Consider the following 70,403-nt stretch of genomic DNA (forward strand, 5'->3'; position numbering starts at 1 on the left):
AACCATAAAGAAATGATCATTCACAAAACTAATCGAGTTCAGATAAAAATCTATGCATGTAACAATATGAAATCCAGAATAAAATCAATTTACAGTATATATTGCTTAGGAACAATCAAAGTTATATACACCATTCATTAATGATAAAAAAAAAAGAAAAGAAACATCTAAACTACATGAGGTATGTTTTGCCATTTTCTGACATTCAAATAAAAAAAAATTACAACCAAGAAACAAATAGTCACACGAGTGCACAGTGCAAGCAGCTTCCAAGTATTCTAACCATCACCCACAGTGCACTGGGTTACTAAATAACAATAAGGACAAGTCTAAAATAACATAAAAACAAGTCCTCTGATGAAAATGACAAACTGACACACATTAACTTCTTTTGCACAACATGACGAGCTACAGATATATCCAAACACATTTATAACATCATCCAAATATACAGACTATCTGAATAAAAAACATATTAACATTGTACATGAACAATAAAAGAGTATTCCAACTTGAGACAAAAAAAACGAACATTAAAATTGAAACTGAAACTGTTGGACAAATACTTGCTCTTAAAGTGCAGTTAAAAGCCTAAATAATTCAAGAGGTATGGTTTGAGATTGGCTTCAGGATGGCTGTGATTTCCGCCTCAGATTTAGACCCTGTCGCAGATGACAGTTTCAACCACAAAAGTGTTCTCGAAATGACGAATGCTATGGCACTTCTTTATCTCACGCCTTTCAATACCTGGAAGAGAAGAGACATTTCAATGATCCGTTCAGTGCTGAAAGCCAAGGTTTGCAGTTTTCATATTACCGCTACAGCTACTAACTACTGTGCCTACATTGTCCATTTTGAATAAGCAGAAGTTATTCCCTCAAATCACATCCATATATGTACTCAGGGGAAGTTTGTTGCATCATTTCTAAAGCTCGCACACCAATCAAAGGCAGCAACGAAAGAGATATCACTAATGCGCATCACTACCACCTCCACAGTGTGTGGATGTGTCCACGGCACTACAAGTGACTCACATAGCAGGAAGTTCCCAAGCTGTGCCCACACACACGCACACACTAACATGATAATCAGGCTGCCAGGCTGTTAAAGGACGACTTTACACTGTAGACACACTGTCTGAAATATTCACTAGGAAGCCCCTATTTGGTTCTGGTAGTATTTGTTTTCTGCATGGTCACTCAATCTCAGTTTGTTCCTACACAAAACTGAACCCCGGATTCTCTGTCATTCATTGGAGGATTACTTTCCCTCTTGACTACAGAGAGATCGCAGTGACCCAGCACACGTCACATGACTCAACATCTCACAAGGCTTGGTGGGAAAGTGGGTGATAAATTAGCGGAAGTCACCCAGCACTCATCACTCATTCAGCATCTCATATTGCCTGAGCAGATTGGACAAGGAAATTAATGTGTGTACTCACGTCGGCGCTGGTTACGGCGTCTGAGGCGGTAGGTTTCTTTGCCATAGCAGAGCCTGTGGATGAACGGGCCCAGCTGCCTCATGTTCCTCACCCTCCCTGTCACCACCATTTCCTCCTGGATGATGTAAGTCTGAGGAAGGTACGTCCCTCTCTGTGGCAAAGAGACACAAATGAATCACTCAGTTGATCTGTCTGTGGGAGGAACACTGCAGGCAGGAAGACGGGAACACACTGTCCTTCCTTCTCTCAGACAGCCATTTATCTCTAACAATGATCTTCAACAGTGACATTAACAGTAAATGTAGTGAGCGAGTGCCTCACCTTGACATTGACAAGCAGCTCCCACAGGTTACGTGGAGGCATCACCAAAGTCGTGTTCAGCTCGGTGATGTAGCATTTGTCCAAAGCAATGTCATGATAAGCTGTGAGGCCCTGGAACAAATTTTAAAAAAGGTTTAAGCCTGAGCCATGTTTAAACACTTTAACAAGAAATTGTAAATAGAGTGAACATGCAGGTGCCTTAACCTACCCTCTGAAAGTCATGGATGATATCAGCGGGGTCACTGCCTCCAAAGTGTGGCACAGGCACGCTTATCTGTTCATAGTTATCGTCAAGGTAGATGCCAACATTCTCCTCGAGTTCTTGCCGCCCCCTCAGAGGAGCATAGACAGAGTCCTCATAGACAACCCGGCAATGGAACAAGCTGTCTTCTGGGATCTGCTAATGGGATGCAACAGAGCCGAGTTAGCATGTGTAAATAGCTTTTTGTATTCTGTACTGTTGATAAAGTAAGAAGAGGGAGGTAGAGTGAACTGACCTGAGGTATAAAGTAGTAGCGATAGACATAGACGGAGGCCAGCACCAGTCCTGACATGAAAACCACCAGGCCAAGGGTGAGGCAGCACAGGCCAGTTGGAAAAGGCTTTTTGGCCCTGACAGGAAGAACTGGCTGCCCCTGTAAAGAGAGTAAACAGTTTGGTTAGAAGACAGATCAGGGACAACAAGGTAAAGTTAGTTAACCAGGAGACTGTGGTATGAACTTAACCTGGATCTTTTAGCATAGTATTACGTAGTATTGTGTTAAAATATACAAAGTTTTATTTTCAATTCTAGTGAAGACCGCAAGTTTTCCAATAATACAAAATATGTGTAACATGATGCAAAGGACAGTTCTAGGATGGAGCATCAGTGGACGTAATGTCCTCTCACACTGCAAGTCTTTCCTGTACAAAATTGTAACAGAGTTAATTTTGACAAGAGGCAGTTGCCAAGTCGTTAGTCAAGTGAGGGGATCTGGTAGACGTAGGATGGTCTGGAATGAGACATGCCAGATGCCCACCCACAGTCTCTCAGTCAATCTGCTGCCTCTCCCTACTACTGTTGCTATGCAGAACGGAAGCAGGGAGAGCTGATTGTGCCAGGCTCTGACGAAGATGCTGGCACGTGGCAGTCTGGGTCTATTCTTAGAGGCCTACTTCCACGCTCCATATTTGCAGTTAGGTCTCTAGCGCCCTAAGTGGGAGTCAAAATGAGAACAACTACGTGGAGCAGGAGTCCCTCAGCAGAGGCGGACATATTAATAGATCTACACACATTAGCTCTGACGCCTATCTTACTGTTGCAGCCAATCGGAATCCACACAGCCTTTGAGATCATGTGTTATACTTATGTTGACGTAACAAACAGCTGAAAAAATGTGTTTGCTGAAGTGATGGATGCGTCATCAGCTGGTATTCACTGTGCACAGTATACGAAAAAAAGGATGCTGCTTAGACATGCATACATCCATTATGTGCCAGATATCTAATTATTTATAACTCCTGGGAGGTAGTCCAGAAAAGAGTCTTCCTGAACAGTTCATTCCGGCTAAATCAAGCCATTCTACAAATCCAGCTCAGAAATAACATGATCAGGCTAATTTAAGACTTGTTTTAATAGTCAAGATCATGGCATATGCACAATAAAGTACTCTATCTATCTATCTATCTATCTATCTATCTATCTATCTACTTAAAAGCACAGCCTCATTCTGTTCAAATTGTTCTAACACTGGTTGAAGACCTGGGATCTGCCATTTTGCAGATTAGGTTCAGGGCATCAGTTGCCAATGTAACTCATAAGTATTAAATTTAAGTATTTGTCAATATTTTTGTCAATTTTGACTTCTGATTTTCCTTAATTTCCTTTCATAGATGCCAATTTTGAGAGAGAATAAAAAGCTTTAGACCATATCCACTGTTTGTATACTGCACATAACAGTAATCCTGGATTACCACTCACTCTCAGATAGGCTCTTGCCTCTCAGGCCCTACCTACAGGATTCACGTGGTGTAACACCTCGTGACATCACTGACTGCTGCAGTGACCGCATCTGACATCTCTGTTTTTTTCTCATTTCAACAAAATCGTTGGTGGGACCGAGACTGTTTTCACACGTGCCGCTTATCAGAGAAAATTTACGTTTTTTTCTTGTCTAGATGAATACTTAATGAACTACTTGGAGGGATGGTGTCATATTCTGCTGAGGGCACACACTGGACACTGGATCTGCAGTGTGTCCTAACAGTGGCCAAACATGGTGACGTAATGTCAACATCCCCAGGCTTGGCCGGGATGGTCTGCAATGTTGGATCTGTTCCCTTGTTATTACAACCTTATTGCAAACTCTGATTTTATTCCGTGAGAAATATTGCCCTGTCATAGCTGCATCAGCTACAACCATAATAATTAAACTGCAGTGTGATCGTGATCTTAATCTATTCAGTTGCATAAAGATTTTAGCTTTGCTTTATAAATCAAGGTTTTCGCATAATTAAGAAGACTTGATGTTACCAGTATTAAATTAAATTCCATCAAGTGACATGATGATAGATGTACAGACAAACCAAATATCACAGGAAAGAATAAACAGTTAGCTATACATATGCAAAAGTAATAAATACTACTACACTGTACAAAGACACAAGACAAATGCCACAATAAGAAATAAAGAAAGACAAAGTGCAAACTCACGTGAGCCTGGGGTATAATGATCTTGTCTCCATCGCTCTCTTTTTCAGGCTTCTGCGCCGTGACTGGCTGGAAAGTTATCTTCACCATGTTTGATTGTTCAATGTATATTTGCTTAGTCTCGTTTCTGATTCAGTGCGCTGGTTTCATCCACTGTGCCGGGAAGATTATATAGCGGCGAACCAGTGTCGCCCCCGGTACTCGGTGACCTCAGAAGAGCGTCTTCTCTGACGAACAAGCACTGTGTGGGTCTGAAGGAAAAGCCGCCTCGCCGCTGTCAAAATAAATTCAAGTCCGGCTAAAATTATTTAATCCAGCACAACATGCACAGTTTGTGGGTTCTTTGGCATACAGATAAATATAGTTAAATGTTTCAGCCCATCTATGATGGGAAATTCCCATTTGATCTCCCGTTTTGTTGATATTAGAATATGTTATGCCTTTATTGTGAAGGCAAGTGCCAGATATGGTAGTGCTTTCCGTATTTTATTTAAAGCTGCATCTCCCTTTCTCAACCATGTTCTCAACACTATCATCCGGAAATGTAGGAACGTTTCAAACTCTCAGTCAGCTACTAGACTGCAATAAAGTTAATACTAGGTCACTACTACTGATACTAATAATAGTAATAATAATGATCGATTATTCATGGGCTCATTAAGGCGTGTAATGCATACACATTGTATAGTTTTATTAAGTATTAATTTGAGTGCTGAATGTCTAGTATAATGTGGGCCTAATGCAATGAAATGTTAGCATTTTGTATTAGCCTATATAAATCTGTAAATGGACGTTAAATCCAATTGTACATTTCATAAATATGTCACTAGCTGTGGTTACAAAGGGCTGTCTTGGGGCTGTAGATAATTTAAAGATTTATGAATCGTATTCGAGGTAAAGTGATCAGCCATAATTGTTAATTTTTTTCTGTAATGAAACTAACTAATTAAAACCTTACAGTCACCTTCATCGCTAACACCCATCAGCAGTGTACTGAAACAGTACAAATGTTACAGTGGAAATCACTACAAACCAAACTACATGTACTAGTGCATATTCCCCCTCCAAATGCAAATTACACAACACATGCAAATTTGCACAGACATACACACAACCCTTGTCACCATATGTGAGTAGTCATGACAGTGTTTCCAAATGACTAACTACAGACTATAAGCCATAAAGTGTGTTGAATTTGGACAACATAGGACATCTGAGTTGATGATACCAATAGCGAACAATAAAAAAAAAATCTATGAAGTGCTACTTACAAATTTACAAGAATAGGCAGTACAAGTGTCTGATGAAACACTCTAAATACAAGAATGATCTCTTTTTTGGTTGCCACTGCAATAGACCCAGCACTGTTTCAGGCTGCTTGTTCATTTCCACAGCACTCAGACTCTTTAAACTCTTTACACCGGAGAGTGGTGCACTTGACGACTGGCTCATATTTTCCAATTCAGTTTTTTTTAACAAGTAGTGCATTAGTCTAGACCTCATAGGTAGACTGATGGATCACAATCAAGCATGAAATTGGCCTATCTGACTAATGATGTAATGTGAGAATTGGCAGATATATGGCCTATAGTGGTGAACACTCTTTAAAGGGCAGTGCTTAGGGATGCAAACATTAAAGGGACAAATGCCTCAGAGTTAATATTATTGTTAATATTATTTATTCTGTAAGTAGATTTTTGAAATAAGCTACATTTGGACCTTAGACTATAGTTTTATTTTTAAGATTTTCATCATCCAAAGTAAATGTTTGATTGTATCCACTGTTTCAATTGTACTTTATTTATGTCAGCTGTAACTACAGAGGTTGTCGACAATATTTGGTCCTCCTTTTACTTCATGTTTTTCATCTCTAGATCTGCATGGTTCAGACCGGCGCAGCGACAATAGCTAACATGACCATTGGTGATTGGCGGGTACGAGCGTTGCGCGCCCTCGTTGTGTCTCTAGTAGCTAGTTCACCTATTCACATGTAAATGAACCGTCGTATATACCAAGTACGGGCCCCCTCGGAGCAGTACTAACGAGCCCAGTCTCTCTACAAGCTTGGTTGGCCGCTGGGATCGCTCGGCCATCTGTTCCCATTGACGAGCTGTAACGGCTTTTTGGATTACAAACCGACCTCCAGTTCAGTGGGCTTCTGGCAGCGCCTGGGTTAAACTTCAACAACATGGCCCCCATCCGTAACAAGACAAACGGAATAGACAGAGGTGATAACTGCAGTGAGGTCAAGTCTGACAGAAAGGTAAGGGCCTACGTGAACACTTAATTATGAAATTTATGTTTTAACTTGGCAGCTAACTGAAAAAACATCTTCCTCGCTGTTTTGGCAGATGAGGAAACCTCTGGTCGAGAAGAAAAGAAGAGCTCGCATCAATGAAAGTTTACAAGAACTCAGAGTTCTCATCGCGGACACAGACGTAAGACAATATGGATCAATTTCTAGGCTTTATGTGGCATTATCCCTAAAATGAAGTAGACAGGTATGTGGTAATTTAGCTAGTTTGTGTTGTTAGCGTTTGTTGCTTACTCTTTTTTGTCTCCTGGCGCAGTTGCAATCAAAGATGGAGAATGCCGAGGTGCTGGAGATGACAGTGAAACGAGTGGAGAACATCCTGAAAAACCGTGCCCAAGGTAAACATTTAACATTATTATTAACTCGGAAGTATGCCATTAAGGTTCAGCAAATGTTTTACCTTTCACCAAAAATTCAGAACCGTAACAGTTAAACGTTAAAGTTACGTAACGAGCAATATGGTTATTTAAAACTAAGTAGTTTTTAACGGTCAGCGTGTCAATATTCCAATCAATTGTACTGCGGCCACAGGTGCGCGTGTACAGCCTCGACTGTGGGTCAGCCAATCAGAACAGAGAACCGGACGTTTCCGACGCATTGGCAGTTCACGTTTAAGTTTCATTAGTGTAGTTGCTAAGCTAACACTTTATTTTTCCCTAGAAGTGGACGCTGTGAACCGGGAGGCCTGTGAGCGGTTTGCTGCAGGTTACATCCAGTGTATGCATGACGTGCATACTTTTGTGTCCAGCTGCCCGGGAATTGACCCAACAGATGCCGCGGAGCTGTTAAACCACCTCCTGGAGAGCATGCCCTTGAACGACGAGGACCGCCTCCGGCTGATTCTGCCGGACACCGTTGCGGACAGTAACAGCACTTGGTCCCTGTCTGAAAGCATGTACACGGCCCTGGTGTCCCCGGCCCCTTCCAGCACCTCCACCGATGACCTCTGCTCTGACTTGGATGAGACAGACTCAGAGCAAAGCCATGTATCGTCTTCAGAGGAGCCTGACGGCCAGGATGTGTTGAGCTTGCCTTCTTTTACTTACTCCAAGTCAGTGTGGAGACCCTGGTAGACCGGCTAAAACGGAGTAGCATGTTTTAAACTATAGTAGATGATTTACTGCTTTGTGGTAGGATGTTGTGTGGGATAGGCATCAGTACATGACAAAGACACTGCTGAGATGACAACTTTAAAACTTGTTGAAAAGGCATCTGAGAAGCTCTTTGTAAAATTATTCTGGAACTACAATTAAACTAAAATGTATTTAATAAATAAAGTATGTAATTAAATCTGTTTTGCAGAGGTCAGTGACCTTTAGGGTCTTCATTTGGAAGTGTATTGGCTTTGTATAGGCCTGCCTTCAGTGAAGGGAGTAAATGCATATGTAAATATTTACTTGTTGGATATGACTGGGCTGTATAAAGGATAGCTGTCCCGTTAGAAATGCATTTTTAGCTGTGTGTAAATTATTTCTTATTTAGGATGTCTTTAACTTTGTATTTATACATGTCAAATGGCTGTTGGTAGACTACCTCATCTGGTTTCCCTACGTTTCAACATTTTAATAAATATCTTTTGGACAAGTTACTTGTTTTAAATTAGATTTTTTTCAGCAGCTTCATAAAAGACACATTTCACACACAACGATCCCACTAACCACCCACCCACAGCTGTTTTCAACATGTTAGTTATTACTCTGCAATTGTGGGCCATTTGTGTGCACTCTCTCTCCAAGATCCCTCAGCACATCGTAGACATTTGTGAGGTGTGAAATGAGTAATCCACTCTCTCCTTATATAGGCCTAGCTGAGGATTTGGCAAATGGGTTTTATAACTTCAGCTTTTCATGGTAGAGATTTAAAAATAACTTGGGCACAAATAACTTGCGCAGTAATGACTCTGGGCTCTTCAGTAACAAAGCCACCACAGTTTTTTTTTTTTATCAGTTTTACATTATATGGTACTTTATTATACTGTATATGGGGCTTTCATGCAGGAGAATAAAACTATGTAGTAATTTGCCAAATAGTGAAATGTAAAATGTATTAATTTACCAATATTCAAAAGTCTGTTCATACCATTTTATACCGGCAGGAGAATGGCATCAACAGACCCATGCTGATTCAAAGAGACACTTTGAAAGCCTGTGTCTGCGTCTCAGACGTGACCTGTGTGGTCCTGGTGAGAGCCACAGACAGGGCTCTGCCTCTCCACCATCAGCTCCTACAGCTACAAATGAATACGAAAAGACAGCAATCCTGAACAATCCGTCTATAGTCAAATGTCTCGTCTGGTGTTCCTGTGATGTCCACTCCAAGTGTCATTTTTTACACTTAAAACACATCCACTGAGAGGGATCTTTGGTGAAATGACAAGAAAATGATTAATACAGTGAGCGTGCGGTTATTTGTAGAATATTTCTCTTGACTGATGTGACACATTTCCAGCACTGGGAAGTAACTAAGTACATAAGTGCTGCAATAAAGTACAATTTTAAGGTACTTGTACTATGTGTGTATGTTATGCTTCTTTAAACTTACACCCCACTACATTTCAGGTATAAATATACTGGAGTTCTTTCACCCACTGCATTTATCTGACAGTTAAAGTTCCTAGTTACTTTGCAGATTAAGACTGTGCTAACAAAACATACATGATCCATTTATAAAATGATACATCAGAGATTAAACTGTAACTTTAAAACAAAAACAACTCTGCCTCGACTAGCTATTGCATTTTGCTATTTGTATTTCACATGATTATTTCCATTTTATACTGCTTGATAGTTCTACTTAACTACATTTCAGAGGGAAACATTTTTTTGAGATTTTTCAGATTGAGACTTTTGTGGATACAAACTGCTGCTTACAAGTCAACATATCAATAATATCAATCAAATATAAAATATAACTATAATATAATGTAAACTTTGTGACATGATGCTCAATGGAAGGGTATTATTTTTACATTGTGGTAGTGATACTTTTAAATAAATAAATGCTTTACTCCAGCTGGCAAGCTCCTAACTGTTAAACTCCTACGAGGATTTTTAGAAATCACCATGTTAACCCAGGATGATGAACTTGATTCAGATGCGTGTCTGTGAGGTGACTAGACCGGATTTGCAGGGTTCCTAGAGGTGTAAATGGCCGCTGCAGGAGGGCAGATTGTAAAGCTTCGCACCTCGGACTCAATTTGGAACAAGTATGAAGGTGTGAACGGGGGGTCGCTTTGATCAGGCCTGCTCAGCCGTGGAGCTGATCGTCTGTCGGTGTACAGCCCAGCTATTGTTTCAGTGGTCGGACAGACATTTCCATCAAGAAGGTGAATGTCATGACTTTAGGATAGAGAACAAATAACCTGAGTATCTCTTTAAACATTACACCTACCTTCCTCATTTAAAAATGCATTGTGGTGGCTGTTATTATATTCTTATGTTTCCCCAGAGGCTTTTCTTTTTAGACTTAAGCAAAACAATATAACGAGTACTTCCATTTTTTTGAGCTGATGCAACATTGTGATGTTGGTGTTCATGCCTCCACACTGTTTGTCAAGCATCGATCTGCTGCAAATAGGCAATAGTTTATTAAGTCGTTCACACTCATTAGCAGGTCATCGGCCTTAAACAGCTGCGATCTCAAATCACTAGTATTTGTCCAGTGTAACGTGTCGCTGACCTGTCAAACGTCAAAGTGAGAGAAAGAAACTTTTTTTTATCCAAACATTACACAACGCACTTCACTTCGCTGTAAATTAGACAATATTTTATTTTGAGAAAATTTAACAGAAAAATCTCCATTGAAAATAAACGGGAATAAAATACAAATGAAAAAAAAAAGTAAAAGGTGCATTCTTGTCAGTGTCTGTTCAAATAACAGAAAGACAAATGACAAAATCAAGAAATATTCAAGTCGCTGAGAAAGAGCAGTTTCCTCTCAAATGAGAACATACGCTTCAAAGTGAAAGAGAGCTCTCCACACAGTAACCTGACATCTGTCTGAGCTGCTTTATACCCGTGCAATAACCCTAAACTGACTTCTGAAGCTACCACACGTTTGTTCTGAACGGTAATGAGCTCCAGTCGCTTCCACAGGATGCTCTTCTCCATATTTATGAGGGGCAACATCAGACCAGTTCAAGTGTCATGTGGCACACTTTTAAAACTGGGGAAAACATCCATATTTTCTCCATTTTATATTCAACACCCACCATTAACAGCATACTACGCTCGTATTTTCTAGTCCATGGTGGGAATTGTCCTACTATTGACACAACTCACATTTTTAAAATAGTATTTACAGTAAATATTCAGAATCTTGGTCCTACTTGCTTTTTAAGATGGATTTTCCATTACAACTTAAAAACACATAAATCTGTTTGTACAGAGACAAGTATTGTATGTAAAAATACATCTGCTCAGAGTCAAAGACTGCTACAAACATTCACACAAGCACTGAAATCAGCTGCTTCTTTAAATGAGAGGCATCTGCAAAATAAGTCACCGTTTCATAGCTGATACAGAAACAAATGCCACGTCTAGTGAGAAACCGATGAATGAAATTATGCAAAAAGAGTGAACACTTAAAGCTGCATTACAGGATGCTCCAAATGTCAGAGAGAGGGCATATTTAAATATTAAATGTTATGTCACTTAATGTTTAAATTTTCTATCAGAAATTATAACATGATGGGATGGTGAATGCATGGAGCTTATAGTATGTGTTGCACCTGATTGTCTTTTTCTGTGTTTTCACCAGTCTAAAATGTTTTCACCACCTCCATCGTGATCACGGATCAGTAACTTTACATAAGTCAAATGTGATAACAAATATAATACATTGCATAAATAATACTTGTGATACTTCAAGTATGTGCTAATAATACATTTGCCTAAGCAAATAGAGTTTCTTTGAATTGTAATTTTAGCACTTTTGCTCAAGTTAGGATCAGAGTACGCCTTCCAACCCTGGTGAGGATGGAGGAGGTGAAAAGCTTCAGACACTGTCGGTGAGTTCGTGCCTGCTCACTGACGATACTGTACGCAACGCCAGAAACGAATTGGACCAAATGAAGCAGACACAGAGATGTCTCATTCCTGTTTTCGTCTTCTTCCAGTGCAGCCCATAAAGTGCACTTGTGCGTTCATTTGTTGCTCAATGGGTATGTATGACAGGTGTGACTGAAACTAACTTAAAAACTCTCCAACTGTTTTCGCCGCAAGCTGACGTAGCACAGTGTTTTTGTAACTGAGGAAATGACATCACAAAATGCTGAAATCAATCAAGTGAAGAACAGTTGGTACACCACTGAGCCACATCCCGATGGCCGGTGTTTCTTTGACCTCTACTGTGCTGTGTACTGTAGGACATATTGTATTTCCCGTATTCGGCTCTACGTGTCCTAATCAGTGCATAAAACTCAACAAATGACGAATGAAAGAACATAGAGCCCAACAAGCCCTGCTAGCACCAAAAATCCTGCCTGGTGCAGCTTATAAGTACTTTAAAATAAAATAAAATATATTCACATTATACAAAGGTCTTGACTGTTTGAGCCAGTTTCCCCGGCATCTTACCAGGTACAACTCATCAAACCGCAAGACAAAAACAGTAATGAAGATTTTTTTGTGAAGAGCAAAGGCCTTGCTGGTTGCTTTTTGCAAAGTAGGTCCCTCTACAAAAGTTGCTCTTCACAGTCATGCAGAACAAGAGGCTGACAGGTAATGAAAGTCACTCTGAAAATCTTGAGCCGTTTATTGTCTGGCTGGTTGTGTCTGAGAGCTGGAGCCAGGAGAAGGGTTGTGGCAGGAAATGATGACTGTGTTCGAAGGTTCTTCTCTGGGCCTCCGCTGGCAGCTGACCTCCCGCGTCTCTGTATCACCGATGTCCAGATCTGGCTGATACTCTGCCACAGCCGCCTCCACCGCCGCTACTGCCCCTGAGGCGCTCTCACAGCAGGAGCATGCCTGTTAACCACAGACAGGTTTAAATGAGGCATCAAAGTGAGAAGAAAAACATAGAAAAACAGGGTGGGTGCACAACTTGAACGTTTGATGTTCTTTTAAGAAACATCTCTAGACCAAGACAAACAACCAGACACAGCATACCAAGTTATACTCAAAACATGTAATTGGTGAACTAATATTTTTAGGGTGACTTTTTTGCATAACAGATAAAATACATAAGTGTCACAATCTTACAATATATTTTTCACAAATATATCCATAAAAATGTGGAAGGCCTCTTTTTAAAAAGCAAGTCGAGCCCATGAAATCATTTTTCCCAAAATCCAATTTCCCAGCAACACAAATACAAAAAAACAAAAATACCGATTTTGACATTCTTAAACAGTAGTTTCTTTTCCTACTCCATATATCTGACTCCAAATCTACATCAAGAAATAGATAGGTACTGATGTATTCAATATTTAATAGAAATATCAAACAATGCTATCTTATCATCAAGCATATGAACTGTCATTCCTAAAAAGGATGGTGTTTTTAACAGACTGGAACTGAACTGAACTCTCGTTCTACCTTGATGTCTATGGCCTTGGGTAGACCTCCCTTCTTGATCCAGGGGTGGACCTCGATCAGCTCCTTCGTCTGCTCCTCTGAAAAGTGCGGCTGACTCTTCTGCAGCAGCCTCAGCTTCTCTCTGTCCTCTCTGAGCACTCTCTGGATGTCACTGCAGGTACAAGCAAACACACAAACAACCACACTCAATACACCACCCAACAATCATATCTGACAAACCTTTATGAGGGCTGGGTTTGCAAATAAGTGGCTTGTATGATAAAGTTTCAACACTGGGAGATCACACTCCAGTGAGAACAAAAAAAGGCTGAGTGTCTTGAGCTCTTTGTTCCTGCCTCTTCTTACAATGCTTTCTAAAAAAGAAATCATACACTGCTGATAACTGTCAGTCTCTTTCACCGTTTGGCTCGGCTTAACTACTGACTCTATGTTAACATAAGGGTGCCATCTAGTGGTTAAAAATTGTCACCTCAGCCATAGGGTTACAGTGTAAGACGTGCAAACTGATTTCTCTTTCTATTTAGAGAAGTTGACCACAACAGAAAATCATGCGTGCTGTCTCTCACGCACAAACAAAACATTGCAACTGGAAGGAAATACAAACAGTTGAACAAAACAAGCTGTTAACCCTCAGAATAACATGTATTCAGCCTATATATATAAAAACACACAAGTTGCTCATGAGAGACTGTGGGTATATATTGCGCACTTGTAATATATTGTGTCCATTTGCAAGTATGAAAAACTGAACTTTGGCCAATGTCCATGGGCCTCCAGCTGTAACTTGGACATCTTCTGAGAGAAACTCATGTCCTCAAAGATGGACCTCAAAGGCCTTGTAGTTAATACTTACTAACTTATTTAGTATCATATCTCAGGAGACACTAAGGTCTCTAAGCTCTTGAGTCTTAGAAAAATTAAATCAGAGCCCTGGATTTCAATAACTTGATGGATAATTTTCCCAGAAACATGAGAAAATTTTTTTTCAGCTTTGTAACAGTTTCTCAGTTATCAGTGTCTTGTTGTGTACAGTGTTCAGTAAGTTATTAGGGCAGGGAAGTTTCAGAGTGCTATTTAGTGACAAATGTTATGTAACTTTTTGGTGTAGTCTGGTTTATGTTATTACTGATTAAGCTGGATTTCTCATCAAACCTCTCCTCTATATGCCAGTTACCTGTTAAGTGCGGTTTGTGGAAAATCAAGGAACAATGTGCGGTACAATTTCATCTCTTAAAAAAGTTTTCATTCTGCTATAGCAAGTTACTCTGTACAGATATGATGAGATCATGACACCTATGTGTACCTATGAGCTTTCTGCTTCCTGGCTGCACACAGTTCCTCCATAGCCTATAAAGAATAAACCAGTCTATTACTGAGGAACACAGGACAGTTTGCCTGGATGCATGCTTACCCTTCCCCTTCCATAACAAACAGAAGGTTGATAAACTATCAAACAGTAGTGTCTACAGGGCCACTATCCTCCTCCTCATTGGCTACGCTGCTATCCTCCGACTCACCGCGAGGGCAGCTGATAGGTCATCATGACCTTGTCATCAGTGTTGGCCGTGAGCAGCCACAGCGGGTCCCTCAGTACATACTTGATGAATTGGTCGCTCTGATCCATCTCCATGGGCCCTCCGTCGCTGCTGCTCAAGTGATCTTTGGCCTTCTGGCTGTTCTGAGACGAGTCCACGCTGCCAAAATATTTACTACTGTTGTTGCTTCCTGAGAACACCAAGACAGCAGAGTATTACAAGTTTGCTACAATGTTTTTCTTTACTACAAAAAGGTATCAGTAGTATCTTCAAAGGACAAAAACATGTCCTTAAAACTAGCACTGGCACATGATTTTGCTGAGCTTAGTCACAGCCTTGTCAAACTGTGCCACGGCTTATGTACGTAATTCTGTAAATATGGTATCTGTGGGTAGATCTAGTAAATTTCTGAATGCATTTCTGTACTTCTATCTGTTAGCATTGTGATATTAATAGCTAACAATGGACCTTTCATCAATCAAAAGAAAAATAAAACTTATTACACACACTTATTCTGGGCTTCATATTAGTAAATCAGGGACTATAAACATGTTATTCAGCTAAAAATCAACAGAGAGACGACACAAAACTAGTAACTGAATATCAAAATGACAACGAAACTGATTCTACTTGTATTCAATTTGTACTGTTGATTAATCCCTGAGGATGTGTGAGGTTGACCTCATCTCATGTTATCCAAGAGATGTTAAAAGTTAAGTTCAGACCTGTTCCACTACCGGAGGTCCCGCTAGCTGATGTACCACTGGCTGACGTCCTGCTCTTAGATGTCCTGCTGTTGGACGTCCCGCTGGCTGAGGTTCCACAGCCGTTGGACCCTGAGCCCATGGACCCCGAGGTCGCCGAGCCTGTACCTGAGCAGGAGTCCTCGTGGAGAATAATGTCCAACATGTCACTGGACAAAGAGTTGGCGTCGCTGTTGTTCCCATCGACACGTGAGCTTGCCTGCGAAAACAAAAACAATAAAGTGATAGCATTAAAGAGGAGCTTGACTTCATATCTCTGGCCAACACACTGTAGAGCTTGTACTTCTTCTGGTGCATCTTTATAATACAGGCAGATGCAGCTGTGTTACATCTTGACTCTACGTTTTAAGACTCTACTAGGAGTATATTTCTCTCGAGAGTGTAGTGAATTTCACCAGGCACCTGGTACACAGTACCATACCACTAAGGTTGAGCTTAGTTAGAAACATGACAGTGATCCTGCTCCTTCTCCAGCTGATTTAAAGGAGGCGAAATTCATTACATTAATAAGTAGGAGCATATACATTATATTTAGAAGTTGGGGAAATGATTAATGTTATTAACGTGTAACAGAAGATAATGGCAAACAACTTACTGTGTGCGTTCCTGGTCACATTTCGGTACAATACAATACAGAGAAACCAACATGACCCCACTGATGCTAAAATAGATTTCCACTGCTAATGTTATTGGTATGGTTCAAGCCTTGGAGGCCAAACATGCAAAATCATAGAGAGGATGTTCTGTATGTGTGCATGAAGTCATGCATACAGTACAGTACTGCTGTGTACTATAATACGGGTTTGGTTTTAACCTTTTTTTAAGCATCACTTGTTTTCCAGTTCATGTTACGTCTTTTTAAAGTTTCTCAGTCTCATGCTTTAAAAGCAATGCCACGCGGTGGAATATGCTCTACTTGATAGACAAGAACAGTGCAGACTATAAATGTAAATCATAAGTCATGAAAAGGAAAAAAGAGAAATTGTTACAGATATAACTGACATATGGAATCGGGGAGGAATGGGATTGGAGAAGTGTGGAGGTTTTCTGATGAGTTGCCTACCTCTTTGCTGTAAGCCCTCAGCCTAGAGCACACTTTATCCCAAGACAAACGCTCACAGACACAGGGCGTGCCCTCGCAATACAAGGGTCCAGGTGGACCAAGGAGACTGAGAGATGGCTAAAGGGTGTAAGGGATAATAACATCATGTGTTAACACCCTGGGCCACATTTCATCTGAGGACTCTAGACTGACTTGACTTTACATATGGCATAGCAATACAACAGCAAAAAACTGCACTTTAATACGCTGAATAATGTGGAGGAATCACTGTGACAATGGCATTAAATCCCAAAAGGCTCAGAGACATGTGATTGAGTGTCTTAGAGGCCTAACTATCGGGGGTCTAAACAACCCACAATGATACATTTCGGCGAGGCAGTGACATTTTATCCTGACAGTTTAAGAAGGTAACAGGTGAAGAAAAGGGAAAGAGAAAGAAGAAAGCAAACAAAAAGAGCTTTATTTCCTTGTTTACCTGCTTCAGCTCCCTCTCCTTGGCCTGGTTGCCAGTGGCTCCTTTCTCCCTTTCAGCCGTACTGGTCCCTTGTCCACCAGAGGGCAGCAGTATGCTGTCCTGCCTGTCCACAGACAACTCCAGCTCCAGCAGGTTGAGGGGTGAGCTGCAGCGAGACTGGAACAAAGGTGGGGATGCCTGACCTCCACCTCCTGCAGACTGTGGCGTTGAGGAGCGAGACTGGCCCTCCACGGGGGCCTTTGGGGTTTCCGAGGATGGAGGGAAGTAGTTTGATGGGGTCATGTAACCTGCTGGAGGAGCAAAGTGGTTTTGGGAGTTGAACTGATTCTGAACATCGAAGGAAAGTTGAGCTGTGAAGGTGCCCTGGCCTGGAAAGGCAGCCTGACCAAAAGGCTGTGTCTGGGTGGGGAAGCCCCCAGTCTGTGCGTGGTACACTGGCTGTGTTGGTGGAGGCCCGGGGGCCATTGGAGAGTACATGTAATTGGGCAGGACTAGAGCCACAATGGGGGTGACCATGGGGGCAGCGTATTGAGCAGGATGGATGGTTGGGGGGCAGGGAGGGGCTTGGGCGCCCTGGTTGTCCCCAAAGCCTGTTAGAGTGGCGTCTGTGCGGGTAGGTATGGAACTGGCTCTGGGGTAAACCGGGAGGGGGTAGCCTGGCATCACGGCGGGGTAGGCCATGGGAAAGGTGGACTGTGAGGTGTCTGAAGGAGACCAAGAGGTCGGGTTGAGGCCATGGTGTAAGAGAGGAGGCCTCGGTTGTTGTTGTCTGTGATGAGACACTGTGCTGTCCGAGGACTCGATCTGCCTCGCTCGCTTCGACTTGGTCTTCTTATTCCGCGTGCTTCGCCGCGTGGTGGGCTGTGCGCCCTGCTTGCAGAATCGAGCAGCGGGTGCAGCTAGAGGGCCGAGAAGAGCAAATTTTGTTTAGTGATTTGTGAATTTGACATTTGTCAGTAACAAGCAAATATAAATTGACAATGAGAGAATATGAGGAAAACTCCAATTTATTAAAACTTTGGTCTTACTTTTTTAGAATTGCCCATCATTTCTAAAAGTTTTGAAAACACTGTAGTCATTAAAGTAATTTGTTACACCACAGCAACAAAGTCTGACGGGGAAAAAATACAAGTGGTAAACCAACAGTTGCCAGATTATGTACACTGATGGTTCCCAACCTGAGCCATTCATTGGGTCACGTGATATAGGAGATAATAGAGAGCATTGTTCTACTACACCAATTTGAATAAATTTTTTCATGAAACTTTCTCTAATCTTTGCTTTTATTGTAAAATATGAATAGTTTACCTCGTTGGGCCCTTGGAAGGGTCAAACAATCTGGAAAGTTTAGTTTAGTTTGTTTTTCTCTTTTTTTGTTGGTAGACCTGCTCACAGCTACATTACACATGCAGACTGTGTGGAAAAGGGGTCATAAGCCAAAAAAGGTGGAAAGCGATAATCAAAACCAGTCATCTGGAGATAAGACTGAAAGGTCGATAGTAATCCCTCATTGTACAAGAAAACAGTGACCACACAACTATGGCAAGCATGAGAGGTCAAACCTGGACCAGGGAGTCTGTCCGTAAACTGTGATGGATACTTCAGTGATAATTTAACTGTTGACCATTTTCTCTTCTAAATAAGTTTGGTTACCTGGGGGTTTGTTTAAAAACTAATTCTGTCTCTTGGCCTGTCAGATTTCTTTTTAGTGATGCAGCCATGCTCCCAGATCTCACAAAATAACTTGGTGAGCCCAAAGTTATCAATACAGATTGAAGTGATGCCCATAAGTTGTAATAAACTGGAATTATCGCTCTCATATGAATTGTTGGTGTGGTGTTCAGTGGCACCATCGCTGGCGATCTGTTCTCTCTGGCGTTCCAGGTACCGAGGGCAGTTTGCTTTGAGTTGTGTGATTCCACGAAGCTCTCTGAAGCGATACAGAAAGGCCTGCTCTTCCTTCTGCGTATGAGCCGCCAAAACCTGCTTAGTCAACCCCAGCTTCTTGTACGATTCCCTCTCCTGGCTGGGAGGCGAAACAGCACAAGGAGGAACACCGATGTTTTGGCTGGATTCTACCGTCTCCCCTGTTCCTGGTACATCCTCTATGATCTCTGCTTGGATGACAGCGGGCAAACAACTTTAACATACTGTTAAGTAATGAAAGGTGGAGTTTTTATGCAATACAACATATGCAGTAAAAACAACAGAAGCAATGTTGACCAATCACTGTAGTTGCTTGCATTGGAACATATAATGGACACCACTGAAAAAAGCATTAACAATAAAAATGGAAGAAACTTTCAAAGAATCACTCAAGTCGGAACCACTTTCAAGATTATCAGAGGCCACTGGTCAAATGACAAGACTGTGAAAGAATTGTACAGTCATTGTGTGTAACCAATATTATTCAGGTATGTTGTGTTTACATCAATGCCGATCAGAGCTGGAGCCGATAAATACCGGTGTCTACTGAGTCATTTGACCCGGGTGTGAATGCCAGTTGTCCCCTTCTTCATTGCTGACAAAAGCCCAATGATAGCAGATCTTAGCAGGTTTTTTGACCAGTGGAAAAGCGGCCTGATATACTTTGTTTGCCCCAAATACATGTTCACTCCTTCATTGGGTTGTTCGCTTGACCTAGTGTCAGTGAGGCTCACTCATTGGCTATAGTAATTACTACAGTAAGTACTTCTTCAAATGAGTACACAGATGTGGACCTGCACTACTGCGATAAAGCTCGATCCAATAAACATGAGTCTTGGATTATTATTGTCTACCCATGTCTGTCTAAATTTATCACTAGCATGCATAATACTGTACACTGCATGCTTACAATGAGAAAAATGCAACACTAGATGACCATCAGTAGCTTTGTTTTTGTTAGGGACTACAACAATCAATTTTTCCAACTAGAAACTGTTGGATGAAAAATGAGAAGGAGAGCTGCCACTGATGTGTCACACATTCTTAAGTTTTTACATTAGGCTGTTATTTTGGATGGGACCAAATAACCCTGAAAAAATTTGTGTGCACCGATCAGATCTATAAATTTTACATAGTGGGGGGGACTTTACTTTTTCTGCGTTTTGAGAAATAGATTGCCAGCATCCCCTGATAAAGTGGATACGCACACACACCCACACACACACACGCAAAGACACAGAGAAAGCGTGTACACATATGGCTACAAGTTAAGTAAAGTTGCATTTACAGTGCTGTGAAAAACCATTTACCCCTTCCCCAATTTCTTCTATTAGTGAATATTTGTCACACGGAGTAGCTTCAGATCTTCAAAATGTAACATTAGACAAAGGGATAAAAATGACCAAAACAAGCAGCTGATGCTTGAAGATCTACCACTGTGTCTGAGCTGAAGTATTTCTGTAAGGAGTGGACTAAAATTCTTTGAAGTGATATCAAACTTTCAAATTTACTTAACAATTAATGCAGATATTGCTGCTAATTTTGTGCAACCTGCTATAAAGTGGCCAATACCTTTTCAAATGGGTGATATGGTCTTTGTTCCACAAGTTAATAACATAATACAGTAAACAGTATATTAACTCAGCTTTTTTTGTCTTAAGACTACATTTTGCCTTGGATTTGATACCTTAGTACAACAAATATCCAATAATAGATGAGATCAGGTTGGAGGTAAATACTTTTTCACGGCACTGTACCTGACTCTGGTTGAGGTTTCTTGTCCCCAACATGCACTATGGTGCTACTGTAGCTACACTGGCTGGTTATGGACACCACACTTTCTGGTTTGTTAGGCACAGGTAGGGGCAGCGAAGTGCCCACTACCGCTGTGGCTGCGTCACTGGACTTTTTGTCTTGATTGTCCAAAGCGGAGAGACCAGACTGATCCTTCAACAAGGCTGGTTCTGCCAAAGAGAACAGAGAACAAGATATACTGACAAGGTGCTGGCATTGTAGAGTCTGAGAGAGAAGTTTAAAGGGCAGAGTGTGAAGGCCTTAGAAGGCTGTAGCTTTGTATAATGAGGTGACAATAAGTGTCTGGTAACCTTTCAAGGTATGAACTGAAGCATTGCCACATACCTTCAGACACCTGCATGTTGTTGGATCCTTTCTGTTTGTCCTCATCTGAGTTCGAGGACGTACTGTTAGAGGAAGACTGACACTTTCTCTTCATGGTGATCGGAATATTACAGCTCTCCAAGTACCTACAGAAATCACAACAAAATGAGGACTTTCTGCATTTTTACCATCTATTACAACTAGCTATCTGCAAGAGCAAACACGTCGCAAAACTACAGTTACCGCCTCATGGTTGCATGCCTTTGCCAACCAGCTAAGTTGGCAAGATGGCCATATGGATATAAAATGTCACCACTTCATCATTTTATCCTTTTAGACATTTGCGTTAACTTGTGTCATAATTAGTTATAGCCAGAAATGTATTTTGTGGCACTACCATGACCTTGACCTTTGACCAAGAAATTCTAATCAGTAGAAATCTCACCTCAAGTCATATGTTTTCTATTGGTGCTTTGATGGAAAACTTAGTTTCTAAAGCTTGCATTTACCATACCAATTATACAAATCTGGATATACATTGTCCCCTATACTGGACAATCCAGGATCATGGTTGCCATTCCTTAAAATCATGTCAGCTTTTGTACCTGATGACACTGTCCAAACAGCTCATCTGCTGGTAGGAGTAGGAACTCTGATCATTGAGGGACAGCTCCTCCTGCAAAGATGCCCTACTCTCCTCCATAGTCAACCCGGTCTCCCTCCAGTTGAGAGAAGTGGCTGAGTCTTTGGGCCGCACCACTGCTGGGCTCTTCTGTACAGACTCTACTGGAGAGAGGCCAGGAGTTAGGGGACGAGTGCAGGCTGGGGTCACTTATACAACAAATATTACAATTTCCCAACAACTGAGGCACAAAAAGACACATCAGCTTTCTTATTCCCTCTATGGGTTCGATACACTCTCTCAACTGTTTACACACAATTACACAGGCAATTATCAGCTGGACTTACTGCCATTTCTTTTCTTGTGGTCAGGTTTGGTTGTTTGCTGCTCCTGGCTCTTCTGGAGGTGAATACCTTTACAGATTTCCTGAAAGGTTCGCTGTGAAACAGAGACACAAGACAGTCTGTATAACTTCTGTTAAAAGAAGCTCCACTGAAATTTAAAATATGATGAATTATTGTGAAAAGTCAGACAGCCCAGTAGTATTGTTGGATAATCCTGTACACTTATGGTACTGGGCTGAAACACGCGCTTCTAAACTGCAAGTATTGGGGTTACTCACGGGTCTGGCTTTGCTGCTCACTTCCTCCTCCTGCTCCTCCTGTCGCATCTTGCTCTTGGTCAGGTTGTCACTAGAGGAGGACAGGCCCAGAAGCTGATCATTGCTGTTTAGACTTGCGTAGCCACTGGACCCACAGTTATGGACCGGCTGGTGACAGATAAAGAGAGGGAAGAAGGAGGTTAAAAATGGAAGAGATGGAGAAATTGAGTCTCAAGGCAAAGCGAACTACCTAAAATAATCCAAGTGTTGCTCTACTTTTTTGGTTAGTTCCTTAGTCTCTTTTGGGTTTGAAGGTCTTAAGGTTGCTCTTCCACCCTGTTGTGTTCTGTGATTACAATTTTTTTAAATATAATTTGATATTTTTTTTGGAAGTAAGATGTTGCTTTAATCCCTCAGCTGTATACTAACATTTACATCTCTTCTCTGATTAACGTTATCTCTGCTAGCTTCTATGATTTCACACAGCCTAAATAATATACCGTCCTCTATAATCTATACCTTACATCCTGAATTTTCTTTCATTTCTTATTGCCTCTCACCTGTAGTAGGAGGCGGTGGATTTGCTCAGTAATCTCTTGGATGTCAGAGTCCATGGTCTTCATCTCGCTGACAGAGGAGCCCGGCGCCACGAAAACATCTTCATTCACAGGCCCCCTGTAAGACAACAACAAACATCAGTGGATGAAGCTCCATCAAACAACTTTGAAAACTTGTTTTTTCCTTCGGGATTTACATGTATGACGGACTCCACTTAGAGATTACAAGTCTAGTACTCACATTCGGACTTTGTGTCTCCCGATGACAAATGAAACTTTGCGGCTCCAGGGATTGACAAAACTGGACCAGCTGGTGTCTAGGATGATGTATTCTCCGTTTCGTGCACAGAACCGGATGGAGGAATGGTCAAATGGCTGCCCTGCGAACTGAAGGACTGCAGGCAAAGCCAAAAAAAAACAAAACATGGTTAGTACACTGAGGGAGTACAAGCAGGAAATTCTTTCCCCATCTTTTTAATTCTGTGGGCTCACTCTTTCTGTGAATGGCCAGCATGATCGGTCGGTCATTGGGATGCAGGTGGAGGAGGATTGGTGTGCCAATCAGGTCCTGGGGGAGGTACCCAAGCAGAGGAACCGCCCTGATACAAACAACACACATCTCAGTTAGTTAACTAACAACAGTACAAACTGAGCCTTACTTGCATAGCTCAGTGATCTCTGTGCAAATACTCAAGATTTCGCTTACCGCTCATCCACATCCTGGAACACACAACTCGGAGTGTGTGTGGTTGTGAAGATACGCTTGTCTGTTGGAATTCTGGGTGCTTTAAGGAATAGAAACGATATGTGATATTAAATGGCTTTTTCGCTAAAGCCTTTCTTAGATTTTTGTGTGATTCATAACTGGTCATCCTGAACCTGCAGTCAGGATCTTACCATCATAACCAGAGTGAACCCTCTCAGCCAGGAGGAGGCAGCAAAACTGGTCTTCAGCATGTTCTGTGTCTTGAACCTTCATCAAGTAGGGCGTCATGCGGAATGGATAGTACTGCAGATTGCCCTCACACTCTTTACCACCACTGCAAATTAGATAGAAGAGTTAAATTAAACTTAATCAAATAAGGATGGTCTACTTTATTCAAGTATTCACAAATACTCTCAGTCAAGGTTCATGGATTTTGGAATTCAATATTTTGAACACATGGGGGTGCTGTGTAGTTATTTTTCCATCTATATGTGTGAATGTTGATGCATACATTCTTAAATTTCTGTTCTTGAGAGGCTGAGACCAGTGTGAGGATGTTTTAGCCATTTTAAACACCATCAACACCATTTCTACATCAGGTGAGGTCAATAAGATCAGATTTAAGGTTCGTAATGAAAAAATAACGTCAATGGAACTTCTAACAAATATAATAAGCTGTGGGTGCGTGTGTTTTACATGGGTGTGTGTGTCCGTCTGCTTATATGTATAACCCTGGCCTGGAAAAAGCATCCGATTACAGTTAACACGCTTATGATGTCACAAACTAATTGAAAAGCATCTAGAGTGGAATGAAAGTATGAATATAAAACACAAACAGGTACGAGGAGCAGATGGTCTGACACCGTGTCTGAACCAACACCCACTCACCTGATACGACAGAAGAAGGATTTCTCCTGCATGCAGTCAGGCTGGGATGAGTCTGAAAAGGGGAAAAACATGTTTAAATTTAACAGCAACATGATCTTGCTAAATGCTCAGCTCCCGCAGGCGATTGAGGTTTGATTAATTCCATCTAAAAACACCATTTAGGAGCACAGCTCTGCACTTAAATGCAACAAATTTACACTGAGTTGGAGTGAGTGCAGCTCTGGGTCTGACGTCTTGAAAAGATTCAAGGCCACAGACCAACAAGTCAATCTGGCCATTATCAATTAAACTGTACAGGATACAATGAGCTCTCAAACACAGAAAATTGTAAAAGGTCAATAATCTTGACCTTCTGCACCTACGGTCACAATGTTGTTAATGTTTTCTTAATTTGTGCATTCAGACTGAGACAGCTCAGTCTACTCTATGAAGCTTAGATGAAAGGGAATCAGTTTTATGAATGATACAGTCAGGTTGACCTGATCTTGTTGGCAGCAGGCTGTGCTTTCCTGACTTGTTCCCAGACAAATTTCTGATGTACTATCCCAAAATCTCAGTCATGTCTTGTATCCTTTATTCACTTTCTTATGTAGAGAAGGTACTCTTGAGAATAATTTTTATAGGAAGTGAAAATGAAGTAACAAGACCATCTTATCTCTAGTTGTAGGTTTTGTGGTGCAGTTGTTACCAGTGCTTGGCAGCATCTGGAAGATGCCTGATCTGCTGATAAAGATTTCTCACTTTGTTTGCACTCAATCATTCTGTTTCTCCATAGCTGTTATTTCTGTCAACTCTGTATATACAGCATCTATTGAGAGTCTGGCTGTCCCGGGAGAGAGATTCCTTCTATTGGTTTCCCCCATTTTTTCCTTATCTGAATTGAGGGTCTAAGCATAGAGGGAGTCCTATGTTGTACAGACAAATTTGTAACTTTGGGCCACATGAACAAAATCGAGTTGACTTGTTATTCTCATAAGTACAAACATGGCCAAAGATGCCCTCAATGGGCTAATTGATATTGTGTCTGGGTAAGAGCGGTGTAGTTTTTGTACCTGCTCCAGTGCACATGCTCCAGGAGGGCAGGCGGTAAGGCGTTGTGAAGCTGTAAAACACACTAACATCCTGCGGTGTCAGGAACTCCACAAACTTGGTGTTCTTGAACACATCTCTTTTACAGTTGAGGATGGAGGCAGCCTGATCAGAAATGTAGACGATCCTTCCTGTGATGAGAGACACTGCTACTGCAAAAATGTCCTGTAGAAGACACAAAATCCAAATTGTGGGATGAAGGAGAAAACTTGTACCTGACGGCACAAACACTCATCAAACAAATCTGACAACACATCACTTAATTCTTCGAAAGCAGGAGTACATTTACTGAATTGTCAAAGCATTCATCTGTATATGCAGCTATAAAGAACTTAAAGATCAGTATTGTTTCTAAAATTATGAAATTACTCACATTATTTTTGAGGGTGTATTCAGAAGTGATACTGTCTATTTCCTCTATTGTATAAGACGATACATCCAGGCCTGAAGGTTGACTGTCATTGGTCATCAGAAGCTGGTAATATTCCTCATTGGCTGCAAAAGCAATATTACAATGACTCGTCACAGTCTGGTCAAAACATATACGCAATACAAAAACAGATGGTATTTGGAAACTGATAGTTTCATGAAAACAGCAATGACGATCTCGGGTAAGGAGAGAAAAAAAAATGACCTACGCATGTTGAAGTCACAGACATTTTTTAATGATGAAAAATGTCTGAGCGCTACAGTAAAATGCGTCATATTCTTTAACAACTGTGCTGATGACTGTACTGTTTAACCACTACCCGCCCATTTCCATTTATAAACATTTAGACAGGGTGGAATTAAGCATTTACAGACCATTACCGATAGAACTGCCTATAGAAACATTCCCTCCTGCTCAAATGATGCCTTTTTGCTTTGCCATTAACTGCTAAGACATTCTTGTGAAACAAATAGCCACATTTATGCATTCACTCATTAATGTCTCATTAAGTACAGACACTGTAGCATCAAAGTAAAAATATCTATATCCAAACTGTGAATTTGAACAGGCCACGAAAACACAGTAATGTGTTATTGTAAAGGTTGATACTTAATCACAATGCAGAAGGACAGAGAGGAGGGATGCTGAATGCACTTTACCTTCCACTTGTTTGACACAGCGCAGCGCGTACTTGAGGGTGTTCAATGTGGAGGACTTGTTATTGTGTCTCTTCTCAGCAGGAAGGTGAAGCTTCAGCTCTTTCAGGGTTTTAATCACCTCCTTCTGGGTCTTAGCTTTGGCAGACTCCTGACTACTGCAAATTGCACAGCGACACACACATGCACAGTAGCATGTCAAATATTGCAACAGGGAAAACAGTCCCTCAGAGAAGATTAAAACAACAGAAATAGTGACAAAGTGTCATTTTGTAAGGTGCACTGATGTTAAACTAAGAATGAGACTGTTATCCTGTGTGGTGAATGTTTTCGGTTAGTCAACGGCGGTCAGTGCACTTACCTGCAGCCACTGGTTGAGGGGTTGTCCTGCTCTGAGCTCAGCAGACTGAAGGCGTTTGAGCTGCTCGGAGGAGATGGACTGTGGGAGTTCGAGCTGCGGGAGAGACAAGGACAATTGAACATCTTGCAAATTACTTAAATTACCTCAAAGAGTCACACAAACAGAGGAGAGAGACACAGCTGATTCGAACTCCTCCCTCATTAAATTTAAGTTTAACAAAAATATAATCAAACGGAAGACTGACAGGCCAAGTAGAAAACGTCACCATCATTTTCTGATTTTTCTGAAGCACAAATTTCACACGTCTCATACATGCATCTCCTTCTCACTCTTCACACCGTTGCTAAGGTGCTCAATTTACCTGCATATAAAAAAAAAAAAAAGAAGTATACTCAGTTGCACAATATGGGGTGTTGTTAAGGTGAGCCGAAAAAAGACCAGTTGATTCCTGCCTTTGTGGAAGTGAATGGGAAACAGTGGGCATGTAGCTTCACCTCTCATTTAGGAGCCAGGCAATAAAAGAAACTACACTCCAAATCTGAGGTCAGACTCACGTCCTTGAGGACCTCAAGTACGTCTGTAGCTCACAGGGTACATAGCAGGAGAGCACCATTACAGTAAAAATTAGGCATCAAAATACAACTGGGGGCAGGGATGCTGCTGGAAATTCTGGGATCAAGAAAACAGCTCTCTTGGTGGACTGAAATAGTACTTTTCTTCAGGAAATTGTACCAGGTTTAAATAAAAACCACATTCTGAAGGCCTCATTTTTCCTAAGCCATTTTACTAAAACTACATTTGAAAAAATGTTATACATATTTAAATAAATATTTACATGTAAATAGTGAAAGTTCATTCTAGACCTAAAGAGGAGGTTGACAAAAGTAGTTTGAGCTTTTTCCAAAAGTTCTGAGTTTGAGAGTCTGTCTTCCTCAGCAGATGGAAGTTTGCTTGGTTGCCACCTTCCTTGTGTCATGATAACCACCAACCACCATTTCAAAAAACTGTCTATTGAGAAAGACTCTGAGATCCATTGGAAAGTTCTGTCAAAAGCTCCAAAGTGGACGCTGAGAAAAATATTATTTGTCAAACTTAACAAATAATGTATCTTTTCCATGCATGAATGTAGGTCTGTTAAATACTTTTGAAAACAAAAAACATGTATGGGTAGTGGAAACACATCATGTCTACTAATCATCTAGGTCTGCATGCATGAGTGTGTGTGTGTGTGTGTGTGTGTGTGTGTGTGTGTAATCCACTGCATTAACCTACAAGCTTAACACTACACTAATACACTCAAATCGACAGCTCTTAGAAACAATGATTCACCTGAACTACAACACAGGTTACTATGAATAACCTGCTTACCTGGTCAAGAATAGACAACACCTTTACAAATAGCCTCTCCAAGCAGGTATCTAATTCTATCAAATATAGCCTTCACTACTCAGGAATGCAACAGCTGGTTTTAGACTGGACAGACTTAACATGTAGTGTTCAGTTGGGTTATTTGCAACTTTGCAGTAAGTCTGTCAATCATGGAAAGATCTCACGAAGAGAAAGAGCTCAAACAGGCAGGGGAGTCTCTGTTTCAGTTTCTGTTCTGTGCGGTGTGTCTCTGCTCAAGGTGAAGATGAGGGCAAAGTGGCCTTGTTTAATCAGAAACCTTCAACCGACAGCCTGTATGAACATCTGACCTCTTACCACGCCAGGTGTATGTTAGGATATCTCGTTACACTGAAGAGACATGAATAACACAGTGAATCAACTGCATATGAATAAGGCAAAGAGGAGCTCCAGTGGGCTAAATGTCTGGTGTGTTTTTCCATTCTGCATGACAGCTATACACAAGCTATATGCCTATAAATTAATTTAGAGTTAATAAATGTGCATTGTGTGTTTTCTTTTGGATAAAAGACAAAGTATCTTACATCCAAGAATATTCACAGGCTGAGCCTATAGAATAAGCTGTTTTCTGACAGTTTATATGCTCATCATTTCCTTGACAAGCGGGTCTAAGTAGTAGTAGTGAAATTTACTCATGTTATGTGTTATGTTAAAGATTTAGCAAGGCATTGGTTGCTTTGCAAGTACAGTTGGCATAATTAAGCCTTTGGATTCACAATAGAGCAGTAGACGATAGTGTAGCCCAGGGTTGTGTGTATGCGGCCCACTGTATTAGCCTACAAGCTTATCAGTGCACTAATACACTGAAATTAGCAGGTCTCAAGACTCATTGACTCACCTTTCACATACCTGTTTCTATAAATAACAGGATTAAATGACTTAGCATAGACACAACATTTGCAAATACCCTCTCCGAGCACAACCAGGGACCTCATTTTACAAAATACACTGAGTCATCAGTTTATAAGATACACCTGTACTATATTATAATTAGCTTTTGTTGAAACTGTGTCAGAGTACAAAACTGCTCAAGCTCTGTCATGTTGTATGGGGACTGTGAGTTAACTGTGAGCTGTGACTTAACTGAGCAACTTTCAAGTACTGCAACCAAATTTGAACTAAACTGCTTCAACAGTGACTTTATTGTTGTTTTGAAGCTATTCCTGTGTTTCTTTTGCTTAATCTTTGTCATTGTCTCGCTGGAAAATGACCCTAAGTCACACTTCTCTTGCAGACTACACCAGATTCTACCACACATTTCTCAGTATTTTTGCTTTATCATAAGCCTGTTGCACAGAAGCATCCCATCAGCATCATGCTGCGGCCACCGTGCTGCATGGAGTTGATCAAGAAGAGTTTACACCAAAAACAGTTAAATTCTGGTCTCATCAAAGTACAGAACCTTCTCTCCTACATGTCCTCTGTCAAATGTTAGCCCAAATGTCCTTTTGCCATAAAGTTGTGAAGTGTGACCCAACCAGGCAATTTGTTTGTTTCCCTCCATAATGTTTTTTCCAGGCAGTTTGATAAACCAGCAGTTAAGCCTTATAGATGTATTTCGTAATCAAAATGCACTTGTAAGGTGTATAATAGATATGTTGACATGTCATAGCAAGAAAAGTGAAGGTGTAATTAGTAACATGACTAAGGACTGCAGAGCATTAAGGTAAGCCACTTCCAGGGCTCACCCAAGCGAATGTTGCACTGGGACACTTGAAGGAACGCATCCATTATTAATGTTATTAGTTACACCTATGCTTTTCTTGCTGTGACAAGGCAAACTGTCTACCATCGTTTGGTGATAATGATTTATCACAATAAATACCTATGAAATCAATTATTTTGTGGTTTAAATTGGTGCCCAATTTAGATGCATTTGCAGAGATAGATTTTCACTCTGATATTAAAGTTTATGTTAATGTTGTAAAAAAATGATGGATCAATAACACTGTCCAAAATGTGGAACAGTTTCTTTAAGAGCTATATTACCCTAAAATGACCCAACACTAAAACACATATACTCTCTCTCTCTCGCTCTCTCATACAAATGTAAAGCTGAGTGCAACAGATGGTTGAAGCGGGATCTGTGACACAAGACAAATGGTGCTTTTGGTCAGCAAAGTCAATGAAAATCCCAAACTCCAAATGCTTTAATAATCAAATGAATGAGTTAATCTCTTGGAAGACTGTCATTTGATGAATTACAAATGGTCAATATCTCAGTATAAATACGCAGATTGTTTGGCTGTCAAGTATCATGTTTTTCATTAGTGGCCTGTTTCAAATAGAGACAAGGAATTTGTCGTTGAGGAGTGGTTTCCAAAAAATTGGTACAAAAGGTTAGAAGTTCGACTGAAGAGAGGGAGGGGTGAAAGACAAAGAGGGAAACAAAAACAAAGTGAGAGATAAAGTCATCCCGTCAGCGGATGAGGGAGGGAGCTGGTGTGTGTTAGACTAATGTACGATACAGACAGGAAGAGGGAGGGGTTTAAAAAAAAAAAAATCTGGATTCAAAAGCTCGAATGAGGTAAGAGGGATAGGGCTGGGAGTGAGAGAGAAAGACCATGAAAGCATGCAACCCCGCTCGCTCAGCCCAGTAATAAACAGAGACAAACACTGTGTTGCTGGGCAATAACAAGGAGTTGGAGAGCGTGACACAACCCATCTGGCATTAAGAGAAAACCAGCCTCCAGCCTCCAGCCTCCCGGATGACATCAATGCAGTCTTCCTATTGGGAACAGAAGTCCTTTCATTTTTTCCACTGCTCAGGGCTCACTCTGGCTGTCTCCGAGGCGGACTGCATTGAGTCCACATCTATTTTCGGTCACATTGCACTCACGCTCAGACAATTTTGGGAGTTTTGCAAATATTTTCTCCGTATAATTCAACTTAATTCCGTTATATGCTGTACAACTATAGGCTGAGTTAAAGAGCTGCCAGACACATGATTCACACTTAACACTTTGTTTAGTTTAGAATTACTGTCACCAGTAAGTCTTCAAACAAGTAGGCTCAACAGGTTCAATGAGGTTTATTCCAAGCTTACTGTGTGTGGTAGATCTAGGATACATGGCTAAAACAACATATAAGTTAGCCTTTAACATCTTGCAGAGATACTAGATGAATATTAACTCTCACCCAGAACAATAAACCAAGTGCACCATATCCCCCTCACTCTCACTCACTCACATTAAGTGTAATTGTTCCTTTTGTGTGCGTTTGTTCAGGTATGGTTACAGACGCTCTCCACCTCCATACACTCGTATTTGAGTGTAAGCCTCTTGAATCTCCACATCAAACACTAACCACTCAGTGTCTTTGAGTTACTGAATGTCATGAACTAGCATCAGATCTGGTTCAGGGATTCATCCTTATTTGGCATGAGTCCCAAAATAAAACGTTATGACGAACAACATGTCTGTTGTGCAGATTTACTTTAATATTCCTCATGCTGGTGTGCTCAGCTGGCAGGAAGAGTGTCATTGAAAGTAACATAATTTAAAAGCTATTATTCAAATCAATTTCCATTCACATTTTTAGTTTTGCATAGAAACTCTAATGGTCAATGAAAACCTACGAAGTGGATTCACTTATGTTTCAACCATGCTTCCTGGCCAAGAGCTCAGTGGTAATCAGTGAAGCTTTGGCTCAGTCATCACCAGACGTCAAATCAACTCTGACAAACACATCCAATGCTGATAGCTGAATTCATTATGACCATACTGTGGTGGTGGAAGGCAAAATGGACATGATTTTTCATCTTTTAAACCTAGGAGATGTCAGTCTTTATGAATATATGAAGATTAATTAAAAGGGCAAAAGGAAGAGAAATGAAGTCCAGCATTATTTTACCCACTAACAACTTTGGCGCTCACTTAAATGTTTAGAACCAGTCCAGTTTTAGCATTGTCATTCGAACTGCACAAAACATTGTTATTTTTTCACTTAATCTTGTTTGTTATGAAGGATTGGACAGGTGTGCATCAGCTATGACTCTCTTTGTGAGCCATGTTCATCTCTGCTTTGACATATTTGTTGTTTCTATCTTTCCTGTTGACCTACTATTTTTGGGCCTGGCTCCAAAAATGTAATGATGCTGCATTGCAATCACTGCCTATATGCCTGCAAATTTAATGCTTAATACTGGTTGTGTGCATAAGGGTGATTTATGATTTTGTAGTTGAATCAGCAAACCTAATTTTCATGGAGCTGTTTGAGTACGTAGGCTACTTAGCTTACTAAGACAGTTTTCCTGTCAGCCATAGAAACTGTGCCAGCTTTTCCTGTTTTAAAGAATAACCTTTTGTCTTCACACCATTTAATAACTCCTGCTGCTGGCTCCATATCCTGACTGTCCTCCTCATCACACTTTTGGAATTGTTTAGATCAAGAGAGTTTAATCTTGAAAAAATAAATCAATATTTGATTTATTGTTGACTAAGAGGGTCACAGATTGCTGACCAACCAAACATCACTGGATGCAGAGATGCAGAGATTCGAGAAAAAAATAGAATATAGAACATTTGCAGTAAGCATGCCAGAAAAAAATTTGACCTACTAATGGTGTCATCATTCCCACAAACAACACTGACCTCTTATTGCTTTCAGAAGACTCCAGCAGTGCAGAGTCTTTGCTGTTGCCATTGGAGCTGCCCATTGACTCATGGCCGTGGCTTTCGTTGCCATGACTCTCGTTGCCATGGCTTTCATTGCCGTGCGACTCGGTCCCGCTCCCACTAGACCCACTGCTCTTCATCTCCACATCCTCCTCAGGAAGCGAGCGGGAGCGGCTGTTCTTGCGAAGGTTGTGCGGCGAGCTGGGAGGGTCCTGGCCGCTGCTGTCGCTGCCGTCTGAGGGGAGGCCTAAGTCAGGCCCACCTTGGCTGTAGCCACCCATCCGGTGCAGCTGTGCCATGGAGCTGCACCCTGAGGCCCCTCTTGGCATGGAGCTGCATGAGGTGGATGCTCTGCACCCTGAGGCTCCATCCTGGTCCTCCAGCACCGGGAAGAGATAGGGCTTGGAGTCTGAATCTTCTGACATCGGGAAAATGTGCTGTCCTGGGCTTGTTCCAGGTTAGTTAATTGGATAATGAAAGAACACAATCACCCCATTTTGACAAGGGCGTTGCTGCTGGAAATAGGAGAGGAACCGGATTAATCTGTTGAGAGAAGAAGGTTATACATGTTAGCAATGAAGTAACCATCATACACTGCATGTTATACATGATTTAAATATGTATATATATATAACTTATGACTGAGTGGATATATGGCTGAATCCTGTGACTGCAACAGGTAATTATCCATGTTCATTAGTTTTCAAGTGAAAATAATGTTTTACGAACTTTTGACTCATAATCACACAGTGACAAAACAACTCTGCTTGGAGAATGCTGATTAAAACAAACCATCAAGGTCAAATAAGTTTTAAGACAGAAATGGCATTTAATTCCATACTAACATGACCTGAATAAGTGGCCAATTAGAAGACAGGGACCCAATATAAAATTGATAGTATGTTTTAGAAGTGTATGTGGTATGGCAGCAATATGCAAAGTATAAATGATTTGTGTTACAACATGCAGAAACACTGTCAACCCCTGATACCAGGATGTAATTTTTCATTCACACATACACCCACTTCGAAGGGAAACAAATCAATGCTTCACCATTCCTCCTTCAAGAGTCTTTCTGTCTTTTTTCTGGTGCGATATCAAAACACATAGCAGTGTTTAACCCCTGACCTCTGAAGACCCCTGCAGGTACTTCTCTGATGTACAGTGAAACGGGTCACTGGTACGGACAGCGTGGCCTTTAAGAACAGCAGGTCTGAACCTTCCAACCCTTTCAAAGGATCAACCACCTTAGAACACATAAAACACTAGACAGCATTTATCTGAATGCCACCACAGGTTGATAGGTAACAGCTCGCCCTATTTTCTGTGGCCTCAAGGGGTCAAGTGATGCAGCAGCCAGGACTTTAAACACAGTCTCCTGTACAACACCAGTGTAGTTTCATATATGAATGCCAGATTTTAGCAGAATGAGAAAGCAACATACGTAACTGTCTGTTCAAACCACCCAGTGTTGGGTAGATCTCTCGAAGGAAATATCTTCTGGTTACTTAAGGTTTCACGTGTTAAGGTTTTGGCAGCACCAACAGTGGTGTGTTTGGAATAAACACAAAGAAATCTGGGAAGTAACCATGATCAGACGAAACTTTCGTGAGATCATCTACTGAAAAAGACATTACAGCAGTGTTCGAACCGTTGAGTAAACACAAGGAAATGCAATTCGAAAATGCCACAATGACTGACTCATATTTTTGGTTAATGACGAAGGAAAGCAAATGAGAGACAGACTGAAGATTTCTAAGAATTCGCAAAGTAAAATAAAAAAGGTTGAGATGAAACGGTAGTGTGTGTTGCTTCAGCCCATAATGATACAGAATTATGGTAATTATACCACAATGATGCAGTGTAACCCAGTGTTTGTATGATTGTCTCTGTGTGAAGCACTTTTGCATTTTCTTGTGTTTCTCTCTACCCTGCAAGGGAAAAAATGTTCTACTCTGAAAACACACAGCTCTATGCCGTCCTTAATTCACCTGAGCTCCATGGAGATAGTCTTAAGCATCAAGTCCATACAAGCACAAGTATTTCTTACGTATAATGTGACGCTCATGACTAACGTTGGTTTCCGATAGCCAGTTCCATTTTAGAGGCGGCCCCAAGTTGGTAAAATACATTTCTTTCATATTCTCTGTTGACTTAGTCTCTTAGGCATCAGTAAAGAAAAAAAAAAGACAAATGACGTATACAAAAGTGTGATTACTTAGAGACACTGTTGTTAAAAACAAACATGGTTGACTGGCTTAAATGTTACGAAGTCAACGGGACAATTGCAAACTGCAGTATTTGCTGGTAGTCATGACACAGGGGAGTACATGTCCTTTGTTTAAAGATCTACTGTTAACCATTAATATATATGTTAAATATCTAACAAGTTAAAGAGAGAATTTATGCCTTTTTGGATGACATAAGAATGGCAAATTATCAGCCTGCCCCAAGTGTTTTATTGTATTCTCTGACCTGTAGCAGTGCAACATTGAGTTCGCCTTCAGGTAAAATTAAGAACATTGTGCATGTAAAACATCAACAATAAATTAAATTGATATTCAATTAATGATAATGAAAGCACAATTAAGATTATTTTCACTGTGTTCTTTTTACTTTACTTTCTGTACCCTCTTCAGCTGCAACCTCCCAGTGAGAAGCAAGGGAAACAGAGTTAATGAATGTCACAGAGCAGTGACAAGACGGGGGGAATTGGATGCCTGAAATTTTTTATATATTATTATATATATTGGTTCCTTATGCAGAAGGGAGGCTGAAGAGAGAACAGTAGCCTGACACTGCTGCATGCATCAGTGTGTCTCCCTAACTCCATCTTAAAAAGCCGGTCACTTTAATAGAAACTTTCAGTCCCTGTGTGCAGCTGATGACCACAATCATCTGGAACTCAGAGTGGTCCATGAATTACACAACATGAAACAATAGTCATGGTTTTGCCACGACTTTATGGCAAAGTCAGCGCAATAAACTATGTCCATTAATGACTAACTTATCTGGTGACCGTGTGACAGCTGGTAGAGAGCAGTGAGCTCAGAATAATGTCTTATCACTAACCTGCCACAAAAAAAGCGTTTTTTCATCCCTGCTGCTGTGTGAATTGGGTCAGTATATAGTGACAACATTACCAAGACAATCAAGAGGCCATAAGTGTGCTTATTTAGGTAAATGGAGCAATGTGTTTAGCAATGACTTGTCTTCTGCGCAGTGCAGCACTTTGATCAGCTTTGTGGTTGAGCTATTTTCTGCAGGATAAGATAAAAATACGGTTCAAAGCCCTCTATTACACATAGCGGATCGTCTATTACTCAGCCAACATAGTGTACATACCGAACATTCTGCACAAACCACTGACTGCTGTTTTTGTTGCACACAGAAGTTATTTGGCAGGTGCTGCTGCTGAGGAAGCGACTACAAAGTCTGGTTCACTGGTAACTGGTAGACATTCACCTCATTACCTCGATATCATGCCAAATCTGTTGGCTTGATACCAGTAGACAGTCAGAGAGAGAGAGAGAGAGAGAGAGAGAGAGAGAGAGAGAGAGAGAGAGAGAGAGAGAGAGAGAGAGAGAGAGGAGCTGTAAGGGAGTTAAGTAAGGGATAAAGTGAGAGTGAGACCTCCTAAACATGGATGCTATAGTGATCCATGTTTCACCAACACTACCCTGTCCTAAAGACCGAATATCAGCTGAGGATATCCACTCTCTCACAGGTAAAATACTAAGACAGACAGTGACCAGAAACATGCTTGATTATCAATTTAAACATAATCATGATAGCCAGAGATACACATCCTTCTTGACGCTGAGAAATACTCTCTTTTTGGGCATTATTCATTAATGAATTGGTGAGAGTAAGCCAATAACTGGATTTTTGCACCTATGTTATTAAAATTCAAGATTGTCAAGGGTGAAACAATATCCACATCTCTTGCATGTCAGTCTGTCACAAGACTGCATAACTGTCTCAAATCTACTGTACACAAATTTATATCTATACAGATACTGAATTTTAGCATAGTGTCACATTAATACTGTTTGTTAACATCCACAAAACTGACCTAAGGGAGAAAAAAAAGAGATTTGTGTAGCTGAAGACCAATAGGTCCAACTTGTTTGACTAACCATGGTACATGATTTTCCAGCAATAAGAATGGACAATCAAATATTTACTCTAGCAACACTGAAAGATTTATGAGATGATTTTATAATACAAATCCACTTCATTTTTGTTTAAAGAAAAAGAGAACTTACTCAAAATAGCTCACTCACTCAAATTTCCACTTGCTTTAGAGATAATTGGCAAGAACAGTTGATAAACAGCATACAATTAAAGTCATTAACAGTGTTTTATAATGAACATTTATCTTTTTTAAACCACCTGTTTACTACTTCTGATAAGAGTCTATAAACATCCAATATGTCTCTGTAGTAGGGGTTACCTGAGGCTAATTCAACATCTGTGGTTTCTCTCTTTTTTCTTGTTATTAACTAAATCTATTTCATCCTGTTGAGTTGCTGCAGGGGCGGAAGCAGAGGAAAGGTTAGCATGGATTTCCTGTGTTCCCGCTTCGAAAACCACTCATTTTTAACCTGTCTTACCACAGAGGGATCTTGATATGTAGCCTTCTCTTGCATATGATATTGTTGCAGCATCACTTTTCAATCAGTAACATTCACTGGTTTTGCATGACCCTTAGGCACAGGTCATGACGCATTTAAATGTCAGTTATGATGCTTTTCTTGTCAGAGTGCACAGTGACTGGTAGCAGGTCTAAGAGGCAGTTATACCCAACAGTGAGGCAAGCATATTGAGGAACAGGTGGCTAACAAGGCAAGATGAGAATCATAACACAATTACAGGCCATATATTACTCTACTTTGGCTTTTTCAGTTTAATGCAATCAAAGGACCATTCTGGACTATTGGGAACATGTTGCTCACTTGGCCTGTCTGAATCGTGGAAGACTTGAAAAGAGATAATTTAAAAGAAATCACCTTTTCATTGCAAAAAGACAGAACACTCCATTCAGACAGGGCTTATAACCATTAAAACTCAAGTTATACTTAAGGTTGGAAATTATAATCTGATTGCATTTGTTTAAATTCTTGGGTCTAGCCACCACTGTAGTGGTGAAGTTTTCCTATACTGGCAGAAAGAAAGCCTGTGGTCTTCATCTGTCTCATCCCTATTTTCCAAGTTGTTGCTGTTGTCAATAATATCCAAATATATGTGGAATTGTAATGTCATGTAAGAAACAGGCTTGCCACAGACTTTTTCTAAACAGAACATTTATCGATTAAGGACTGAAACCTCTACCATACCCAGACAATTTAACCTTGCAATGCAGATACAATTCATAAAAAGGCACTGCTGGCATCTAGTAAGAGAAAAAAAATGTAAACCTAGAGTGGACAGGAATGACTGAAACTGGGATACAGTGATCCACCACTTAAAATGAATGTGGGCCAACGGCGTAAGGTGGGGGGGGGGGGGGGGCAACATCCTTGGTTGGACCACACCCATCCCATCTTTGAACTTGATCTTTATTTTGATTTCAACTACACACCTTTAGGTTTTGTGGCTGTGTCTTGCACAGTTGTGATACTATCGCTGAGACAAAATCTGTCCACAGACATATAAACACCTGTGAAATTACTCAAAACCACATCTGTGGTAGTTCCTGCTACAGTAGGTGTCTTCAGGACCACCTGGTCACTAGACCACTACTGATACCAAGTCCCTGAAAGGATTTTTTTAAGTGTGTGTATTTACATCATTGTGTAATCTGGTGTTTTATGGGTCTATTGCTCCACACTTATTATCTTTCCTATTTTAATGTGATTTCTCAAAGTAATTTGCAGTCTTGTCTGTACGCAGACCTTGTTGTTAATATTGTGGCAACAAGTGCTGCGAGTACTTTCATGTGAAGACATGACTGAGTTTGCTCTTTGACTTGTTTCCTCCTTTATTGACCTACATCTATCCTCAATGACACCTTAAATACCCATAAGGGATCAGATGCATATTGTACTGCACCTTTCAGACCACCAACGGCTTTATCCATTTTCCTAGTGCTTATAAAAGGACAAATGCCTTCATGTTCAGATTGAGAAGGAACTGTCCCATTACAGAGTGATGACTGAGTTTGCCATCTTTCTCCTAAATTCCTGGACCACAAGTTCAGTTACAGAAATCCATGTAAAGCTACAGACTGACAAGAAAAGACATATTCCACACAAACTGCTGCACAGATGTTCTGGCACCTCTGCCATTGGAAATACCACAGTTAAATTTTTTGTTTTGTAGAAACTGTCCCATAACCAGACCTGCTTTGAGAACACCCATTCATTCTTTGAATAAAGTTTGCCTGACAATAAGTAGCGAAAAAGTAATTTGCAGGCACCTCCTCTTGTGCTGCAATTGTAGGCGTGGACATTTGTACCTGGCAAGATGCCAGACCATCCACTGACTTCAACAGCAGGATCAGGACTTTTCCTTTGCCACCCTTGCATGCGTCAGTCATCTTTTCTCCTCCCTTTCAAGTCACAAGGGGAAAGCGGACGCTCACCAAATCAAACTTGCCACTGATAGACTGCATTGTGCTGGACTACCTAATGGTCTTTCACACAGAGAATCAATTTTAAACACTTCTAAACATTTTAGCAATTTGCATCACCAATACCTGATATTTGGATTATTTCTTCTTTGACTTGGCTTACCTGGTCAGTAACCTTGCACAATTATGCCATAACTTCTAATTCATCTGTTCACTCTTTCTATTCAGATTGGCAATAGCTCCATTCATACATAACCAAAAAGTTAGACCATTTACCTACATATATGCCCAATGATACACTGCATAGTCAAAGTTCTTCATTTAAACTTTTACTTTAAGTAAAAACAAACAAGTATTAAATGTAAAACATAAACAGGTATAAGAAGTAAAAGTACTCCCTTAAGAGGATTAAAGCATCCAGACACTGACCAGCTAACAGTATCTTAATTATGTAAATGATTTTTTTAGTTTAAACCCCAGCAATGCTCGACACTGTCATTGTCAGGGAAAAACTTTGTATATCCCGTTTTCAGGCATTATGGATGCTTTCACATAATGAACTGGCTACACAGGTTGAGAAAATGATCTAAGCTTTTAGACCTCTACATGAAGTATACAATGCTTTGTGTCGTCAGGCTAAAAACAGGCAGTTTTTTGTAGATACGATATTTTTTTTCGAAGACCATGAAGAACATAACCCGTTACTTTGTCTGCAGTTAATTATCTGGCAAATTTCCCCTTGAGGTTGTAACTTCAGCTTAATAGGAAAAGGACACACTTATTTACTATTCACTTCAGCCATACACAGTTTAACCATCATTGTCAAAGTCCATTGAAATGAATGAATGCTTCAAAGAGCTCATGTATCCTTTATGTAAGGATTTTTTTCTTCATGAGACAACTATACGCAAACCGCCTGACTCAATCATCAGAGCATGATGACAGTCTCTTCGGGGGAAACCTTAGCTCACATCTCGCAAATTCTCTGATCGGTGCAGCATGTGAACTCTTGCCATGTGCTGCTGCTGACTCTTTACATAAGGCGTTATGCTGGAGTTTTGATGCGACAGTGACACCAGAAAGCACGTCTACAATGCACCATATGTGACTCTGACATCCGCGTCATGACCACAGTCAGCTCTATCACCTCTAACAACTCTGCAGCATCGTGATATAATATCAGTTTTACTGCATAAGGCATTTACTGTTCTTATATAAATCTAAGTTTCTTGGACCGCAGATCACCTGCGGCGTTTCAGTCTACAGTTCATAGAGGTTAATCCCTCACGGATAGACCCGCGTCTGTCATGTGGGCAGGGCTGGTAGCCTGCTGTAGTCTACTGACCGAGATTGACCCTCACACTGACACAGTTATGCAACTTTCACGCTTCACGAGCATACCGCATTTTGCATATTCAGAGCAAAGCTGATTAACGTTGGTATTAGCTTCATTTTACCCCTTTTAAAACATACAACAACATGAAACAACAACATAACCGATATTACACGGTAGAGCTCGCGCATACAAGTAAAACTCCACCAACCTCACAAAAGGTAGATCCTCTACTGATCCCGATGTCTCCGTGTAATAAAGCCGTGCTTTGGAGGTATTTTGTGGTTGAATGCCGACTAAAGAACCTAAAGACTAAAGGTACCGCCGGTCCTATGCTGGTCTAACAGACTGCTTTCCTCTGTTCGGGTTCCCACACTCACCGGTACTCTGCCCTGGATCTCCGACGAAGGCAGTGACCTCATTTCGAGCTCTCCCTGAGCTCCTCCCCTAGCTCTGCGCCCATTGGTCGAGAGAACTGCCCGTCTCTGCCTCATAGTGCTCTGAACCAATCGACACTCACCGCCTCCACGGGGGCGGTGACGGTAACTGCCGCTCCGCGCTGCGACTGGTCTCCAGTGCTGTCAATCGTTTTACATAAGTGTGTCACCGCTTTCACGTGGAAACCCACGGCTTCCGCCAGCGTGAGAGAAGCGAGAGCAAATCACTACGACGCAACTGTTGGTGAATGAAGCCGTGCCGATGGTTGGCTCTCAGCGGCTCAGCACGGCCGAGTGTTATCTAAACGGTTATACAAGTGAGTGTGTGGCCAATGTGGGTAAAGTGTTTGGTGCGCAATAATTCACGTAAGAGTAAAAGTTCCTGGACTCTCCTAGAAAATATGATATAACACAAGGAGACTTTGATCATGACTGTAATTTAATTTATAGTCATCCTTACATAAAAATCAGTGCAATGTTGCAACATTATCTCAGTGATATTTTTGCAATTCTATTGCGTTGTAATACATACGAAATAACAAAAACACTTTTTACTACTTGATTTCCCCCCCAAGCATGATGTCATGTTGCAGAGTTGTGCTCCGTCTGAGGAATAGAGAAGATAAACACCTATTTAGAGTCGCAGGCCTACCTACCCTCCATGTCCTTGGACTGTTTGTGGGAGGAAGCCGGAGCACCCGGATGAAACCCACGGCACGAGGAGAACGTGCAAATTCAAAGCCCGGTCCCAATGAAGCAAAATATAATTTCTGAGGGCCTGGTTAAGATTAGGGTTAGGCATGAACTGGCTGGGGATAAGAGTTAAGGTTAGGCAGTTTATTTGGAAGAAAAATTGATGTCTGTTTTAAGTTTATTAAAATTCTGTTTAAGTTGAAAGGCCTATGGGAAATAAAGTGTGTGTGTGTGTGTATATATACATATATATATATATATATATATATATATATATTATATATATATATATATATATATATATATATATTACACTATAATTTAAACAGCATGTCTTGCATATTAGCATTTAATATGTACATACATATATAAAATGTTCACCTGTCCAATTACAATAATTTTACTATCAAAACTGAATGTCAGGGATGGTTTTGAATTCTGTTCTTCAGAGGACTCTATGGAGTTGAGTTGTCCCCCTAGTGGCTGGGTTTGGACCCATGTCAGCTGATGATCAAATCAGCAAGTCAGTGGTGAATTTACTGACTTGCCTTTGGTGACTGATGCCAACTCTCATGACTCCAACTACATAGTCTAATAATATGTAATAGAATTTATGAGCTTGGCATCCCCCTGTTTATCATAATGTGTGGTTGTGTTTATATGTGTATTGTGACATTTCTTTTTGTCCTATTTGAAATAATGTATTAAATGCTGCCATAGAAATAGTGCCAAGATTGAAATAAGTTGCAGTATAGTGGATACTACACCAAACCTATTTGTTGTTGTCATTGCTAATAAGTGCCTGTCTGTTCATGTGTTCATTCAATTTAAGCCAGTAAAAATTTCATTTAGTGGCTTCCCAGATTTTTTTTTTCATGACACTTGCTGACCTACTGGAAGCTCCTTGTTTTCTCTATATTTATAGGTGGATACCTGCAATGGAATGCACTTCAGCAAATAGTGCCATGGTTGATACAGAGAGCCCTGATTAGAGGAGACTGTATGCTTTATTCACTTTGGCTGTATTCCCATGCAAACAATGAATAACTCTCAGAATGTGGAAGAAACATTGGTCAAATTTATTTGGCCAGTGATATCAGTCTAAATTTTTACTCCTTCGTCCAAAAATAGCAAGATTTATACCTCATGTGGCGATCTTCATAACAATACTATGCTGTGTGCCCTTATTTTGGCAATCTGCTTTTACTGCAAATTTTACAGTGCTTTCATAAAATTCAAGGCATTAAAATTAAATCAGCAGATATTTTTCTTCCTATACTTGATGATTTTTCAAAATCCAATCTGGTTGATTCACAGCAGCTCACAATGGACGACCTGGACAGGTCACTAGTCTATCATAGCACTAACACATGTAGACAAACAACCACATTACCACACACCTATAGGCAATTTGGAGTCTCCAATTAACCTGCATTTCTGGACAGTGAGTGAGGAAACACAACACCTGGAGGAAATGACAGAGATACAGAATTCAAATGGCTGTATTCAAATCCAGGAGACCAACTCCATAACAATAATTGTTTGTATAGCACTTTTCAGTGTCACAAGGTATTTCACAGATACAAAACTAGGAGGTATAAAGCATGACCCAAAACTAAAAGTGTATCTTGTCTTTATCCAGCCATACTTCTTTCCATGCTGACACACTGACAACAAATTAAGATATATCTCACACTATGACCTCCGTTTACACATTTCAAGAGGTGCTATGACATTGTCTTGCCATCTGCTCTGGGCAGAGATGCCATTAATAGAAAATTGTCCCTACACATTTTTCATATGATGCAAACTCTTGTTTTCATTTGCATTCATCTGAAAATGTGAAGATTCTCCATGCTGTTATAATTGGAAAAAAGCCATGGAGAAAGTTGTGAAGGGCTGAAAAAATGTACAAAACTTGATTTGTTGGGTGCTCATAAATCCAAATTAAGGGACATACTGTATAAAATAATAAACTGCAGAGCTTATAATCTTTCACATTTTAGTATTGATATAGTATGATTCTTTTCAGCTAAAACATAACAGAATTCACAAAAAAATAAATCATTCAAAATGGTTGTCGTCTTGATTCCTTCATCATCTAATTCAGCGTCTGGGACCACAGATGGAATTGGGTCTGTGGTGTGATCTATACTTGCACAGAAAAACAAGTTGCCACATAAGGAACACAGCACCAGATGGCAGAAAGAACTAGCTGGTTTTGACTGGTGCTGATTGCCTTGTGCCTTACGTCAGGCTGAGCCAATGCAAAAGTAAAAGGTGAGAAAGCAGATGAACATGCCAAGCATGTGTAGCCCCAAAAACAATTATGATGCACATATGTTTAGACTCCCATGCCACATCCTCTTCCACTCACACATTCATGTGGGATGAAATAATATATATATGACAAATCAAAGGAAAAGCCTGAATAAATGAGTGGAGAAACATAACAAAGGTAGATGCTTCCACACAGGTGCACTGTATGGTACAACTGATCAATTAACATCAAACCATGCTCTGTGGCATATATAAAAATGCTAAGCAGGCCCAACTGATTCTGATTTTTTATTCCGTCGACAGTTACATAGACGGGGATATTATAGTAGAGTTGCAGTGCATAAACCCTTCATTACAAAGAGGGATGCACATTTGAGAGTTAAGTGGTGCAAAAACTATAGGCACTGGTCTATAGAGATGTGAAAAAGGTGATATGGTCAAAGGAATAATCCTTCACCATATTCTCCAAAAGTGGGCGAGTGCATGTGTGGTGTACACCAAGAGAATGGTATAGGCCTGAATGCTTGACCCGTACAATGAGGGGCTCTGTTATGTTGTGGGGGGCATTTTGCTGGCATGGTTTGGGTCCATTTGTCCCCCCTCAGAGGGAAGGTGCACTGCAAATCAATAAGTTGTCCTGAATAATCACTTTTATCCTATGATGAAATATTTCCATCCCGATGAGCGTGATCTCTTCCAGGATAACAATTAACAGGTCCATAGGGCACGAGGAGTTGCTGAATGGTTTGATGAATATGAAAATTATGTGAATCATATGCTATGGCCTTCACAGTGAGATCTATACCTAACTGAACAGCTATGGGAGACAGCGCTCTCCACCACTATCATCAAAACACCAAATGACAGAATATCTTTTGGAAGAATGGTGTTCATCCCCCCAGTGGAGATCCAGTGACTTGCAGATATGTGAGGAAATGGTCCTATCTGAGGTTTAGCCTGCTTTTAAGTTTTATTCGGTCACACTCATAACAAAATCACAAAATGATGCAAAATTGAAGTAAAAATCATGTCATATGTATGAAATAATTATAGTATTGCTGTTGCTTCAAATAATTCAGTATTTCCACATTTTATGTCATTAAAGCTTATAGAAACAGAAATAATACACCTACTGATGTATGAAAAGAACTCCTTTTTAGTAAATGCACCGTTTGACACACTGTCAGACTGAAGTTAACAATAAGATACTGTGCATAACATGACTTCTGTATAGTCATTTCATTTCCTGTACTACTAGCAAAGCCTGGCCCGACATCCCAATTCACGGCAATACAAATTATATGTTGGACTCTGAGATTCTGAAATAACTGACTTAAATTATAGGGTTAGTGGTATAATCAGTGTTATCATTGGTCAATAAATAATTTATAGAGATTGAGCATGTAGTAGGAGAAAGAAGTGTACAGTCCCACAGGATAAAACAGTCTGCAGTCTTCCTCCCACTCTTACATCAAGTGGTGCTATTTCCACAGTAACAGCAGTTTAAACTACGTCAATGGTACAGAGCCAGAGACAAGAGGGAGATGATGTGGGATAGTTTCACTTCTGGCTAGAGATATTAGCAGCACTATGGGATGGACTGCTGCCAGCTTTCTCTCCATTATTTTAAATTTCAGTGGTTCTCATATTTGAGGAAAAATGTACATGTAGCTGACAGTTTATCAGAAACAGTAGATGTACTGTATCTTTTCAGAGTTTGAGTGATCGCAAGTAAAAAAATCGCTAATTAAGGATTTTTAGGAATTAGAAACATGAACTCATGCTTCTTGACTTCACTGTTTCATTGTTGATACCATCAGACACATGAGGACAGCAATGACGAAAACACAAACATTAATCAAGATTGGAGCGTCATGGAGGCACTCAAACCTAGATAATCTAATTAAAGACAGTTCAAGATTATGTGGCTTCCTTGCCTGCCTAATTGCTTGAATTACAGTACTGACGCTTGCCAAGAAATTTAGAGTAATGTTACAGATTTTCAAAAACATTTTTGAATTTCCAAAGTACAAGATCGATGGCAGAGGGCAAAGATGATGAGAATTTTTCTCAACTGAGCAACTTTGAGTTTGAGTCACATGCTGCTGTTCAGAAAAATACCATAATGGCACTTGACTGTATGACACACCAAACAATGTTTCTCCCCTAACACACCCCAACAATACTGTAAAAAGAACTATGATCATTATTAAAGTGCCTGAAGGACATCAACTAGAACATCTCGATTAGCTTTCCATCCTTAATTGTGTTCCATATAACATTCTTTCAGTACATCACTTCTGGCTGTAAAAGCATAACAGAAAACTTTGGAATGTGAATAGCTCAACAAATTAAATCAACAGGGAGATGAGCAAACTGACTATTTCAAAGCAATGGCAGCAGATTTCAAAAAACAGATTTTAGAACAGAAAATTTCAAAAGATATCAGGATCCCAGCAGCTTTGACTATGTTTCATTCACACACTAAAAATTGTCTCCATTAGCATCCACTTTCTTGTGATGGGCCACCATACTGGTAGAGAAGTTACTTGGTACTTTTTTAATAGGAACAACCACAGACCATTAGCATTCTTTCTCTCATACCTACTGTCTTGATGTCATTTGTCAGCGTTTCTGTAATTTTGAAAGTCATTGTACAAGTAAATCAGCAGTTTTTATCTGATGGTCTTCAAAAAAGACTTGTGATGCTTCAGTGGCACGTAAAAACATTGATTATTCTCACATTTTTCTCAAGTAGATGCTGTATGATAAAGTACCAGTGTGTAAGATGTAGTGGCATCTAGCAGTGAGGTTGCAGATTGTGAGTTCCCTTATTAGTTTCAGGTGATTATACACTAATGAAAACATTATTATGAATATTATATTCCATTTCTGCCATTACACCCCCCAAATCTTACACACCTGTCCTTTAAATGTAGAGTTGGCCTGAAAACCAAAAAGGATTATAAAAATATTTCTCCGCCTCATACTCCTGGAACAAAAACTATAAAAAAACAATTCACCATATTTTATATTGACATTTCATATATTTCATATAGTCCACCAAAGCTACCTGCTGCCTTTGATTGAAAATGTTGAGCATTTTACTGAAGATGAAACACTTGTAGTACTGCCCATTCTCTGTCAAGTGGGCACTAATGTGTCCCCCATTCAACAAAAAATAACTGTCAATACTGTTTGTACTATTCAACATTGCCTAATAAAGGCCCCCAGACCGATGCTACTTGTTATTGACAGTTCTTTATGCTTTTCATACATCAGCAACTCTCCATCCCACAGCCAATCAGTCGGAAGTGATGCAGTCACTTCATCCTGTGGGCATGGAGGGATCAAGCACAAAAATGACACCCAGGGCTGTAGAGTAAATATGGGCTAATGTTTTTTGTGAGAATAAGAAAATTTTTCTTTGTGTAGGAAGTGTGTAGGACTGCTGTATGTTGTATTCAGTCCATTGTATTTTAGCATGTGTCTGGGTTACATGCATGACTGTGAACGTGGTATCCCTTTATAGAATTTGGAGCCTGGGCTGCTTCTGTCTGTGAACACGCTTCTTCCCACAAACAGTTTGTCAGTGACGTGTAGGCGGGTGTCAGTACTCCTATATGAAAACATTCTGCCACAAATGTGACGTATGCCACAGATGGCGTCTCTTCTACATTCTAGCTGTTGCCCACCGTCACCAAACGACTGCCAATGAGAAACTGCATCAGCCAGGGTATTAAAAAAAAAGAAAGAAGAGATCTCAATTTCAATGGCACTTACATGATTAAATAAAGGTTTATATGTATAATTCAAGAGTGAATTTAGAAAAATCTAATGGTTATTAGTTTGAAGAGTTAAGTAGAGAAATTCTGTGGATAAATTAATGTCATCTGCCACAGAAAAAAGAAAGCAGTAAAGAGTCACAAAGTGATGTTACAAGGAACTAAACCGTTTGATCTTCAACGTTCACTGATGCTGAGTTTTTTTTTTTTTGTGATACTTTTGTCACAAAAAAATTACATTTCCTGTATGACCTCCGACGACAGAATGTCCATAGTCCTTTTATGGCTCAATTCCTGCCATTGATCAGTGGATTTTTGATGATACTGTGCAGATCAGAATTATCTGCACGTCAAGAATCTGTGAAAATCCCACTCTAAATGTGGTAGACCGAAACTTAAGAAATGAGTCAGCAGGCTGCAAGCACGTCACACCTCGAACTGTGTTACTGATGATGGGGATGATGATAAGACGTGTGCTATTTCAATGCATTTTCAAATGAAGTGGGTAAGGTAAATTCTTATCAAAATGAAATGCTTTCGATCACTTAGTCCACTAAAATACTTCTTACTCAACTACCTCAGATTTGCTCAGGTATAAAAAGTCTTTTTCCATTTCCGGTATCTAAACATTGATAACTAAGAGTCTGTTTGGATCAAAACTAACTATTTATATTCAATTTTTTGTCCAATTGATTTTATACAAAATCATTGCCAGATTTTTCTAAGGGGGAACTGATGCACTGATGACGTCACACTGATGCCTCTTTCATTAAACCCAAGCCTAGGAGAGGAATTGAGTATTTTCAATATTCACACCTGATTACACCTTTCCTGCATCAGCAAATCTCCCTCTCCCCACCAACCACCAGTCGGAAGTGATTCAGTCCTTCCATCTTTCCACTTGTTGGCTTAGGCAGAAGAGAAAGATAACACTGAATCTCACACCAAAAACTGCTCTGAAAATGTGGGTATATCTACAGGTGCACTATTGATCTTTGTGATATCCAAATAAAACTTTATATTTTAAATGTGTAGAGAAAGAGAATATTTAGTCCATTATATCTTGGAAGCCTGTGTTTCCTCAGTATCTGTCAATATAGTATCCTTTAATAGTACTCTGAGCCCAATCTGCCTCCATCTGTGAACACACTCCCTCCCACATGCAATTCGTCAGTGATGTGTAGGTGGGTGTCCTCTGTAGAAACTCATGGAATTTTCTCTAACCAAACGTGACATATGCCACAGATCAATAGGTATAGTCCGGCCATTGCCAACCACAAAGTTCCTGTGCAAGCCCTGTGTGAGTACCAGGTTTTGTGTATGAAATATGAGCTTAAATATGCCTGCAGGTTTCTTTTCATAAGTACCAATGTGATGTGCAGACCAGATTTTATTCCTATAGCCACTGAAATGCAGATATTCTGGTTATAAATTATCACATAACTTCTGCTCCTTTGGGGAGGTAACAGGAAGCAGCCTCACATTTGTACATACATGTATTTAGATAGAGAAAAGATTGTTTTAGATCATTTTGTGTAATTTACAACACAAGCACCTGTGACATCGCATTAGCCTACATGTGTCAAAAGTTCAGATTCATATTTACTGACATTACCACTATCACAATACCAACAGTCTAGTAACAGCAGACTTCATACACCAACACTCACTACAGCCATGGTCCTATATTGCCCTCTGCAGGTGTTCAACAGGCACGTTTCAGGTATGCCTCAGACATGGTCTAAATAGATGAAAATGGGTAGATGGATTCAAAGATTGCTTTGTAAAATACACGAACTGATGAAGAGTTACTTACAAGCCACAGGGCTTTCTCTGCTCAATTATAAATAAAATTGAAGTAAAGAAATACAGAGGTAATAGAACAATTAATTTGATTTATTTTTCTATAAACATGAACAATACAATGGTGAAGCTCAGTCTCCATGTGTAAACAGTACTTTAACAAATACAAGAAAAGTTGAGCAAGAGCATGGGACTAATACTTATACTTTCCGTTATCACCTTTAACCAATGGAGAAAACTGATCCTTTCCTCCTTTCACCCCACAAAATATGCACATTATACACTACAGCTCCATCTCCAAGTGATCATTTAACAGCCTAAAGCAATCACTTTCAATATCAGAGGTAAACTTGAGGCCATCAAATTCATTTTTATAGTGTTTTATCAATATAAAGGGAAACATTAGCTGTAGAAATGCTACATTTGGGTATGACTTTCATATCTCAGTCCAAGATCTGATACTGTGATTGACAGTTTAAATATCAGGTGAATAAATTGGTAGCAATAGGCATTTCCACCGATGAACAATACAGGATCAGCATTGTTGATAGATTAACAGTTGATAGTAAAATTCTAGAGATCGGTAGTGACCACAGGAGTGACTCCATGAATGAGCAATGTCGGGCCAAGATCTCGACTCAACAGGTCCACCTGGTGCAGGTAGGCAGAGTAACGATTTGTGTCTGCTGGTGGGCGTGGCAAGTACAGGAAACGCACAGCAGGTTTAGGGGCTCCATGTCGGTGAATCAGACTGTTGACAGCGCAGATATATTCGTCTGTAAGCTGAACAGCATTATTGGGGAACGTTTGGATACCATTTTCTTCCTCAGTTTTCTCTTCTCTCTCCATCCTCTCCTCATTCTGTGCAGACTCCACCAGATTCCCTCCCTCCCTTCCTCCTTGCCTCTGCCAATGCAGTGCTACCACCTGGTCCCAAGCAACCATCTGCACCTGGGCCGATATTCTCAGCTCCTTCAGCATAACCCTGAGCTTCGTCTCTTCCTCTTCCTGCAAACTGCAACCAGCCTCCACACATAGGAAAAGGCGGAGTCTTGCCTGTTTCCAGGCACGGGTCTCTTGAAGCACGCAAGCCAGCTGCAGGAGGAACAGTGAGCAGATGTCGACATAGCCACAGCTGTCTGGTCGAAGCAGATTCAGAGGCCACACATCAACGAATGGCCCTGTCATGCTTTGCTGGCCTCCAATCTTTCTTCCAGATCCCAAGACCTCCTCTCGGTTAAACTGGTTGAAGTAACGAGCCAGTGTCACATTCTTTCCCATTTTTACAGCGTCAGCGATCACTGACACATATTCCTCTTTCTGAAGGTCTTTGAGTTCTTCAGCACCCCGCACAATGGAGAAAAAAGGGGGTCGCTGCTCTCCAGGCTCTTTGCTTGGACTGACTGCATCCAAGCCATGGCCTGTAGACATAAGAATTTTACCTTGGAGGTGGTCTTGAGGGGTGCAGTCATCATAGAAACCCAAGACAATGGTGTTTGGCCTCATTCCACCTAGATGTGATTAAATGTATCAAATGTGCATTTTGGATAAGAACTAAGGTTTGTAAATATAATCAAAGTTCATGATGGATAACTAGCATCACTATACAGTAGTGCCTACCAAATCCTGTAATGAAAAGCAGGTTCTGAACTCCGTGTCGGACAGAGTCAGCCAGGGTAAGGTTGACAAATGCCTTGATGTTCAGATGATCTACTAGAGACAGCCAGGAGTCATAACGGCTCTGCAAAGGATCAGAGGGCAATCCATCTGCAAAGAGAGAAGAGAACCATTTCATTCCCGTAAGGGTATTTGTTGTTAGGCATCGCTGTTGTTGTTACTTTAAAGCCTTCAAGAGCTTTAAAGCCTACATAGAGTTATATACTAAAAATGTCAATTTTGGGTTTGGCACAAATTATATGATTTATCTCTGCCTCCTACCTACAAAAGTCTTACCTAGTAAACCCAGCTTCACATGTCCCAGTACATAGAGGCCACTCTTCTTCAGGTCATTGATGAAAGTCATGAGACCTGTACAGCTGCGTGGGTTTGCCACCATCAGTAGCACCTGTGGCCTCCAGAACTTCACATGGTCTTTACGCACATCCAACATCAACAAGTACTTGCGTACCTGAGCAAATGAAAGGTGTGATGAAATAAAGATGTGATGATGTAGTAATTAATGTAAACTCGCATAATATTGCTTTATATAAATAAAGATGTTTGTTTGTGACTGTGCACCTGGTGGAATATGAGAGCCTGGCTGATGTACCCCCAGTTGCTGATGGGACCGAGGTAGTGGATAAGCATCAAGAGCAGCAACATGAAGGCTATGCTGGCAAAGGCATAAATGGCACTGATCAGGAACATCATGATCAAGCAGCCAAGGATGCCCAATGTGCAGGTATGCCAGGTAAAACAACGGAATGAGGGCCTACATTTAAAAAAAAAAAAAAAAAAAGAAGAAGAGAAAGAAGAAGAAAATAACAGAATATGGAATGAAAATGACTTTGTTTTTGTAAATTCAGAACAGGACTTCAGAACACTACAATTTACACCTACACTTTACCTGAAGTTTGGTGCAGAAGCCCATTCTAGAGCCAAACAGGCCAAGTTCACAGCAGCATAGACCAACAAGAAGAAGATGGTTACAATACCAGCTATAGTGTTCAATTTACCAGCGAACAGCACCACCTAGTGGCAGGAATAAAGAACATTAATTTTGCTTACACAATATTCAAAGCACTGCTTAAATAAAAGCTACTAAGATTTGCCAAAATCATTTTAGTACAAGAATATTTATTGCAATATTTTCTATATTTAGCTGCTTAGATCTCATTCATATTTGAATGTTTTAAACACTGACAACAATTGAAATATGTAATAAACCTAACAACAACAAGAGTTAGCAGGCTTTGGTACACACATAAGTGTAACTGAGAACAACGTAAACAAACAATATGGCTTCTTATATCAAGACTACACAAGAAGCGTCAGACCCCTGAATGTCCCTTGACCCTAATATGAACCACAATGATAAACAGCCCAACTGGTTTAAATTACACCTATACTATATATCCATGATTTTGATGAAAAGTATAAGAAACATAAAATGTGGCAAACCTTGTTATCTAGCTAATATGCTGACACCAAATACCATGATAGTGAAATGAAGAGTTCACTTACTAGTGTAATAGGACAGTCCCCTGCTCTGTCTCCCTGGCAAACCTTTCAAGCTTTTAATGCTCTTCATTTGACAAATGTTCGGCCAATCCGAAACCAAGAATGATGATGCAATTTTTTTTTTACTCTGCTGAGTGGTAGGGGGAAGGAACAGACAATTCAGATCTGACATCTATTTAGATGGTCAGCTGCTGATTTATCTGCCTCCAAGCTCCAAAAAGCAGTCAGGCAATATAAGGTAAAATGTAAATGGTTTTGCAACTCCAGCAACTGCGCATTATACAATTTGAGCAAGAATATTCAGATTTTCTCCACTTCATCTTCACCACTACTGAAATGCATTCCTATTCCTATATCTTTTACAAATTAAAAATCAGAAAGCAAAAGGGACAGTGCAAGTAAAGACAAACATTTAGGGTGTAATAGTCAATAGCTTTTCATATTCATCTGTTGTTTAACACCAATTTAATTTTGTCTTTGTGCCATTTACTGTTCAGGGTGGCTAAACAGTCATTTCACAAGACAACCTTTTGAACTACGTCACTAATCTAACATGTGAAAGAGCAATATGAACAGGATGGGGTTGAGGGTAAGGGAAGTGACTGTTAAGCAGAGCTCAAGCAGAGTCACTCTAATCTTAAAGCACACAGGAAAATTGTTACAACTCCTTGTATAAAGTAGAAATTATCCTACCTGTACAAGCAACCAGGAGACAAGCACCGAGGCCCAGGGGTTCCCACTTCGAGATGTTTTCCTCGCCAGAGCCAGGACACCACCTGTAGAGATTTATAACATTAACAAAAGCAAAGTCACTCTCTGTCTGTTATTGCTAATGGTCCTAAATCAGATAAACAACTGAGTCATCCTGCACTTGTCCTTAAGCCAAATACACAATGAGAGAATTTTTTTCTTCTGAGAAAGTCATCACTGTAAGCCATCTGTTGTCAATCGATGCTTTCCAATTTAACATGCCTCCACTAGGAAAACGAAACATGATATAATTAATAACAAGTCACTTTCTCACATTCGAGATGGAGGCCTCTTTCAACAGATGGACGATTATTAAAATGTTGACTCAGCTTTGTAGAAGACCAGCTGGAATTGGATATGCTTTCATATACTCTGGATCAACTATTTAGCCCCAATCATAACCTAAACAAGCAAGTTTAGTAATTAAATCCCTCGCACTACAGAAATGGTCAAAGACCACATCAGCTAACACCCCACTGCCAATTAACAAAAATGTATTTGCTGCGCCATAGCACACAGCTCTTAATATTAGGGACAACAGGTAATGAAAATTACAAATATTGACATGGACATGATCTAGAATCTCACCAAACAGGTTGTCTTTAGAGAGAGCATATAAGATCCTGGAGGCTCCTATCAGGTTACTCATAGCAGCAGACATAGTGGAGGAGTAAATCCCGACTGTGACCAGGGGCGGCCAAATATTGATGTCTCCCAGGAAACTGTAGTCTCTTTGGAGTAGGCGACTAAGAATGATGGATAAACTCCAAATATGAAATGAGTCAACAATGTACAAAATAATTGATTCAGCACATTAACTGTGTTAATAATGCAACATCACTTTAAAATCAATTAACATGTGTGCAAACAAAATAAAATCTAACTACAACTACAATATTCTACCTCCGAAAAAGACATCAAAATATGTAAAAGGAAAAAGTGCTTGAAAGTAGTAACTTCTTTTGTTTAATCATCCATTAAATAAGTGACCACAGTATTTGAGGATCACATTTTCACAATGACTTTCGTAATCAGACACTATGGCACCTACAGAACATTGTGTGTTACATTTCATTTTATGTGTGCTAGTTTTATTTAAGTGTGTCTGAATTTGTGTGTCTAACCGGTCACAGGACCACGCAGCCATCACACTAAGCATATTGTACGTGATGAAAGTTATAAGCACAGCTGCAAGCGTTCCTCTTGGGATGGAATAACTTGGATTTTTCAGGTCACCTGCAAAACACAAAGTTCCCTCTTAAAAAAAACAAAAACAACCAAATCTGTTGACACCTTATTGAAGTTCTGTTAAAGTTAAGCCATCCTGAGATAAATTTACCATATACTGTGTCTTAAAATCGAAAAACTGGAACCAACAAAAGCTATGGGTTCCGTTCTGTCTTGAACTTGCACACAGCAAGAAAAAAAATGACCATTTACTTGTCCTTCCACAATTTATTTATTGGAAGTTATTTTAAACATAATATTACCTGACATGTTGGAGCCTGCCATGATTCCAGTGCAGCCATTGAACATGACAGCAAACACTGTGGCAAAACTCATCATGGCACCAGTGGTGTAGTCTACTGTGTAACTGGCTAGAAGGAGCAACAGGAGGCTTGATCATTATATTTGAGGGTTCATGTGTACAAACAAAGATCTGCAGCACATTAGATCAATTCATTTTCATGCGGTCTGCTTGAGCAGGTCAAAGTTTTTTTCTACAGGTCCAACATTGTTTAAAAAGATTTAAAAGCCTATAAAATTCACATCCATTTGACAACATAACAGCAACATGTCCAACACTTACGCAATAGGTTGTCCTCCAAGGTGTGGAGCCGGAAACCAGTATAATTGGTGATGCTTAGACTGGTCCTGTTAAAAACAGAGGTATCTGGCAGAATCACCACAACAGGCCCCACAATGAAGAAACTGATGAAAATGGAAGCCAGGACTGTCGTGACTATGATGAAAATGATAAAGGTGGCTTTGGCATAGATGTGGGCTCCCACCTGTGATGACAAACATGGTCAATTAAGGAATTAGTGGCAGATTACATGTCTACATATATGATATTTTGTCCCCCTTGCAAAAGGAGGGCAACATCCGTTTTTCTATGACCTGTGTGTTCATCCATTAAACTTCTTGGTTCAGAGCAAGATATGAAATACAGACAGCAATAAAATTCTATTTGACATTTATGGACCAGTGATGATTAATAAAGATTTGTTGAACCTCTGACTTTTACCTTTGCACCACTTTGAAGTCCAGGTTCTCCCTTGATTGTCAATTTGGCACTTTATGGTCTTGGCAATAAAATTTGCTCATGGATATCCATGGTCCTTAGAGGACAAACTATAATGTTCATGGTGACCACCATTTGGCCAAAAGATCCAATTGTACATTACATATATGCATTTCAACTTTTATTATTTTAATGCTCCCCTGTCCTTTGCTTTAAATTGCAGTCAGGAAAAAACTCTAAATTTGCATTATGTTTGATCTAAATCTTTAAACTGGCGAATAAGATGTCAAATCTATCCAACATTTTTGTGATTGCGTCATGTAACCAACATTGCAGGCTTTTTATTCAAAATGTTTGTGTATTTAGCAAAACATAGCTCTCAGAAAAATAAATCACAAAACTCCCTTCATTTGTATAAGCCCAAGATTTGCTCACAATATGTATTCATGTTAATTTTGAAATATTTAACTAAATGAAAAATAATGGCATCTCACCAAGCAGACAATGAAACAAAGGAAGAGTAGGACGGTGCCATAAAGCAAAGACCACCAGTATCCTGTAGGCAAAACCTGATGGAGACCTGCAACATGTGCAGCACCCTCTGTGGAGGGACAGTAAAACAGGGATAATATATCAACACACTCACAAGCCTGCAAGCCCCACCATGTCCCAATGGACCTTACCTTCTGGGATGCCAAAGGCAGACAAGATAGCCTCAACCAGACCCAAAATGTAGAGAGCACTGCCGCACACATTGGCAAAGAAAAACATGATCCCAATGCTGCCACCAAACTCTGGACCCAGGGCTCGACTGATCATGTCTGGTATCCAAGTTAAGGAATTTCTCCAGATTCATAAATGTAAACCAAGCACGTCTGTACACAATATCTCACCTAATTAAAGAACTGGGCCATTAGTGGATAAAACAAATCATGTGGAGAATTTAAATGCAGGGAAGCAGCAGTAAAGGATACAGTAGGCACCTCCAGCGTCTAAAGCCCCATTGGTGGAAATGGCGCACACAGAAAGCACAGTCATTGTGATAATGAAGTAGGCCACCAGGAACATGGCAATAGATTGATAGAGCCCGGCTTGACCCACAACAAATCCTGCCAAAAGTAGGATGAATCTTTTATTTATATAGAGGCCTAATGTTTCCCAGGTCTGCAACATTACTATTGTTTGCAAAGTTCCATGGCGATTCTTTTTTCTACTGCTCTCTTCCATTGTTTACATTATGAACACTTTTTCTTCCAGGTAGTTTCCAGTTTAAATAAATATTATTTTTTAAGTGAAATTATTTTTGATGGCATTTGTATTTTACCAAGACCCAAGTGGATTCAGTGAGAGTTGCTTAACCAAACAGTCCATCAACCTATATTAATCAGCAACAACACTAACCAGTTTAGTCATTTTTGAAAGCAAAAATTACAAACATTTGCTTCTGAAATGTAAGAACTTAATGCTTTTTGTTGTCATACTTGATAGTAAAAATGAACCTCTTTGGGTTTTTGACTGTTGGCTGGACAAAACGTGACGTTTAAAAACTTAGGTTTAGCTTATGGAAAATTATAATGGGCATTTTTTTCCTTTTTGATATTTTTAAAGACAAAACGATTAATTGATTGATCCAAAAAAAAAAAAAAAAATGGCTGTAGTCTTAAATTCAATGGCTCAACTTAGTCCCCAATTGGATTGTTTAGCTAGCTAGCATCTCGGCGCGGCTTCTGTCAACTTATAGACATAGACCTTACCACTAACCACGGTCACAGTAGGCATTGAGATTTATTTATTTATTCCTCTAATTGTAATTGTTTTAGTGCTTTTACAGTCGTTGTAACCTACTCACCAATTCGCAGAAAAACAACGACGCTGAACATGGACAGTAAAGTTGGTATGACCACTCCAAACACCACTCCGAGTTTTGGGGCGTTTTTTTCCTTGGTCCGTCGGCCGTCTCTGCCCGCCTTAGCACTGCTGTGTTTGGGAACATCTTTCGGCTCCGGGCCAGTGCTCGTGGTGAGTCGATAATGAAGAAGAGGAGCCTTTTCTGACATGGCGGTTAAGTTAAAGGTAATTAACGGTAAGTGCGTCTCACTGGCGTCAACCGTAAAAATCTTTCAAACGCATGTGCTCAACTAACACGTCTAGAGTGCTGTAGCTATGGCGATATCTGCTAACATTCGAACTAGCGTTAGCTCACCGTGGCGTAAGATAGCCTAGCAGCCGCCATTCACTTCGACTGCTCCCTTGCACCGGGCCCAGTTCACCTTCTGCAGGTAATGACGGTTTGCTAATGAGCTGAAAAAATTACGTTGCTTCCTGAAATTGGCTCATCCAATCACTCACAGCTTCGCCTTGATTAATATCCGCCGACTAATTTGTTTAAAGCCATATCTGTTAATAGTACAAGTACCTAAAAACAAAATCACTATCTACCTAACTAGGCAGCTACCATCTAAAATAAATACATGACTAATTAGACAATGGTGTAATATAACAGACAGTTTATTGCATATTATATTGGGAGGGTTTTCTATCATCATCATCACATAAACAGTATTTGTATTGATATAACTGTTGCAAAAATGTCCTTAGATGCAACATTTGAGCATTTACATAAAGATATTCACAAAGAAATCCAAGGTGGATTTCCCAAAATAAAAAAAGGAATACAAAGGAACATGCACAAATCATAGCAAATCATAATTCTTTAAAATAAAAATGTAAACAGACATAAGAGCTAAAAGTGCAATTAGAATAAGCAAAACCTGCTCACTGAATTTATACCAGAAAGGTATAGCAATATTTTCCAGTCTTCATTGTTCTTCAGTGTCTTTTATAACTTATATATGATTTTTCATTTGATGCGCAGTAACTGTCTAGCACTATTAGCATAATATCCACTTTGGGAGACATTTCTACCACTGACAAGGAGCAAAACAAATTTGGCCTGAAAACATGAATTCAGACAACCAAGCTGACCTTTTGGTTCTAGCCATGTGATCAAGGTGGAGAACAACCTCAACATGAAACCGTCATTTGGATTTTGATAGTTCTGCATACAGTGGAGACATGGAGAAGCTGCCTGTAAGCTACATTAAAGAAGGTACTTGCTTTTTGGTAGATTGCAGGTTTGTTTCGGTTGTACACACCTACAACCAAATTCAAAGTATCCTTAGCTTAATGAATGATACAAAGAACTGCTTGTTTCTTCCAAGATACTCATTATTGCATACATATTGATGTCTTTTATTTTCCTTACTTATCCAGATGTAGTTCCTCTTCATGACTGGCAGAGATGGGTGTATTTCTGCTTTTTTACCCTTAAAGAGTGTGTATACATATCACAGTATACAAAAGAAGACTTTTTACACATGAGAATTTTGAAGGTGAGGAGAAAATCCAGATTAGTCCTGCTGTTTTGCACTGGCGGACTTCATTGACTTGGGGCTCCAGTGGAGCTGAATTGAATCCCCATTTGTGAAGAATAATGGGTTCACTAAAGTTGTTTTTGAGTCACTGGTAAGTGCAGCTGTCTTCCAGGTTAATCATGAACTGCTCCAGTTTGCCTGAGATCAGCTGTTTGTATCTCAACAGGAGTGTGCTCAGACTCTGGGAACTTCGAGGTACACAAGACAGTGATGGGCTCACCACTGGCCCCTGCTGGTCCAAAAAGAAAACACAACAATGAAAATGGTTTTGAAATTAACAGAAAGAATATGAACAAAAGTGAGAAAAGGTGGCTGGACATCAAACCAAAAGGTAAGGTGACATAACACCCAACAATTAAAAAATTTCACTATTTACTGATGGAACATTTATAAAAACTCAAAACACAAATTAACTTCCCAAATTTTAGGATATTATGTAAAACACAGATCACAGGATGTCCATCTTGCGTTTGTGTGACTTTCAAGAACAACTGTCTCACTGGGAAAGTATGTACTGCTATCTTCTTCTTGTCCTGAGGAAGGAAGGCTTGGGGGTCACACGACATAAGATCATCACTCCCAGGGCACGGAATTCCAGAAAGCCACAGATTTATGAGAAACCAGGATATTTCCACACCATAGGAAACTGATAATGCTTCTAAATCAAATACTAAATCAGTTGGAGAGAAGCCCATCAGCACGTTATCTGTCATTAGGTGCGAATTTTCATCAGCATGTCGATGAATTTTTAGCCCACTTAGCTTTGATTTGGTCATTTGCAGGACAAAAGGCATTTTGGTGTGTAAGTAAAAATCAAAAGTGAAAGTTTCATAGAAGTTTCATAGACACTGGAGTGCTGTTAACAGCAGTAAATTAGAATCTTCTTCACAATAAAATATGCTCATTTAAACAAACATGTTTTCAAGACATCCAGAAACTTTGCAACCAAATTTACAGCTACCTTGACATGTATGCTTTTTTGACCCATAACCACCAAATGCAGTTTGTAACCATGACAGCTTCTTACACTCAGCTGAAGGTGTGTGAGAATGAGCAGGTAGTTGTTGATGTTGTTCTCCAATTTCTGCAGTAGTGAAGCAACACATCCTGGATGATTCAGGGCCCTCACAGCCTTCACACCTTCAATAAGAAGCCTGAAGGATGCAGCTATGTCTCCCCTCTTCTCCTGGTTCTGCAGTAACACACATACAGAAAAAGAAAGGCAAAAAAATCTATAAAAAAAACAAGGTAAACTACTAGTAATAAACCCACTATGGCTATAGTAGAGGATTTTGGACTCATACATGTGCCAACATACTGATTTGTTTTCCCAAGATGCTACATGAAGCTCTGTGCATGGTAGCGGAACTGGTGTGGAGAGGGTCATGACGCCATTGCAGTCACTCTGCCAAGGAGAAGACATGGAAAAGAGGTGACAGAAGCCAGACAAATAGGTGGATAACAAAGAGACAGACTGATGTGAGACTACAGGTAACAACAGACAAACAGAAAGAAAAGATACATCAGCCCAGCAGGAGTAAGAGAGACAGAGAAATGTTGGGAAGGTTTATCTCTCAACCGCAAAGAAACAGTTATATCCTCACCAGTGCACTCTCCATTTCTGCCACAATATTCATAGCCCTCCTGGTGGCTCTATTACACACAAAGTCTATGGGTTTGGTCTCAGCATCCCACACCTCAGAGGCTACCATACAGAGCAGCAGGAGTCCTGGACAAACACACAAACACAAACTGAAGCTAAGGCACCACAAGCCAGCTTATTCAGCTTTCAACACTTACACGAATATCTTCATGAGTTAAATTTGATTAGTTTAGGCTCACTACTCACTGCTTAAAGCCATGCCCTGCTTGGCCTCTCCTGATGAGTCCACATTTGTTCCATTAAGAGATTTGCCAGGTGGAAAATATCTTGTGTCCACTGTAGTGTCTCAAAAAGAGGAGCTGTGTGTCCTTTTTGTCTTCTCACCACTTGATTTCCCACCTTCTCATTCAGTAGTGGGAAGTGCGAGTGTTATCTAGCCTGAGAGCAGGATGCGCTCCAACTTTCCTGCTGCGCAGCATAACAAAATGTTATAGACCGAAAATGGCATTTCATTGATATTAGCAGGACTATTTTGCTTCTTGTTTGGCCAGAGTTGGCTTTTAGAGCGTTCAGGGAACAGCATGATTGCTGACTAAAAGGTTAATGATTTATTATTGTGAAAGACTCCATTTACACAGCTGGTATCAAATCCAGTCACTACTGCTGGAGGCTATTTACTTTTTGTCAAGATTTGCCCAGGCTACTAGAGGTATAGCAGCTTGGGTTCATATAATTCACAAATTGATGTCAGAGGGAGCTACACAGCCCACATACATCACGTGGGTGTGTGTGAGGTCTGTGGTTGTGTAGGCTGTGTGTGTTGACTTATCTGTCTGACATAATACACATACGTGACTTAGAAAAGAGCGTTTTTTAGTCATCTAAAACCCTGTCGCAAAGGTTGCTGACAAGCCAGGTTGTGTTCACTTTTAGGTCCAAATTTAGTTTTATATTTTTCTAACTTTAATTTTTTAAATAATTACACTTAAATTTTGACTAAGCTGTATATCCTAACGGGCATATGGTCTTTGTAGGCAGGGACAAGGTAAAATCACTGCCAACGTGATCAGCCATCCGAGGTTCGTTTAATAGCCTTACTGGTGTATTTGTCACCCAGAAGGAGAAGTGAACAAGCGGTCTTCACCCGGATACACGCAATCATCTATCAGGGTGTAATGCCAGGGGGGCGCAGCTGGAGGACGCGGTGACGCTCCAATTCAATTGCTGTGTGGAGGTTGAGGGGGTCTAATAGCTGTAAAAGACATAGATAAGAGAAAACATGGGAGAATGCACCATCCATCCTCATTTCAGACACACGTGCTCACCCCCAGCACCCCAGCCTGCTGGACATTGACTGAGCCCCTGCCCTCTTCTATTTGCGCCCAAGCTGTTTATGCGTGCCATGATTAAGACGCATGACGCCTAATATTAGACCTTAAAGTGTGTGTGTGTGTGTGTGTGCGCGCGCGCATGTGTGTGTTGTCACATACAAGGAGAGTGAGAGAGCAAGAGAGGGAGAGGGGGGAGAGAGAGAGATGCAGAGAAATATAGAGAGCATCAGGACTAAACACATGTTCTGTTTTTTTCTCTCCAAGCCTCCACCTATCTCTGCAGATAATCCCGACCTTCTTAATTAAGACGAATGTGCGCCGCGGCTCCGCAGATAATGACCGGAGCGCCTGGATTTCTGCACACAAGGAGAAAGCTGCGGGCCATGGCACTGACGGTACCCGCATTGCATCACGGACACGACACCCGGTACCCCGCTGTTTCCCTCCCACCTCAACTTGAGCCGATGAGGAGACTGTAGCATCTTATCATAGAGTTTCTTTGACTCACAATCCCATGCAGCCGCGCTCTCAGACGGCCGGCTGCTGCCTGCTCCGCTGTGCGCTGCTCTGGAGGCGCAAAGCCGGTAATTACGCGCCGTGCTGACAACTTTGGCGCGGTGCTATATAGCCTATGGATTGCGCATCAGCAACAGGCCAGTCGCTGGCATCTACTGAGATTTCCCTCCGGTGGAGTGAAGTGTGATCCCCGGGAGTCATCCGCAGCCCGGTCACATCATCGATTGAGTGTGCGCTGCAACCTGTAGCTGTGTGCCCCTTTGTTTCAGTCATTATTCCGCTAAGGCGCAATGGAGGGACACAGCTGACGGTTTTGACTCTGTAGCCCGAGGAGGAGAGAAGAAAAAAGAGAAGGAAAGCAGCCCCAGTGGAAGCCGTAAGTATGCTGCATCCTGACAAGATACATCACTGTCTCTTTTCTCTCTCTATAAAGTGTTAAATCCATGCTGAACTTTGTCAATATCCAGCTCAAGGGCAAATGGTAATTGAAGGTATGATTGGGTTATGTTGTATTTGCTGGTATTCTGGTGTCATTTTGTGATAAATTTCCTGTTAGTTCCAAGTATTTTCTGCCAGCTGCCAGCAGCAATGACTGACATTTAAAAAACTTGCCACACAAAACAGAAAAGAGCACAGGTGGTTGGACATCTTAGTGTTGCACATCAAGGACTCAAGGTCCTTGTAGTAGCTATGTATGTATGTTTGAGAAAATGCACACATATATGCCAAGTATGTCAGATGACTTTTTTTTTTTACTTTTACTTTTAGGCCCATGATAAGAAATAACTTTCCCTAGAATGGCACACAATTTAGAATGACATTAAACTAAACCAAACCTTCACTTAATTCCTACCATTACCTAACCATTAAAGGTCTATTAAGGTCTCATGATTTCTCATCATGTGGACACTGAGCTCTCTTAAGAAAGGAAGACCTCTTTCTCTTCACTGACACAAACTGGACAGGAGACATGTTGTTTTTCCTCTTGTATGCTGGTACCACACTGCCATCCATGCAGAGGTGGATGGTGTATATCTAAAGAATCCTGTGGAGATGGAGAGATGTGGGTCAGTGTGCTGGTGCTCGGGGCTGCAGAGCACCCAGTTCCTCTGCTGCCGGGGCCACCGTACCTCTGCCTGTGTGTGGCTGCCAGCTCCCTGATAAAATGAAGGCGATGACACTCTTACTCTCACTTACGAAAGAGGGATTTGATGTGATGACAAGCTGTGGGCCTAAGGTGCATATGAACCTGAAGAGCATGAGTAATGAGATTTGTGAAAGTGTGTGTTTGTGTGAGAGTGTGTTTTTGGGTGAAATCCCGCAGTGGTCTCAGAGGTCCTGGTTCACTCTGGTGCCTGTGGTCCAGCGCTTTGAACCGGTTGCCTTGCCAACAGCCAATCAGCTGCAGTCTTGTGCAGGACTGTTTTATCTGTCAGCAAGTCATTGACTCCCTCCCAGAGGAATTAAGTCTTTTAACCTGTAAAAGATCAGTTACTTTGATATTCAAATGTACGTTGGCCTGTGACCAGTTAAATTGTTTAATGTGATACTGTCACTTTAAAGTTTGAATTCATTAGTGACCTGCTGTTTTTGTGGCACAGTTTCATACCGATGTGATGAACTGGCCATTTGCTTTGGTCCAAGAAAGTCCTGAACACCTGAAAATTTAAACCCCCTGAATTTTCCATCCAACTGCAGGCATATTGGCAAACACGATGGATGTTTGGCGCCTGACAAAACAGCAGTGAATCCTTGGAACAGTGGTTATCTTTCAGGTGTGAGTCTCACTTGGCACCACATCTTTCAGCGCAATAGATTTCACTGCCGGTGAGTAGCACCCACGAAAAGCCTTTAGTGAAAGCCCAGAGAGATGAGCTCACAGTATTATATTACATGTGTCATCTGCGGAAACAAAATGCTATGAGAGTGTAACAAACTTTAAAGTGTGAGCGTTTAGTGTTGAATGCAAGCTCCCCTGAAAAGTATACATATACTCGAAGTGACTGCTGTTGTGATCATGAGCATGACACTTCACTGCAAAATGATCTCCATGGAGATTTTCAGCAGCCAATAGAAATCAGTGGTCATCATTCAATAATTACTCGCATATTCCTCTCAAGGCCCTGGGTGCTTATTGCCTTCATGCTTTAAAGAGTTTAAGAGTTGTCACCGTCATTCTGGTTCAGATTTCATCAGCATGACAAGATTTAGAATTCAAATGGGTATTGCGCATTTTACACGTGAAGTTCAGTTTATTTGTCATGGGGCGTACTACACAGCCCGTGAAAACAGTTGCATGAATTCTGTGGCCTTAGAAGGAGCTCTCTAAAGTCTGAGAAAAAGACAGACAGACAGAGAGTAGTCTGCTGAGTCTCAGTGACCAGAATAGGATCCAGTTTTTGGAGTTTGACCAATACAAAAAACTGAAATTTTGGTTTCCAACACTGCTTCAGTTTCACCATTCTCCTCACCCTCATCTTTATGATAGTGTAATACTAAATTGTTGGAGTGCCTCTTAAGAACACACAACTACAAAGGAAGACAGAAAATAGTGCAGTGAAATTTGGAAAGATAATCAGAAATCAAATCTATGACATATAGCCTAAACTGATTGTACAAAACACTGGAGCAACTTAGACTTGGAGCTACTTATCCTCTTAAATACAGTAATGAAGTAAAAGAGCCATTATCAGACATATAGTTTAACCCTTAAAGAAGCTATAGCTACCATTAATGAGGGAGCTAATAACTTAATGCAGGAGATAAAGAGGTGTTTATAGTCGAAACAGCTGAGAAAAAACGTGTGGGGCAATGGCTTATTTAGAAAGTTCAGTGTATTCATACATTAGCCAACATTTAACATCCTGTGTGAAGGATGGCAGCAGAAGATGTCTTACATCAGCGGAATAAGGCAATCATAAAGTCACTAATGGGAGCACAGGCACCTTTCTTTATTCATTTAGGCACTTAAGGGGTTATTGTAAAGATATCTTCATGACATTGATGGAGCTATAAATCTCAGGCCACCACAAGCCTCACCCTCCTGAATTACTCATCACACTTGATCAATCCAGTGATGACTCAAAGCAAAGGACAAGTATATTTATATTAAAAAAAAAGCATATTCTCTACATCATAATTTTCGCAGTCCTTTATTATACCTGCACCTGCATACGCCTCCGCACCAAAGCACAAAAAAAAAAAAATCTTGAACATCATCAAGTCCAGTAACTCCAGAGAGAGAGACAGTAGCACAGTGAGGGTGGAGGAGGGAGGCGGTGTTTTGCAGTCAAACCGCGCCAGCGCTGCTGCGAGGCGACAGCCAGCTATACTCTCATCTGGCACACGCACACACACACGCACACACACGCTGACACACACGGCGGCGACGCTTTGCATCATGCAGGAGGGCTTATGATAAGAAACCTGTTACACACTGCACATGTGATGGCAGGCGGCCGCGCAGAGTCCTCCTCCGCAGATTAATTAGCGGGGCGACTCGCACTCCTCAGAGTCTCGGATTGTGGGTTTTAATGAGGATATTGCGGCAATGGTGAAGGACAAGGCAGAAAACCGGACGCTTCAGTATCAGCAAACTTTGGTGAGTTTCGGATGAGGCCGTAAACGATGTTTCCAGTCATGTTTAGGGGTGGGGGGGTTTCATAGATGCTAGTGTGGCCGGAGGATGGAGCTACAGCTGCTGCTTGCTCAGCTGTGTCCTGTCTGAGGACAGCAGGAGACTGTGCAGCTTCAGTATTGAATATTCCTATAGATAAATTCCAAACAAAATGAGTATTTATCGGCTGATTTTTAGGGTCTTTTGGTCTGCTCTCCCTCTAGCTGCTGTTATTCAGTACCCCCCCCCCCCCCCCCCCCCCCATGCACTCATCTCATTCACCTTGATCCACAGGTGTTGCATCACTCTCAGCCTCCACCTGCACCCTCGTAGTAAATTCTCATCAATTCAGATTTCACCTCAAAATTATACCATGTCAGATTAATTTGCTCGGCTTGAAGAAACACGTAGGGCTATCTCTGATCACTTCATGTACGGCTATACTGGGTTATTATTGAAATGTTAATATCCCTAGAAATATAAGATTAGAGCCTCACTCTGCTTACCGATCTCTAATGTATTTCGCTCACGTCCTGTGTCGTTCCTTATCTCCTCTATTTCTCCTGCAGATCTTGTTTCTCCTTATGCCCCCTCATCTATTCCTCTGTCATCTGCTCCTCAGCCCTTCCTGTTTGCGAGAGCGGCCCCCTCTACTTACGAACTAAAAGTGGAGTGTTTCAGAATATTAATTGCCTCATGCACCAGTTTTCCCCACTCATGTCATAGCAGGACTGACAGTGATACCCTTGAGCACTTTACTGATATCCCTGATATCTATATTCAGATAAAGGGACAGATAGCCAGTCAGGCAAACAGTGGATTAAAGTGTCCTTCCACCCCTGATCTGTGTGTCTGTGACTGCAGTTGTCTCTCATCTCCTGTCTGCCTTTTCTCTCTCTTATTTCTGTGTCCATGCATGTGTGTATTTTCACATGTGCACGATCTGTCGGACAGTCTGTCCATGCACCTGTGTTGGGCCCAAGTGATACAGAGGTGTTTTTCTGCTCTTGTTGGTGTGAGGATCGATGCTGTGCTGTGTGTCTCAGTGTAAAGATCAATAGTAATGTAAAATGGCAGTCGGCGTCTCTGAGGATTGGAACGTGCTGTCTGCCCCCTCCCTCTCCTCTGACCATCAGATCAATGGCTTTTTCATTCATTCCATACATACCAGTCCATTACCCAAAAATAGATGTGTGTGTGCGCGTGTGTGTGTGTGTGTTTCTGCTTCTGCTTCTGCACAAGTAAGCGATTTTGCAGTCTGTGTGCTGATACTTTCTAACTACGAAGTGGCAGCACTATTTGTCAAAAACCTCCCCTCAGGTGAAACAAAGCATCCATGTTTTCCTTTTGGAAAACTGAATGACATGTAGAGATAGATATTAACCAAAAAAATAAATAAAATGAGATAAGTGAAGGCTCACAGAGTTCCTTGCAGGTGTAGCTGCAGTCTAAAATTGGATCTTAATGTTGACAAAAGGATCCTCTGTGTTTTATTGTTTGCCATCAGCAAGATTCAGTCATTAGTTTGCTTGGATTTTGGCAGCACAGAAACACTGCAGGACTGAGCAGATGACATGGAGGTGATAGAGAAAAATAGAGATCTGTCTGATAACTTCCCCAGGAAGAAGCGACACAGAAATGTCATCTCCTCATTCATAGCTATTGTGCTAAAAATGCCATTTCCCTCCAGTATTTATACATTTCTGGCAACAATCTTTTTACAGGATCAGCAGCTGATAGACTGTAGTGTTTTCTGAGACAATGGAACAAAAATAACCCTTTAATTTATGGCTGCTGTTGGTGTTGGAGTTTTACAATCAGAGAGCATTGCTGTGAGAGTCCATTAAGATAAAATGTACTGGGTTATGATACCCAGTACATTTAGTGTATGAATGAGTGTCATATGAATGAGTTAACAACTGAATAATTGATGCAATTACATTTTAAATGGCCATGACTGCATTCCCTTCTGTGGAAAATCAACCCCTAAAGATATCAATTATTTCATATGTAAATGATATCCATCATATATTGTCCAGTGATGCTGTATTTTCAATTGCTGCACAATTGCTTGGAGATTAGAAAGCTTTTCACAAATCTCACTAACATCTCTGAACTCATTATCCCAAGGGAAGAGTAAATAGAATAAACAATCTATTTTTAACCATTAAGATTTTCATTTCAAAGCAGTGTGAATGAACTCAGGTCTTATGCAGCAGCCATTGTTTTCTCTGCCCTGTGTGGAGATGCAGGAGAGATCCTGTGAGCAGGGAAGGACAGTTGGAAAGCTGTCAGAAAGCTGCCCGTGTACGGGTCACTGGCTTCCACAACCGCTGTCAGGTTTAGTGCATGCTGGCGTAGCAGGGAGCAGGCTGCCTGCCTCCCCGGCGTCTCGTGGGATGGAGAGATGGAGCAGGTAACTTGGAGAAGAGGCAGGTCAGAGGCTGCAAAGAAAAGAGACGGAGACAGACGGTGTTGTGGTGACTTGGTGTCAAAGTGTTGCAGCCCTCCATCTGAAGCCTTTTCAAAAGCTTTTTTTTTCAGAGGTGTGGGAGGTCTGGATGTGTCATAGGGTTCGCGTGTATGTATGTGTTTTCTCTGTTCAGTGTGGGCAGGTTTGCTCCATAGGTCTTGCATGTTCATTTAGATTATTTGGTGTGTATGTATATGTGTGTGTAGGTGGGTATGTGCTGCACCTACGCATTCGTACCTGCCTACACATATGCGCCTAAATGAATGTGTGGTGAGTCTCTGTCGGAGCAGATGTTAGAGACAGCATGCTCCTGTCCTTCCAGCAGCAAGGGGGCTTGAGGGGTTTGGCTGCTGCAGGGAACAAAGTCATGATCCACCTGAAGAGGAAAAGCTGCCACCCCCTCAACCCACCTCCCACCCCCGGCACTGGGCACTGCAGCACAGCAGAAATGATATACAGTACACATGCTGCTGCTGGTCTCTCTGGATGTATGCATCAATGTGTTTGTGTCAGAGCAACCTGCTGCACTGTCTACAAAGACACACCACTGAGAGGATCCAATTCTCACGCTCCCTCATCTCTGTCCATATGACGGTGGTTGACAAATATTTAAAGCTGCGCTACTGCAACATTTTTATGTAAAATATGTATACAGTGGTGCAGGAGAAGAGAAGATGCTGTTTGTCCTTCAGGGAGACAATATTTGACACTTGTTTGCTCAATTAAAAGTCATATATTGATTATGGAATAATCCCAACCACTGAAAATTCAAAATATCTGTCTAAATAATTTTTAATTCTACATAATCAATACTAGTGCATGCATTTTACTATGTACGATGGCTACAGTTGTACATACAGTACTAAGACTAATGCACTGGTCTCCTGAACAGCAGCGAGCAAGCACTCTGTCCACAGAAAACTGGACTTAGCAGTGTGAGATCTGCTGCGTGTGTCACAGACCAGTTGGTTGGTAAATATGAGCATGCTGTTTGCAGTTTACTTCCATCACGTTTCCTGGGTCTTGAAATCAAACCTCTCATTGCCATTTGGTGCAGATATCATGAGAACTTTCCTTGTGCTTTAGGAAGAAAACACAGATATTCAAATGGAATTTGAATAGCATATATATCTAGTATCTCAGCATCTTTCTCTCCCTCTGTCACTGTCGCACACATGGACGCACGCACACACACACACACACACAAACAAAAGTGCTGTCTCTTCAGGGGG

The 70,403-nt window shown here is 40.7% G+C and overlaps 6 protein-coding genes across 20 annotated transcripts in view; 2 read left to right on the top strand and 4 right to left on the bottom strand.

Moving 5' to 3' along the window:
* The window catches only part of itm2cb (integral membrane protein 2Cb), a 7,808-nt gene extending 465 nt beyond the window's left edge, over positions 1-7,343 (bottom strand). The window contains exons 1-7 of one of the 2 annotated variants that reach the window (XM_056390627.1): positions 7,003-7,343; positions 4,458-4,728; positions 2,263-2,400; positions 1,974-2,162; positions 1,766-1,876; positions 1,445-1,595; positions 1-747 (exon numbers count right to left, since the gene is read on the bottom strand). The exon at positions 1-747 is cut by the window's left edge and continues 465 nt beyond it. In XM_056390627.1, the coding sequence (XP_056246602.1) occupies positions 656-747; positions 1,445-1,595; positions 1,766-1,876; positions 1,974-2,162; positions 2,263-2,400; positions 4,458-4,544 (768 nt within the window). In that variant the 5' untranslated portion in view covers positions 4,545-4,728; positions 7,003-7,343 and the 3' untranslated portion in view covers positions 1-655. Of the gene's footprint in view, positions 748-1,444; positions 1,596-1,765; positions 1,877-1,973; positions 2,166-2,262; positions 2,401-4,457; positions 4,729-7,002 lie in introns of those variants that run through there. The other variant, XM_056390626.1, reaches the window with a different exon arrangement.
* Positions 4,798-8,356, top strand: hes6 (hes family bHLH transcription factor 6). Of its 2 annotated transcripts, none has more exons than XM_056390629.1 (4): positions 4,798-6,717; positions 6,806-6,892; positions 7,025-7,106; positions 7,432-8,356. In XM_056390629.1, exons 1-4 carry the CDS (start codon positions 6,643-6,645, stop codon positions 7,839-7,841), a joined length of 654 nt encoding a protein of 217 aa, XP_056246604.1. In that variant the 5' UTR covers positions 4,798-6,642; the 3' UTR covers positions 7,842-8,356. The 2 variants fall into 2 exon arrangements, with proteins under 2 accessions (XP_056246604.1, XP_056246603.1); XM_056390628.1 differs by having other exon boundaries at positions 4,809-6,717; positions 7,429-8,356.
* Positions 8,357-10,518: 2,162 nt separating this feature from the next.
* per2 (period circadian clock 2) lies at positions 10,519-41,428 on the bottom strand. Of its 6 annotated transcripts, none has more exons than XM_056391210.1 (24): positions 41,237-41,428; positions 33,095-33,661; positions 27,096-27,188; positions 26,738-26,892; positions 26,022-26,143; positions 25,612-25,813; positions 24,560-24,611; positions 23,863-24,005; positions 23,672-23,750; positions 23,458-23,564; positions 23,207-23,360; positions 22,969-23,083; positions 22,430-22,576; positions 22,155-22,245; positions 21,791-21,968; positions 21,207-21,331; positions 20,825-21,031; positions 18,992-19,255; positions 17,142-18,040; positions 16,667-16,783; positions 15,565-15,802; positions 14,822-15,029; positions 13,305-13,455; positions 10,519-12,734 (listed from the first exon to the last, which is right to left on the bottom strand). In XM_056391210.1, exons 2-24 carry the CDS (start codon positions 33,541-33,543, stop codon positions 12,522-12,524), a joined length of 4,509 nt encoding a protein of 1,502 aa, XP_056247185.1. In that variant the 5' UTR covers positions 33,544-33,661; positions 41,237-41,428; the 3' UTR covers positions 10,519-12,521. The 6 variants fall into 6 exon arrangements, with proteins under 6 accessions (XP_056247185.1, XP_056247186.1, XP_056247184.1 ...); XM_056391211.1 differs by having other exon boundaries at positions 14,903-15,029; positions 21,791-21,971; XM_056391209.1 differs by having other exon boundaries at positions 21,791-21,971.
* An 8,672-nt stretch (positions 41,429-50,100) lies between these two features.
* On the bottom strand, positions 50,101-58,542 carry LOC130178401 (solute carrier family 12 member 9-like). Of its 2 annotated transcripts, XM_056390561.1 has the most exons (14): positions 58,048-58,542; positions 57,173-57,307; positions 56,882-57,019; positions 56,693-56,799; positions 55,764-55,965; positions 55,444-55,551; positions 55,078-55,189; positions 54,542-54,699; positions 53,897-53,979; positions 52,590-52,714; positions 52,262-52,454; positions 51,977-52,151; positions 51,644-51,790; positions 50,101-51,534 (listed from the first exon to the last, which is right to left on the bottom strand). In XM_056390561.1, exons 1-14 carry the CDS (start codon positions 58,253-58,255, stop codon positions 50,597-50,599), a joined length of 2,829 nt encoding a protein of 942 aa, XP_056246536.1. In that variant the 5' UTR covers positions 58,256-58,542; the 3' UTR covers positions 50,101-50,596. The 2 variants fall into 2 exon arrangements, with proteins under 2 accessions (XP_056246536.1, XP_056246535.1); XM_056390560.1 differs by lacking the exons at positions 56,693-56,799; positions 56,882-57,019; positions 57,173-57,307 and having other exon boundaries at positions 58,048-58,537.
* A 146-nt stretch (positions 58,543-58,688) lies between these two features.
* On the bottom strand, positions 58,689-61,997 carry thpo (thrombopoietin). Of its 2 annotated transcripts, none has more exons than XM_056390733.1 (5): positions 61,482-61,997; positions 61,237-61,361; positions 60,951-61,037; positions 60,660-60,824; positions 58,689-59,864 (listed from the first exon to the last, which is right to left on the bottom strand). In XM_056390733.1, exons 1-5 carry the CDS (start codon positions 61,492-61,494, stop codon positions 59,718-59,720), a joined length of 537 nt encoding a protein of 178 aa, XP_056246708.1. In that variant the 5' UTR covers positions 61,495-61,997; the 3' UTR covers positions 58,689-59,717. The 2 variants fall into 2 exon arrangements, with proteins under 2 accessions (XP_056246708.1, XP_056246709.1); XM_056390734.1 differs by having other exon boundaries at positions 58,689-59,861; positions 61,482-61,976.
* A 593-nt stretch (positions 61,998-62,590) lies between these two features.
* clcn2a (chloride channel, voltage-sensitive 2a) overlaps positions 62,591-70,403 on the top strand; it is a 41,642-nt gene continuing 33,829 nt past the window's right edge. For 4 of the 6 annotated variants that reach the window (XM_056390720.1, XM_056390721.1, XM_056390723.1 and 1 more), the window contains exon 1: positions 65,920-66,683. In XM_056390720.1, coding sequence (XP_056246695.1) covers positions 66,633-66,683 — 51 coding nt within the window. In that variant the 5' untranslated portion in view covers positions 65,920-66,632. Of the gene's footprint in view, positions 63,459-65,918; positions 66,684-70,403 lie in introns of those variants that run through there. The other 2 variants (XM_056390725.1, XM_056390726.1) reach the window with 2 other exon arrangements.

Source organism: Seriola aureovittata, chromosome 12, assembly GCF_021018895.1.
Source record: "Seriola aureovittata isolate HTS-2021-v1 ecotype China chromosome 12, ASM2101889v1, whole genome shotgun sequence".
Classification (NCBI taxonomy): Eukaryota; Metazoa; Chordata; class Actinopteri; order Carangiformes; family Carangidae; genus Seriola; species Seriola aureovittata.

What these genes read in the sequence shown, in the direction of transcription:
- LOC130178401 (XM_056390561.1), bottom strand. Translation starts at nt 58,255, where the DNA reads ATGTCAGAAAAGGCTCCTCTTCTTCATTATCGACTCACCACGAGCACT. An exon ending in TGCCTTTGGCATCCCAGAAG is followed by an intron (nt 56,800 to 56,881) that starts GTAAGGTCCATT and finishes GTCCCTCCACAG; the next exon opens with AGGGTGCTGCACATGTTGCA. An exon ending in GGCAGGCTCCAACATGTCAG is followed by an intron (nt 55,190 to 55,443) that starts GTAATATTATGT and finishes TGTGTTTTGCAG; the next exon opens with GTGACCTGAAAAATCCAAGT.
- thpo (XM_056390733.1), bottom strand. An exon ending in CATCTTGGGAAAACAAATCA is followed by an intron (nt 60,825 to 60,950) that starts GTATGTTGGCAC and finishes GTGTTACTGCAG; the next exon opens with AACCAGGAGAAGAGGGGAGA. An exon ending in TCACACACCTTCAGCTGAGT is followed by an intron (nt 59,865 to 60,659) that starts GTAAGAAGCTGT and finishes TTTTTGGACCAG; the next exon opens with CAGGGGCCAGTGGTGAGCCC.
- hes6 (XM_056390628.1), top strand. Translation starts at nt 6,643, where the DNA reads ATGGCCCCCATCCGTAACAAGACAAACGGAATAGACAGAGGTGATAAC. An exon ending in AGGTCAAGTCTGACAGAAAG is followed by an intron (nt 6,718 to 6,805) that starts GTAAGGGCCTAC and finishes CTGTTTTGGCAG; the next exon opens with ATGAGGAAACCTCTGGTCGA. An exon ending in TTCTCATCGCGGACACAGAC is followed by an intron (nt 6,893 to 7,024) that starts GTAAGACAATAT and finishes CTCCTGGCGCAG; the next exon opens with TTGCAATCAAAGATGGAGAA.
- per2 (XM_056391209.1), bottom strand. Translation starts at nt 33,543, where the DNA reads ATGTCAGAAGATTCAGACTCCAAGCCCTATCTCTTCCCGGTGCTGGAG. An exon ending in TCCTTCTTCTGTCGTATCAG is followed by an intron (nt 24,006 to 24,559) that starts GTGAGTGGGTGT and finishes TCTAATTTGCAG; the next exon opens with TGGTGGTAAAGAGTGTGAGG. An exon ending in GCTGGCCATTCACAGAAAGA is followed by an intron (nt 23,361 to 23,457) that starts GTGAGCCCACAG and finishes CTTTGCCTGCAG; the next exon opens with TCCTTCAGTTCGCAGGGCAG.